At 33.7% G+C, this 60,948-nt stretch overlaps 11 non-coding genes across 11 annotated transcripts; all 11 read left to right on the forward strand.

Annotated features, from left to right (window-relative positions):
• Window positions 1-25,703: 25,703 nt before the first annotated feature.
• Window positions 25,704-25,812, forward strand: TRNAL-CAA (transfer RNA leucine (anticodon CAA)). The gene is made up of 2 exons: window positions 25,704-25,741; window positions 25,767-25,812. It is a non-coding gene; the product is annotated as a tRNA-Leu (tRNA).
• A 1,044-nt stretch (window positions 25,813-26,856) lies between these two features.
• On the forward strand, window positions 26,857-26,965 carry TRNAL-CAA (transfer RNA leucine (anticodon CAA)). The gene is made up of 2 exons: window positions 26,857-26,894; window positions 26,920-26,965. It is a non-coding gene; the product is annotated as a tRNA-Leu (tRNA).
• Window positions 26,966-29,162: 2,197 nt separating this feature from the next.
• Window positions 29,163-29,271, forward strand: TRNAL-CAA (transfer RNA leucine (anticodon CAA)). Its single transcript has 2 exons — window positions 29,163-29,200; window positions 29,226-29,271. It is a non-coding gene; the product is annotated as a tRNA-Leu (tRNA).
• Window positions 29,272-30,315: 1,044 nt separating this feature from the next.
• On the forward strand, window positions 30,316-30,424 carry TRNAL-CAA (transfer RNA leucine (anticodon CAA)). The gene is made up of 2 exons: window positions 30,316-30,353; window positions 30,379-30,424. It is a non-coding gene; the product is annotated as a tRNA-Leu (tRNA).
• A 5,655-nt stretch (window positions 30,425-36,079) lies between these two features.
• Window positions 36,080-36,188, forward strand: TRNAL-CAA (transfer RNA leucine (anticodon CAA)). Its single transcript has 2 exons — window positions 36,080-36,117; window positions 36,143-36,188. It is a non-coding gene; the product is annotated as a tRNA-Leu (tRNA).
• Window positions 36,189-42,997: 6,809 nt separating this feature from the next.
• TRNAL-CAA (transfer RNA leucine (anticodon CAA)) lies at window positions 42,998-43,106 on the forward strand. Its single transcript has 2 exons — window positions 42,998-43,035; window positions 43,061-43,106. It is a non-coding gene; the product is annotated as a tRNA-Leu (tRNA).
• Window positions 43,107-44,150: 1,044 nt separating this feature from the next.
• TRNAL-CAA (transfer RNA leucine (anticodon CAA)) lies at window positions 44,151-44,259 on the forward strand. Its single transcript has 2 exons — window positions 44,151-44,188; window positions 44,214-44,259. It is a non-coding gene; the product is annotated as a tRNA-Leu (tRNA).
• A 2,197-nt stretch (window positions 44,260-46,456) lies between these two features.
• Window positions 46,457-46,565, forward strand: TRNAL-CAA (transfer RNA leucine (anticodon CAA)). The gene is made up of 2 exons: window positions 46,457-46,494; window positions 46,520-46,565. It is a non-coding gene; the product is annotated as a tRNA-Leu (tRNA).
• Window positions 46,566-48,762: 2,197 nt separating this feature from the next.
• On the forward strand, window positions 48,763-48,871 carry TRNAL-CAA (transfer RNA leucine (anticodon CAA)). The gene is made up of 2 exons: window positions 48,763-48,800; window positions 48,826-48,871. It is a non-coding gene; the product is annotated as a tRNA-Leu (tRNA).
• A 2,197-nt stretch (window positions 48,872-51,068) lies between these two features.
• Window positions 51,069-51,177, forward strand: TRNAL-CAA (transfer RNA leucine (anticodon CAA)). The gene is made up of 2 exons: window positions 51,069-51,106; window positions 51,132-51,177. It is a non-coding gene; the product is annotated as a tRNA-Leu (tRNA).
• A 5,656-nt stretch (window positions 51,178-56,833) lies between these two features.
• On the forward strand, window positions 56,834-56,942 carry TRNAL-CAA (transfer RNA leucine (anticodon CAA)). The gene is made up of 2 exons: window positions 56,834-56,871; window positions 56,897-56,942. It is a non-coding gene; the product is annotated as a tRNA-Leu (tRNA).
• The last annotated feature ends 4,006 nt before the right edge of the window (window positions 56,943-60,948 follow it).

Here is a 60,948-nt window from a genome sequence, read left to right on the forward strand (position 1 = left end):
GAATAATTGGCATCAAAAGTATTTTAAGGCTCTTAGACTTTACATATAACGTGATATACAATTTACTTCTAAGACAAACTAATCTGTTCTGCTAGGATGAAGACTTTAGTAAAGGGTGGCAACAGTAATTTAGAAGGATATCACTTTAGCTTGAGCCATTTTTCCTAAAAAATGTTATTTAAGAAACAGCTTTTAGAGGAAATGCATTAATCTAAGATCTTGATTTAATGACCCTTTTTCAACAAGTCCAAATTATTTGTCAAAATCACAATCAAAAATATAAATAGTAAAATGATAAACCGTAACAGTAAGCAGGTTTGGACATACTTACGTGCTTGTCAGGATGCCCGAGAGGACTAAGACACCAGACTCAAGATTCTACTCTTCCAGTTAATGGGAATTCTGGTCTCTGTAAAGAGGCATAGGTTCAAATCCCATTTCCGACAATATATTCTTGCTCTTTGGTTATGTTTTACACTCAAAATGACCGACATTGAGAAGTATGCTCAGGACATCCACAGTCTTTCAATCTTTCCTCTCCCAGACATTGATATCTTAATCCCATTTATTTCTAAGCAATGTGAAGTGCAATGATTGAATGAATTAAAGTGCATAGAAACTGTTAAACACCTAAGAATTGATCAATTTTCCCATCTACATTCCAATCAAGATCAAATTACATTAGAGATTAAATTAATTAAATTATTCTTAAATGATAAAGACACTATGATTAGTTTTAAAATTCTGAAGTTCAGTTCATGTAGAAATTGGCAACTGAAATAATGTATTACACAGAAACAGAATTTGATGGCAGATAAGAACCACTTGGCCCACGTAGTCTGCTCCTTTGCAAGTATCCTTTAGGCAACTTCAACCCTATTTGCTCCTCACATTTCTTTTAAGGATATTCTTATGCCTATCCCAAGCATATTTAAATTGTTTCACCATTTAGCTTCAAAAACATCAGATGGGAGGCTTTTCTATTTATCAACTACCCTTTCTGTGAAGTTTTTTTTCTTCAAATTTCCTCTAAGTCTACCTCCCTTCAGTTTCATTGCATGTCCTCGTGTTCTTGTACATCTCTTCCTTTGAAGAATAAATATTGTTTGCACAACATTCTTTTAGTATTCAGTAATCTAAATATAAAACACAAGAATAATTGGCATTGAAAGTATTTTAAGGCTCTTAGACTTTACATATAACGTGATATACAATTTACTTCTAAGACAAACTAATCTGTTCTGCTAGGATGAAGACCTTAGTAAAGGGTGGCAACAGTAATTTTGAAGGATAACACTTTAGCTTGAGCCATTTTTCCTAAATAATGTTATTTTAGAAACAGCTTTTAGAGGAAATGCATTAATCTAAGATCTTGATTTAATGACCCCTTTTTCAACAAGTTGAAATTATTTGTCAAAATCACAATCAAAAATATAAATAGTAAAATGATAAACCCTAACAGGAAGCAGGTTTGGACATACTGATGTGCTTGTCAGGATGGCCGAGCGGTCTGAGGTGCCAGACTCAAGGTTCTACTCTTTCAGTTAATGGGAATTCTGGTCTCTGTAAAGAGGTGTAGGTTCAAATCCCACTTCTGACAATATTTTATTTCTCTTTGGTTATGTTTTACACTCAAAATGACCGACATTGAGAAGTATGCTCAGGACATCCACAGTCTTTCAATCTTTCCTCTCCCAGACATTGATATCTTGATCCCATTTATTTCTAAGCAATATGAAGCACAATGATTGAGTGAATTAAAGGGCATAGAAACTGTTAAAGACCTAAGAATTGATCGATTTTCCCATCTACTTTCCAATCAAGATCAAATTACATTAGAGTTAAATTAATTAAATTATTCTTAAATGCTAAAGTCACTATGATTAGTTTTAAAATTCTAAAGTTCAGTTCATGTAGAAATTGACTGTTGAAATAATGTTTTACAAAGAAACAGAATTTGATGGCAGATAAGAACCACTTGGCCCACGTAGTCTGCTCCTTTTCATGTATCCTTTAGGCAACTTCAACCCTATTTGCTCCTTACATTTCTCTTAAGGATATTCTTATGCCTATCCCAAGCGTGTTTAAATTGTTTCACCATTTAGCTTCAACAACATCAGATGGGAGGCTTTTCTATGTATCAACTACCCTTTCTGTGAAGTAATTTTTCTTCAAATTTCCTCTAAGTCTACCTCCCTCCAGTTTCAGTACATGTCCTCGTGTTCTTGTACATCTCTTCCTTTGAAGAATAAGTATTGTTTGCACAACATTCTTTTAGTATTCAGTAATCTAAACATAAAACACAAGAATAATTGGCATCGAAAGTATTTTAAGGCTCTTAGACTTTACATATAACGTGACATACAATTTACTTCTAAGACAAACTAATCTGTTCTGCTAGGATGAAGACCTTAGTAAAGGGTGGCAACAGTAATTTTGAAGGATAACACTTTAGCTTGAGCCATTTTTCCTAAATAATGTTATTTAAGAAACAGCTTTTAGAGGAAATGCATTAATCTAAGATCTTGATTTAATGACCCCTTTTTCAACAAGTCCAAATTATTTGTCAAAATCACAATCAAAAATATAAATAGTAAAATGATAAACCCTTACAGGAAGCAAGTTTGGACATACTGATGTGCTTGTCAGGATGGCCGAGCGGTCTAAGACATCAGACTCAAGATTCTACTCTTCCAGTTAATGGGAATTCTGGTCTCTGTAAAGAGGCGTGGGTTCAAATCCCAATTCTGACAATATGTTCATACTCTTTGGTTATGTTTTACACTCAAAATGACCGACATTGAGAAGTATGCTCAGGACATCCACAGTCTTTCAATCTTTCCTCTCCCAGACATTGATATCTTGATCCCATTTATTTCTAAGCAATATGAAGCACAATGATTGAATGAATTAAAGGGCATAGAAACTTTTAAAGACCTAAGAATTGATCGATTTTCCCATCTACATTCCAATCAAGATCAAATTACATTAGAGTTAAATTAATTAAATTATTCTTAAATGATAAAGACACTATGATTAGTTTTAAAATTCTAAAGTTCAGTTCATGTAGAAATTGACTGTTGAAATAATGTTTTACATAGAAACAGAATTTGATGGCAGATAAGAACCACTTGGCCCACGTAGTCTGCTCCTTTGCAAGTATCCTTTAGGCAACTTCAACCCTATTTGCTCCTCACATTTCTTTTAAGGATATTCTTATGCCTATCCCAAGCATATTTAAATTGTTTCACCATTTAGCTTCAAAAACATCGGATGGGAGGCTTTTCTATTTATCAACTACCCTTTCTGTGAAGTTTTTTTTCTTCAAATTTCCTCTAAGTCTACCTCCCTTCAGTTTCATTGCATGTCCTCGTGTTCTTGTACATCTCTTCCTTTGAAGAATAAATATTGTTTGCACAACATTCTTTTAGTATTCAGTAATCTAAATATAAAAAACAAGAATAATTGGCATTGAAAGTATTTTAAGGCTCTTAGACTTTACATATAACGTGATATACAATTTACTTCTAAGACAAACTAATCTGTTCTGCTAGGATGAAGACCTTAGTAAAGGGTGGCAACAGTAATTTTGAAGGATAACACTTTAGCTTGAGCCATTTTTCCTAAATAATGTTATTTTAGAAACAGCTTTTAGAGGAAATGCATTAATCTAAGATCTTGATTTAATGACCCCTTTTTCAACAAGTTGAAATTATTTGTCAAAATCACAATCAAAAATATAAATAGTAAAATGATAAACCCTAACAGGAAGCAGGTTTGGACATACTGATGTGCTTGTCAGGATGGCCGAGCGGTCTGAGGTGCCAGACTCAAGGTTCTACTCTTTCAGTTAATGGGAATTCTGGTCTCTGTAAAGAGGTGTAGGTTCAAATCCCACTTCTGACAATATTTTATTTCTCTTTGGTTATGTTTTACACTCAAAATGACCGACATTGAGAAGTATGCTCAGGACATCCACAGTCTTTCAATCTTTCCTCTCCCAGACATTGATATCTTGATCCCATTTATTTCTAAGCAATATGAAGCACAATGATTGAATGAATTAAAGGGCATAGAAACTGTTAAAGACCTAAGAATTTATCGATTTTCCCATCTACTTTCCAATCAAGATCAAATTACATTAGAGTTAAATTAATTAAATTATTCTTAAATGCTAAAGTCACTATGATTAGTTTTAAAATTCTAAAGTTCAGTTCATGTAGAAATTGACTGTTGAAATAATGTTTTACAAAGAAACAGAATTTGATGGCAGATAAGAACCACTTGGCCCACGTAGTCTGCTCCTTTTCATGTATCCTTTAGGCAACTTCAACCCTATTTGCTCCTTACATTTCTCTTAAGGATATTCTTATGCCTATCCCAAGCGTGTTTAAATTGTTTCACCATTTAGCTTCAACAACATCAGATGGGAGGCTTTTCTATGTATCAACTACCCTTTCTGTGAAGTAATTTTTCTTCAAATTTCCTCTAAGTCTACCTCCCTCCAGTTTCAGTACATGTCCTCGTGTTCTTGTACATCTCTTCCTTTGAAGAATAAGTATTGTTTGCACAACATTCTTTTAGTATTCAGTAATCTAAACATAAAACACAAGAATAATTGGCATCGAAAGTATTTTAAGGCTCTTAGACTTTACATATAACGTGACATACAATTTACTTCTAAGACAAACTAATCTGTTCTGCTAGGATGAAGACCTTAGTAAAGGGTGGCAACAGTAATTTTGAAGGATAACACTTTAGCTTGAGCCATTTTTCCTAAATAATGTTATTTAAGAAACAGCTTTTAGAGGAAATGCATTAATCTAAGATCTTGATTTAATGACCCCTTTTTCAACAAGTCCAAATTATTTGTCAAAATCACAATCAAAAATATAAATAGTAAAATGATAAACCCTTACAGGAAGCAAGTTTGGACATACTGATGTGCTTGTCAGGATGGCCGAGCGGTCTAAGACATCAGACTCAAGATTCTACTCTTCCAGTTAATGGGAATTCTGGTCTCTGTAAAGAGGCGTGGGTTCAAATCCCAATTCTGACAATATGTTCATACTCTTTGGTTATGTTTTACACTCAAAATGACCGACATTGAGAAGTATGCTCAGGACATCCACAGTCTTTCAATCTTTCCTCTCCCAGACATTGATATCTTGATCCCATTTATTTCTAAGCAATATGAAGCACAATGATTGAATGAATTAAAGGGCATAGAAACTTTTAAAGACCTAAGAATTGATCGATTTTCCCATCTACATTCCAATCAAGATCAAATTACATTAGAGTTAAATTAATTAAATTATTCTTAAATGATAAAGACACTATGATTAGTTTTAAAATTCTAAAGTTCAGTTCATGTAGAAATTGACTGTTGAAATAATGTTTTACATAGAAACAGAATTTGATGGCAGATAAGAACCACTTGGCCCACGTAGTCTGCTCCTTTTCATGTATCCTTTAGGCAACTTCAACCCTATTTGCTCCTTACATTTCTCTTAAGGATATTCTTATGCCTATCCGAAGCGTGTTTAAATTGTTTCACCATTTAGCTTCAACAACATCGGATGGGAGGTTTTTCTATTTATCAACTACCCTTTCTGTGAAGTAATTTTTCTTCAAATTTCCTCTAAGTCTACCTCCCTCCAGTTTCAGTGCATGTCCTCGTGTTCTTGTACATCTCTTCCTTTGAAGAATAAGTATTGTTTGCACAACATTCTTTTAGTATTCAGTAATCTAAACATAAAACACAAGAATAATTGGCATCGAAAGTATTTTAAGGCTCTTAGACTTTACATATAACGTGATATACAATTTACTTCTAAGACAAACTAATCTGTTCTGCTAGGATGAAGACCTTAGTAAAGGGTGGCAACAGTAATTTAGAAGGATATCACTTTAGCTTGAGCCATTTTTCCTAAATAATGTTATTTAAGAAACAGCTTTTAGAGGAAATGCATTAATCTAGATCTTGATTTATTGACCCTTTTTCAACAAGTCCAAATTATTTGTGAAAATCACAATCAAAAATATAAATAGTAAAATGATAAACCGTAACAGTAAGCAGGTTTGGACATTTTTACGTGCTTGTCAGGATGGCCGAGAGGACTAAGACACCAGACTCAAGATTCTACTCTTCCAGTTAATGGGAATTCTGGTCTTTGTAAAGAGGCATAGGTTCAAATCCCATTTCCGACAATATATTCTTGCTCTTTGGTTATGTTTTACACTCAAAATGACCGACATTGAGAAGTATGCTCAGGACATCCACAGTCTTTCAATCTTTCCTCTCCCAGACATTGATATCTTAATCCCATTTATTTCTAAGCAATGTGAAGTGCAATGATTGAATGAATTAAAGGGCAAAGAAACTGTTAAACACCTAAGAATTGATCAATTTTCCCATCTACATTCCAATCAAGATCAAATTACATTAGAGATTAAATTAATTAAATTATTCTTAAATGATAAAGACACTATGATTAGTTTTAAAATTCTGAAGTTCAGTTCATGTAGAAATTGGCAACTGAAATAATGTATTACACAGAAACAGAATTTGATGGCAGATAAGAACCACTTGGCCCACGTAGTCTGCTCCTTTGCATGTATCCTTTAGGCAACTTCAACCCTATTTGCTCCTTACATTTCTTTTAAGGATATTCTTATGCCTATCCCAAGCATATTTAAATTGTTTCACCATTTAGCTTCAAAAACATCGGATGGGAGGCTTTTCTATTTATCAACTACCCTTTCTGTGAAGTATTTTTTCTTCAAATTTCCTCTAAGTCTACCTCCCTTCAGTTTCATTGCATGTCCTCGTGTTCTTGTACATCTCTTCCTTTGAAGAATAAATATTGTTTGCACAACATTCTTTTAGTATTCAGTAATCTAAATATAAAACACAAGAATAATTGGCATCGAAAGTATTTTAAGGCTCTTAGACTTTACATATAACGTGATATACAATTTACTTCTAAGACAAACTAATCTGTTCTGCTAGGATGAAGACCTTAGTAAAGGGTGGCAACAGTAATTTTGAAGGATAACACTTTAGCTTGAGCCATTTTTCCTAAATAATGTTATTAAAGAAACAGCTTTTAGAAGAAATGCATTAATCTAAGATCTTGATTTAATGACCCCTTTTTCAGCAATGCCAAATTATTTGTCAAAATCACAATCAAAAATATAAATAGTAAAATGATAAACCCTTACAGGAAGCAGGTTTGGACATACAGATGTGCTTGTCAGGATGGCCGAGCGGTCTAAGACACCAGACTCTAGATTCTACTCTTCCAGTTAATGGGAATTCTGGTCTCTGTAAAGAGGCGTAGGTTCAGATCCCACTTCTGACAATATATTCTTGCTCTTTGGTTATGTTTTACACTCAAAATGACTGACATTGAGAAGTATGCTCAGGACATCCACAGTCTTTCAATCTTTCCTCTCCTAGACATTGATATCTTGATCCCATTTATTTCTAAGCAATATCAAGCACAATGATTGAATGAATTAAAGGGCATAGAAACTTTTAAAGACCTAAGAATTGATTGATTTTCCCATCTACATTCCAATCAAGATCAAATTACATTAGAGTTAAATTAATTAAATTATTCTTAAATGATAAAGACACTATGATTAGTTTTAAAATTCTAAAGTTCAGTTCATGTAGAAATTTTCTACTGAAATAATGTATTACATAGAAACAGAATTTGATGGCAGATAAGAACCACTTGGCCCACGTAGTCTGCTCCTTTTCATGTATCCTTTAGGCAACTTCAACCCTATTTGCTCCTTACATTTCTCTTAAGGATATTCCTATGCCTATCCGAAGTGTGTTTAAATTGTTTCACCATTTAGCTTCAACAACATCGGATGGGAGGCTTTTCTATTTATCAACTACCCTTTCTGTGAAGTAATTTTTCTTCAAATTTCCTCTAAGTCTACCTCCCTCCAGTTTCAGTGCATGTCCTCTTGTTCTTGTACATCTCTTCCTTTGAAGAATAAGTATTGTTTGCACAACATTCTTTTAGTATTCAGTAATCTAAACATAAAACACAAGAATAATTGGCATCAAAAGTATTTTAAGGCTCTTAGACTTTACATATAACGTGATATACAATTTACTTCTAAGACAAACTAATCTGTTCTGCTAGGATGAAGACCTTAGTAAAGGGTGGCAACAGTAATTTAGAAGGATATCACTTTAGCTTGAGCCATTTTTCCTAAATAATGTTATTTAAGAAACAGCTTTTAGAGGAAATGCATTAATCTAAGATCTTGATTTAATGACCCTTTTTCAACAAGTCCAAATTATTTGTCAAAATCACAATCAAAAATATAAATAGTAAAATGATAAACCGTAACAGTAAGCAGGTTTGGACATACTTACGTGCTTGTCAGGATGGCCGAGAGGACTAAAACACCAGACTCAAGATTCTACTCTTCCAGTTAATGGGAATTCTGGTCTCTGTAAAGAGGCATAGGTTCAAATCCCATTTCCGACAATATATTCTTGCTCTTTGGTTATGTTTTACACTCAAAATGACCGACATTGAGAAGTATGCTCAGGACATCCACAGTCTTTTAATCTTTCCTCTCCCAGACATTGATATCTTAATCCCATTTATTTCTAAGCAATGTGAAGTGCAATGATTGAATGAATTAAAGGGCATAGAAACTGTTAAACACCTAAGAATTGATCAATTTTCCCATCTACATTCCAATCAAGATCAAATTACATTAGACTTAAATTAATTAAATTATTCTTAAATGATAAAGACACTATGATTAGTTTTAAAATTCTGAAGTTCAGTTCATGTAGAAATTGGCAACTGAAATAATGTATTACACAGAAACAGAATTTGATGGCAGATAAGAACCACTTGGCCCACGTAGTCTGCTCCTTTGCAAGTATCCTTTAGGCAACTTCAACCCTATTTGCTCCTCACATTTCTTTTAAGGATATTCTTATGCCTATCCCAAGCATATTTAAATTGTTTCACCATTTAGCTTCAAAAACATCGGATGGGAGGCTTTTCTATTTATCAACTACCCTTTCTGTGAAGTATTTTTTCTTCAAATTTCCTCTAAGTCTACCTCCCTTCAGTTTCATTGCATGTCCTCGTGTTCTTGTACATCTCTTCCTTTGAAGAATAAATATTGTTTGCACAACATTCTTTTAGTATTCAGTAATCTAAATATAAAACACAAGAATAATTGGCATCGAAAGTATTTTAAGGCTCTTAGACTTTACATATAACGTGATATACAATTTACTTCTAAGACAAACTAATCTGTTCTGCTAGGATGAAGACCTTAGTAAAGGGTGGCAACAGTAATTTTGAAGGATAACACTTTAGCTTGAGCCATTTTTCCTAAATAATGTTATTTTAGAAACAGCTTTTAGAGGAAATGCATTAATCTAAGATCTTGATTTAATGACCCCTTTTTCAACAAGTTGAAATTATTTGTCAAAATCACAATCAAAAATATAAATAGTAAAATGATAAACCCTAACAGGAAGCAGGTTTGGACATACTGATGTGCTTGTCAGGATGGCCGAGCGGTCTGAGGTGCCAGACTCAAGGTTCTACTCTTTCAGTTAATGGGAATTCTGGTCTCTGTAAAGAGGTGTAGGTTCAAATCCCACTTCTGACAATATTTTATTGCTCTTTGGTTATGTTTTACACTCAAAATGACCGACATTGAGAAGTATGCTCAGGACATCCACAGTCTTTCAATCTTTCCTCTCCCAGACATTGATATCTTGATCCCATTTATTTCTAAGCAATATGAAGCACAATGATTGAGTGAATTAAAGGGCATAGAAACTGTTAAAGACCTAAGAATTGATCGATTTTCCCATCTACTTTCCAATCAAGATCAAATTACATTAGAGTTAAATTAATTAAATTATTCTTAAATGCTAAAGTCACTATGATTAGTTTTAAAATTCTAAAGTTCAGTTCATGTAGAAATTGACTGTTGAAATAATGTTTTACATAGAAACAGAATTTGATGGCAGATAAGAACCACTTGGCCCACGTAGTCTGCTCCTTTTCATGTATCCTTTAGGCAACTTCAACCCTATTTGCTCCTTACATTTCTCTTAAGGATATTCTTATGCCTATCCCAAGCGTGTTTAAATTGTTTCACCATTTAGCTTCAACAACATCAGATGGGAGGCTTTTCTATGTATCAACTACCCTTTCTGTGAAGTAATTTTTCTTCAAATTTCCTCTAAGTCTACCTCCCTCCAGTTTCAGTACATGTCCTCGTGTTCTTGTACATCTCTTCCTTTGAAGAATAAGTATTGTTTGCCCAACATTCTTTTAGTATTCAGTAATCTAAACATAAAACACAAGAATAATTGGCATCGAAAGTATTTTACGGCTCTTAGACTTTACATATAACGTGACATACAATTTACTTCTAAGACAAACTAATCTGTTCTGCTAGGATGAAGACCTTAGTAAAGGGTGGCAACAGTAATTTTGAAGGATAACACTTTAGCTTGAGCCATTTTTCCTAAATAATGTTATTTAAGAAACAGCTTTTAGAGGAAATGCATTAATCTAAGATCTTGATTTAATGACCCCTTTTTCAACAAGTCCAAATTATTTGTCAAAATCACAATCAAAAATATAAATAGTAAAATGATAAACCCTTACAGGAATCAAGTTTGGACATACTGATGTGCTTGTCAGGATGGCCGAGCGGTCTAAGACATCAGACTCAAGATTCTACTCTTCCAGATAATGGGAATTCTGGTCTCTGTAAAGAGGCGTGGGTTCAAATCCCACTTCTGATAATATGTTCATACTCTTTGGTTATGTTTTACACTCAAAATGACCGACATTGAGAAGTATGCTCAGGACATCCACAGTCTTTCAATCTTTCCTCTCCCAGACATTGATATCTTGATCCCATTTATTTCTAAGCAATATGAAGCACAATGATTGAATGAATTAAAGGGCATGGAAACTGTTAAAGACCTAAGAATTGATCGATTTTCCCATCTACGTTGCAATCAAGATCAAATTACATTAGACTTAAATTAATTAAATTATTCTTAAATGATAAAGACACTATGATTAGTTTTAAAATTCTAACGTTCAGTTCATGTAGAAATTGACTGTTGAAATAATGTTTTACATAGAAACAGAATTTGATGGCAGATAAGAACCACTTGGCCCACGTAGTCTGCTCCTTTTCATGTATCCTTTAGGCAACTTCAACCCTATTTGCTCCTTACATTTCTCTTAAGGATATTCTTATGCCTATCCCAAGCGTGTTTAAATTGTTTCACCATTTAGCTTCAACAACATCGGATGGGAGGCTTTTCTATTTATCAACTACCCTTTCTGTGAAGTAATTTTTCTTCAAATTTCCTCTAAGTCTACCTCCCTCCAGTTTCAGTGCATGTCCTCGTGTTCTTGTACATCTCTTCCTTTGAAGAATAAGTATTGTTTGCACAACATTCTTTTAGTATTCAGTATTCTAAACATAAAACACAAGAATAATTGGCATCGAAAGTATTTTAAGGCTCTTAGACTTTACATATAACGTGATATACAATTTACTTCTAAGACAAACTAATCTGTTCTGCTAGGATGAAGACCTTAGTAAAGGGTGGCAACAGTAATTTTGAAGGATAACACTTTAGCTTGAGCCATTTTTCCTAAATAATGTTATTTAAGAAACAGCTTTTAGAGGAAATGCATTAATCTAAGATCTTGATTTAATGACCCCTTTTTCAACAAGGCCAAATTATTTGTCAAAATCACAATCAAAAATATAAATAGTAAAATGATAAACCCTAACAGGAAGCAGGTTTGGACATACTGACGTGCTTGTCAGGATGGCCAAGCGGTCTAAGACACCAGACTCAAGATTCTACTCTTCCAGTTAATGGGAATTCTGGTCTCTGTAAAGAGGCGTGGGTTCAAATCCCACTTCTGACAATATATTCATGCTCTTTGGTTATGTTTTACACTCAAAATGACTGACATTGAGAAGTATGCTCAAGACATCCACAGTCTTTCAATCTTTCCTCTCCCAGACATTTATATCTTGATCCCATTTATTTCTAAGCAATATGAAGCACAATGATTGAATGAATTAAAGGGCATGGAAACTGTTAAAGACCTAAGAATTGATCGATTTTCCCATCTACGTTGCAATCAAGATCAAATTACATTAGACTTAAATTAATTAAATTATTCTTAAATGATAAAGACACTATGATTAGTTTTAAAATTCTAACGTTCAGTTCATGTAGAAATTGACTGTTGAAATAATGTTTTACATAGAAACAGAATTTGATGGCAGATAAGAACCACTTGGCCCACGTAGTCTGCTCCTTTTCATGTATCCTTTAGGCAACTTCAACCCTATTTGCTCCTTACATTTCTCTTAAGGATATTCTTATGCCTATCCCAAGCGTGTTTAAATTGTTTCACCATTTAGCTTCAACAACATCGGATGGGAGGCTTTTCTATTTATCAACTACCCTTTCTGTGAAGTAATTTTTCTTCAAATTTCCTCTAAGTCTACCTCCCTCCAGTTTCAGTGCATGTTCTCGTGTTCTTGTACATCTCTTCCTTTGAAGAATAAGTATTGTTTGCACAACATTCTTTTAGTATTCAGTAATCTAAACATAAAACACAAGAATAATTGGCATCGAAAGTATTTTAAGGCTCTTAGACTTTACATATAACGTGATATACAATTTACTTCTAAGACAAACTAATCTGTTCTGCTAGGATGAAGACCTTAGTAAAGGGTGGCAACAGTAATTTTGAAGGATAACACTTTAGCTTGAGCCATTTTTCCTAAATAATGTTATTTAAGAAACAGCTTTTAGAGGAAATGCATTAATCTAAGATCTTGATTTAATGACCCCTTTTTCAACAAGGCCAAATTATTTGTCAAAATCACAATCAAAAATATAAATAGTAAAATGATAAACCCTAACAGGAAGCAGGTTTGGACATACTGATGTGCTTGTCAGGATGGCCAAGCGGTCTAAGACACCAGACTCAAGATTCTACTCTTCCAGTTAATGGGAATTCTGGTCTCTGTAAAGAGGTGTTGGTTCAAATCCCACTTCTGACAAATATGTTCATGCTCTTTGGTTATGTTTTACACTCAAAATGACTGACATTGAGAAGTATGCTCAAGACATCCACAGTCTTTCAATCTTTCCTCTCCCAGACATTGATATCTTGATCCCATTTATTTCTAAGCAATATGAAGCACAATGATTGAATGAATTAAAGGGCATAGAAACTGTTAAAGACCTAAGAATTGATCGATTTTCCCATCTACGTTCCAATCAAGATCAAATTACATTAGACTTAAATTAATTAAATTATTCTTAAATGATAAAGACACTATGATTAGTTTTAAAATTCTAACGTTCAGTTCATGTAGAAATTGTCTGTTGAAATAATGTTTTACATAGAAACAGAATTTGATGGCAGATAAGAACCACTTGGCCCACGTAGTCTGCTCCTTTTCATGTATCCTTTAGGCAACTTCAACCCTATTTGCTCCTTACATTTCTCTTAAGGATATTCTTATGCCTATCCCAAGCGTGTTTAAATTGTTTCACCATTTAGCTTCAACAACATCGGATGGGAGGCTTTTCTATTTATCAACTACGCTTTCTGTGAAGTAACTTTTCTTCAAATTTCCTCTAAGTCTACCTCCCTCCAGTTTCAGTGCATGTCCTCGTGTTCTTGTACATCTCTTCCTTTGAAGAATAAGTATTGTTTGCACAACATTCTTTTAGTATTCAGTAATCTAAACATAAAACACAAGAATAATTGGCATCGAAAGTATTTTAAGGCTCTTAGACTTTACATATAACGTGACATACAATTTACTTCTAAGACAAACTAATCTGTTCTGCTAGGATGAAGACCTTAGTAAAGGGTGGCAACAGTAATTTTGAAGGATAACACTTTAGCTTGAGCCATTTTTCCTAAATAATGTTATTTAAGAAACAGCTTTTAGAGGAAATGCATTAATCTAAGATCTTGATTTAATGACCCCTTTTTCAACAAGTCCAAATTATTTGTCAAAATCACAATCAAAAATATAAATAGTAAAATGATAAACCCTTACAGGAAGCAAGTTTGGACATACTGATGTGCTTGTCAGGATGGCCGAGCGGTCTAAGACATCAGACTCAAGATTCTACTCTTCCAGTTAATGGGAATTCTGGTCTCTGTAAAGAGGCGTGGGTTCAAATCCCAATTCTGACAATATGTTCATACTCTTTGGTTATGTTTTACACTCAAAATGACCGACATTGAGAAGTATGCTCAGGACATCCACAGTCTTTCAATCTTTCCTCTCCCAGACATTGATATCTTGATCCCATTTATTTCTAAGCAATATGAAGCACAATGATTGAATGAATTAAAGGGCATAGAAACTTTTAAAGACCTAAGAATTGATCGATTTTCCCATCTACATTCCAATCAAGATCAAATTACATTAGAGTTAAATTAATTAAATTATTCTTAAATGATAAAGACACTATGATTAGTTTTAAAATTCTAAAGTTCAGTTCATGTAGAAATTGACTGTTGAAATAATGTTTTACATAGAAACAGAATTTGATGGCAGATAAGAACCACTTGGCCCACGTAGTCTGCTCCTTTTCATGTATCCTTTAGGCAACTTCAACCCTATTTGCTCCTTACATTTCTCTTAAGGATATTCTTATGCCTATCCGAAGCGTGTTTAAATTGTTTCACCATTTAGCTTCAACAACATCGGATGGGAGGTTTTTCTATTTATCAACTACCCTTTCTGTGAAGTAATTTTTCTTCAAATTTCCTCTAAGTCTACCTCCCTCCAGTTTCAGTGCATGTCCTCGTGTTCTTGTACATCTCTTCCTTTGAAGAATAAGTATTGTTTGCACAACATTCTTTTAGTATTCAGTAATCTAAACATAAAACACAAGAATAATTGGCATCGAAAGTATTTTAAGGCTCTTAGACTTTACATATAACGTGATATACAATTTACTTCTAAGACAAACTAATCTGTTCTGCTAGGATGAAGACCTTAGTAAAGGGTGGCAACAGTAATTTAGAAGGATATCACTTTAGCTTGAGCCATTTTTCCTAAATAATGTTATTTAAGAAACAGCTTTTAGAGGAAATGCATTAATCTAGATCTTGATTTATTGACCCTTTTTCAACAAGTCCAAATTATTTGTGAAAATCACAATCAAAAATATAAATAGTAAAATGATAAACCGTAACAGTAAGCAGGTTTGGACATTTTTACGTGCTTGTCAGGATGGCCGAGAGGACTAAGACACCAGACTCAAGATTCTACTCTTCCAGTTAATGGGAATTCTGGTCTTTGTAAAGAGGCATAGGTTCAAATCCCATTTCCGACAATATATTCTTGCTCTTTGGTTATGTTTTACACTCAAAATGACCGACATTGAGAAGTATGCTCAGGACATCCACAGTCTTTCAATCTTTCCTCTCCCAGACATTGATATCTTAATCCCATTTATTTCTAAGCAATGTGAAGTGCAATGATTGAATGAATTAAAGGGCAAAGAAACTGTTAAACACCTAAGAATTGATCAATTTTCCCATCTACATTCCAATCAAGATCAAATTACATTAGAGATTAAATTAATTAAATTATTCTTAAATGATAAAGACACTATGATTAGTTTTAAAATTCTGAAGTTCAGTTCATGTAGAAATTGGCAACTGAAATAATGTATTACACAGAAACAGAATTTGATGGCAGATAAGAACCACTTGGCCCACGTAGTCTGCTCCTTTGCATGTATCCTTTAGGCAACTTCAACCCTATTTGCTCCTTACATTTCTTTTAAGGATATTCTTATGCCTATCCCAAGCATATTTAAATTGTTTCACCATTTAGCTTCAAAAACATCGGATGGGAGGCTTTTCTATTTATCAACTACCCTTTCTGTGAAGTATTTTTTCTTCAAATTTCCTCTAAGTCTACCTCCCTTCAGTTTCATTGCATGTCCTCGTGTTCTTGTACATCTCTTCCTTTGAAGAATAAATATTGTTTGCACAACATTCTTTTAGTATTCAGTAATCTAAATATAAAACACAAGAATAATTGGCATCGAAAGTATTTTAAGGCTCTTAGACTTTACATATAACGTGATATACAATTTACTTCTAAGACAAACTAATCTGTTCTGCTAGGATGAAGACCTTAGTAAAGGGTGGCAACAGTAATTTTGAAGGATAACACTTTAGCTTGAGCCATTTTTCCTAAATAATGTTATTAAAGAAACAGCTTTTAGAAGAAATGCATTAATCTAAGATCTTGATTTAATGACCCCTTTTTCAGCAATGCCAAATTATTTGTCAAAATCACAATCAAAAATATAAATAGTAAAATGATAAACCCTTACAGGAAGCAGGTTTGGACATACAGATGTGCTTGTCAGGATGGCCGAGCGGTCTAAGACACCAGACTCTAGATTCTACTCTTCCAGTTAATGGGAATTCTGGTCTCTGTAAAGAGGCGTAGGTTCAGATCCCACTTCTGACAATATATTCTTGCTCTTTGGTTATGTTTTACACTCAAAATGACTGACATTGAGAAGTATGCTCAGGACATCCACAGTCTTTCAATCTTTCCTCTCCTAGACATTGATATCTTGATCCCATTTATTTCTAAGCAATATCAAGCACAATGATTGAATGAATTAAAGGGCATAGAAACTTTTAAAGACCTAAGAATTGATTGATTTTCCCATCTACATTCCAATCAAGATCAAATTACATTAGAGTTAAATTAATTAAATTATTCTTAAATGATAAAGACACTATGATTAGTTTTAAAATTCTAAAGTTCAGTTCATGTAGAAATTTTCTACTGAAATAATGTATTACATAGAAACAGAATTTGATGGCAGATAAGAACCACTTGGCCCACGTAGTCTGCTCCTTTTCATGTATCCTTTAGGCAACTTCAACCCTATTTGCTCCTTACATTTCTCTTAAGGATATTCCTATGCCTATCCGAAGTGTGTTTAAATTGTTTCACCATTTAGCTTCAACAACATCGGATGGGAGGCTTTTCTATTTATCAACTACCCTTTCTGTGAAGTAATTTTTCTTCAAATTTCCTCTAAGTCTACCTCCCTCCAGTTTCAGTGCATGTCCTCTTGTTCTTGTACATCTCTTCCTTTGAAGAATAAGTATTGTTTGCACAACATTCTTTTAGTATTCAGTAATCTAAACATAAAACACAAGAATAATTGGCATCAAAAGTATTTTAAGGCTCTTAGACTTTACATATAACGTGATATACAATTTACTTCTAAGACAAACTAATCTGTTCTGCTAGGATGAAGACCTTAGTAAAGGGTGGCAACAGTAATTTAGAAGGATATCACTTTAGCTTGAGCCATTTTTCCTAAATAATGTTATTTAAGAAACAGCTTTTAGAGGAAATGCATTAATCTAAGATCTTGATTTAATGACCCTTTTTCAACAAGTCCAAATTATTTGTCAAAATCACAATCAAAAATATAAATAGTAAAATGATAAACCGTAACAGTAAGCAGGTTTGGACATACTTACGTGCTTGTCAGGATGGCCGAGAGGACTAAAACACCAGACTCAAGATTCTACTCTTCCAGTTAATGGGAATTCTGGTCTCTGTAAAGAGGCATAGGTTCAAATCCCATTTCCGACAATATATTCTTGCTCTTTGGTTATGTTTTACACTCAAAATGACCGACATTGAGAAGTATGCTCAGGACATCCACAGTCTTTTAATCTTTCCTCTCCCAGACATTGATATCTTAATCCCATTTATTTCTAAGCAATGTGAAGTGCAATGATTGAATGAATTAAAGGGCATAGAAACTGTTAAACACCTAAGAATTGATCAATTTTCCCATCTACATTCCAATCAAGATCAAATTACATTAGACTTAAATTAATTAAATTATTCTTAAATGATAAAGACACTATGATTAGTTTTAAAATTCTGAAGTTCAGTTCATGTAGAAATTGGCAACTGAAATAATGTATTACACAGAAACAGAATTTGATGGCAGATAAGAACCACTTGGCCCACGTAGTCTGCTCCTTTGCAAGTATCCTTTAGGCAACTTCAACCCTATTTGCTCCTCACATTTCTTTTAAGGATATTCTTATGCCTATCCCAAGCATATTTAAATTGTTTCACCATTTAGCTTCAAAAACATCGGATGGGAGGCTTTTCTATTTATCAACTACCCTTTCTGTGAAGTATTTTTTCTTCAAATTTCCTCTAAGTCTACCTCCCTTCAGTTTCATTGCATGTCCTCGTGTTCTTGTACATCTCTTCCTTTGAAGAATAAATATTGTTTGCACAACATTCTTTTAGTATTCAGTAATCTAAATATAAAACACAAGAATAATTGGCATCGAAAGTATTTTAAGGCTCTTAGACTTTACATATAACGTGATATACAATTTACTTCTAAGACAAACTAATCTGTTCTGCTAGGATGAAGACCTTAGTAAAGGGTGGCAACAGTAATTTTGAAGGATAACACTTTAGCTTGAGCCATTTTTCCTAAATAATGTTATTTTAGAAACAGCTTTTAGAGGAAATGCATTAATCTAAGATCTTGATTTAATGACCCCTTTTTCAACAAGTTGAAATTATTTGTCAAAATCACAATCAAAAATATAAATAGTAAAATGATAAACCCTAACAGGAAGCAGGTTTGGACATACTGATGTGCTTGTCAGGATGGCCGAGCGGTCTGAGGTGCCAGACTCAAGGTTCTACTCTTTCAGTTAATGGGAATTCTGGTCTCTGTAAAGAGGTGTAGGTTCAAATCCCACTTCTGACAATATTTTATTGCTCTTTGGTTATGTTTTACACTCAAAATGACCGACATTGAGAAGTATGCTCAGGACATCCACAGTCTTTCAATCTTTCCTCTCCCAGACATTGATATCTTGATCCCATTTATTTCTAAGCAATATGAAGCACAATGATTGAGTGAATTAAAGGGCATAGAAACTGTTAAAGACCTAAGAATTGATCGATTTTCCCATCTACTTTCCAATCAAGATCAAATTACATTAGAGTTAAATTAATTAAATTATTCTTAAATGCTAAAGTCACTATGATTAGTTTTAAAATTCTAAAGTTCAGTTCATGTAGAAATTGACTGTTGAAATAATGTTTTACATAGAAACAGAATTTGATGGCAGATAAGAACCACTTGGCCCACGTAGTCTGCTCCTTTTCATGTATCCTTTAGGCAACTTCAACCCTATTTGCTCCTTACATTTCTCTTAAGGATATTCTTATGCCTATCCCAAGCGTGTTTAAATTGTTTCACCATTTAGCTTCAACAACATCAGATGGGAGGCTTTTCTATGTATCAACTACCCTTTCTGTGAAGTAATTTTTCTTCAAATTTCCTCTAAGTCTACCTCCCTCCAGTTTCAGTACATGTCCTCGTGTTCTTGTACATCTCTTCCTTTGAAGAATAAGTATTGTTTGCCCAACATTCTTTTAGTATTCAGTAATCTAAACATAAAACACAAGAATAATTGGCATCGAAAGTATTTTACGGCTCTTAGACTTTACATATAACGTGACATACAATTTACTTCTAAGACAAACTAATCTGTTCTGCTAGGATGAAGACCTTAGTAAAGGGTGGCAACAGTAATTTTGAAGGATAACACTTTAGCTTGAGCCATTTTTCCTAAATAATGTTATTTAAGAAACAGCTTTTAGAGGAAATGCATTAATCTAAGATCTTGATTTAATGACCCCTTTTTCAACAAGTCCAAATTATTTGTCAAAATCACAATCAAAAATATAAATAGTAAAATGATAAACCCTTACAGGAATCAAGTTTGGACATACTGATGTGCTTGTCAGGATGGCCGAGCGGTCTAAGACATCAGACTCAAGATTCTACTCTTCCAGATAATGGGAATTCTGGTCTCTGTAAAGAGGCGTGGGTTCAAATCCCACTTCTGATAATATGTTCATACTCTTTGGTTATGTTTTACACTCAAAATGACCGACATTGAGAAGTATGCTCAGGACATCCACAGTCTTTCAATCTTTCCTCTCCCAGACATTGATATCTTGATCCCATTTATTTCTAAGCAATATGAAGCACAATGATTGAATGAATTAAAGGGCATGGAAACTGTTAAAGACCTAAGAATTGATCGATTTTCCCATCTACGTTGCAATCAAGATCAAATTACATTAGACTTAAATTAATTAAATTATTCTTAAATGATAAAGACACTATGATTAGTTTTAAAATTCTAACGTTCAGTTCATGTAGAAATTGACTGTTGAAATAATGTTTTACATAGAAACAGAATTTGATGGCAGATAAGAACCACTTGGCCCACGTAGTCTGCTCCTTTTCATGTATCCTTTAGGCAACTTCAACCCTATTTGCTCCTTACATTTCTCTTAAGGATATTCTTATGCCTATCCCAAGCGTGTTTAAATTGTTTCACCATTTAGCTTCAACAACATCGGATGGGAGGCTTTTCTATTTATCAACTACCCTTTCTGTGAAGTAATTTTTCTTCAAATTTCCTCTAAGTCTACCTCCCTCCAGTTTCAGTGCATGTCCTCGTGTTCTTGTACATCTCTTCCTTTGAAGAATAAGTATTGTTTGCACAACATTCTTTTAGTATTCAGTATTCTAAACATAAAACACAAGAATAATTGGCATCGAAAGTATTTTAAGGCTCTTAGACTTTACATATAACGTGATATACAATTTACTTCTAAGACAAACTAATCTGTTCTGCTAGGATGAAGACCTTAGTAAAGGGTGGCAACAGTAATTTTGAAGGATAACACTTTAGCTTGAGCCATTTTTCCTAAATAATGTTATTTAAGAAACAGCTTTTAGAGGAAATGCATTAATCTAAGATCTTGATTTAATGACCCCTTTTTCAACAAGGCCAAATTATTTGTCAAAATCACAATCAAAAATATAAATAGTAAAATGATAAACCCTAACAGGAAGCAGGTTTGGACATACTGACGTGCTTGTCAGGATGGCCAAGCGGTCTAAGACACCAGACTCAAGATTCTACTCTTCCAGTTAATGGGAATTCTGGTCTCTGTAAAGAGGCGTGGGTTCAAATCCCACTTCTGACAATATATTCATGCTCTTTGGTTATGTTTTACACTCAAAATGACTGACATTGAGAAGTATGCTCAAGACATCCACAGTCTTTCAATCTTTCCTCTCCCAGACATTTATATCTTGATCCCATTTATTTCTAAGCAATATGAAGCACAATGATTGAATGAATTAAAGGGCATGGAAACTGTTAAAGACCTAAGAATTGATCGATTTTCCCATCTACGTTGCAATCAAGATCAAATTACATTAGACTTAAATTAATTAAATTATTCTTAAATGATAAAGACACTATGATTAGTTTTAAAATTCTAACGTTCAGTTCATGTAGAAATTGACTGTTGAAATAATGTTTTACATAGAAACAGAATTTGATGGCAGATAAGAACCACTTGGCCCACGTAGTCTGCTCCTTTTCATGTATCCTTTAGGCAACTTCAACCCTATTTGCTCCTTACATTTCTCTTAAGGATATTCTTATGCCTATCCCAAGCGTGTTTAAATTGTTTCACCATTTAGCTTCAACAACATCGGATGGGAGGCTTTTCTATTTATCAACTACCCTTTCTGTGAAGTAATTTTTCTTCAAATTTCCTCTAAGTCTACCTCCCTCCAGTTTCAGTGCATGTTCTCGTGTTCTTGTACATCTCTTCCTTTGAAGAATAAGTATTGTTTGCACAACATTCTTTTAGTATTCAGTAATCTAAACATAAAACACAAGAATAATTGGCATCGAAAGTATTTTAAGGCTCTTAGACTTTACATATAACGTGATATACAATTTACTTCTAAGACAAACTAATCTGTTCTGCTAGGATGAAGACCTTAGTAAAGGGTGGCAACAGTAATTTTGAAGGATAACACTTTAGCTTGAGCCATTTTTCCTAAATAATGTTATTTAAGAAACAGCTTTTAGAGGAAATGCATTAATCTAAGATCTTGATTTAATGACCCCTTTTTCAACAAGGCCAAATTATTTGTCAAAATCACAATCAAAAATATAAATAGTAAAATGATAAACCCTAACAGGAAGCAGGTTTGGACATACTGATGTGCTTGTCAGGATGGCCAAGCGGTCTAAGACACCAGACTCAAGATTCTACTCTTCCAGTTAATGGGAATTCTGGTCTCTGTAAAGAGGTGTTGGTTCAAATCCCACTTCTGACAAATATGTTCATGCTCTTTGGTTATGTTTTACACTCAAAATGACTGACATTGAGAAGTATGCTCAAGACATCCACAGTCTTTCAATCTTTCCTCTCCCAGACATTGATATCTTGATCCCATTTATTTCTAAGCAATATGAAGCACAATGATTGAATGAATTAAAGGGCATAGAAACTGTTAAAGACCTAAGAATTGATCGATTTTCCCATCTACGTTCCAATCAAGATCAAATTACATTAGACTTAAATTAATTAAATTATTCTTAAATGATAAAGACACTATGATTAGTTTTAAAATTCTAACGTTCAGTTCATGTAGAAATTGTCTGTTGAAATAATGTTTTACATAGAAACAGAATTTGATGGCAGATAAGAACCACTTGGCCCACGTAGTCTGCTCCTTTTCATGTATCCTTTAGGCAACTTCAACCCTATTTGCTCCTTACATTTCTCTTAAGGATATTCTTATGCCTATCCCAAGCGTGTTTAAATTGTTTCACCATTTAGCTTCAACAACATCGGATGGGAGGCTTTTCTATTTATCAACTACGCTTTCTGTGAAGTAACTTTTCTTCAAATTTCCTCTAAGTCTACCTCCCTCCAGTTTCAGTGCATGTCCTCGTGTTCTTGTACATCTCTTCCTTTGAAGAATAAGTATTGTTTGCACAACATTCTTTTAGTATTCAGTAATCTAAACATAAAACACAAGAATAATTGGCATCGAAAGTATTTTAAGGCTCTTAGACTTTACATATAACGTGATATACAATTTACTTCTAAGACAAACTAATCTGTTCTGCTAGGATGAAGACCTTAGTAAAGGGTGGCAACAGTAATTTTGAAGGATAACACTTTAGCTTGAGCCATTTTTCCTAAATAATGTTATTTAAGAAACAGCTTTTAGAGGAAATGCATTAATCTAAGATCTTGATTTAATGACCCCTTTTTCAACAAGGCCAAATTATTTGTCAAAATCACAATCAAAAATATAAATAGTAAAATGATAAACCCTAACAGGAAGCAGGTTTGGACATACTGATGTGCTTGTCAGGATGGCCAAGCGGTCTAAGACACCAGACTCAAGTTTCTACTCTTCCAGTTAATGGGAATTCTGGTCTCTGTAAAGAGGCGTTGGTTCAAATCCCACTTCTGACAATATGTTCATGCTCTTTGGTTATGTTTTACACTCAAAATGACTGACATTGAGAAGTATGCTCAAGACATCCACAGTCTTTCAATCTTTCCTCTCCCAGATATTTATATCTTGATCCCATTTATTTCTAAGCAATATGAAGCACAATGATTGAATGAATTAAATGGCATAGAAACTGTTAAAGACCTAAGAATTGATCGATTTTCCCATCTACATTCCAATCAAGATCAAATTACATTAGACTTAAATTAATTAAATTATTCTTAAATGATAAAGACACTATGATTAGTTTTAAAATTCTAACGTTCAGTTCATGTAGAAATTGACTGTTGAAATAATGTTTTACATAGAAACAGAATTTGATGGCAGATAAGAACCACTTGGCCCACGTAGTCTGCTCCTTTTCATGTATCCTTTAGGCAACTTCAACCCTATTTGCTCCTTACATTTCTCTTAAGGATATTCTTATGCCTATCCCAAGCGTGTTTAAATTGTTTCACCATTTAGATTCAACAACATCGGATGGGAGGCTTTTCTATTTATCAACTACGCTTTCTGTGAAGTAATTTTTCTTCAAATTTCCTCTAAGTCTACCTCCCTCCAGTTTCAGTGCATGTCCTCGTGTTCTTGTACATCTCTTCCTTTGAAGAATAAGTATTGTTTGCACAACATTCTTTTAGTATTCAGTAATCTAAACATAAATCACAAGAATAATTGGCATCGAAAGTATTTTAAGGCTCTTAGACTTTACATATAACGTGATATACAATTTACTTCTAAGACAAACTAATCTGTTCTGCTAGGATGAAGACCTTAGTAAAGGGTGGCAACAGTAATTTTGAAGGATAACACTTTAGCTTGAGCCATTTTTCCTAAATAATGTTATTTAAGAAACAGCTTTTAGAGGAAATGCATTAATCTAAGATCTTGATTTAATGACCCCTTTTTCAACAAGGCCAAATTATTTGTCAAAATCACAATCAAAAATATAAATAGTAAAATGATAAACCCTAACAGGAAGCAGGTTTGGACATAATGATGTGCTTGTCAGGATGGCCAAGCGGTCTAAGACACCAGACTCAAGATTCTACTCTTCCAGTTAATGGTAATTCTGGTCTCTGTAAAGAGGCGGAAGGTTCAAATCCCACTACTGACAATATATTCATGCTCTTTGGTTATGTTTTACACTCAAAATGACCGACATTGAGAAGTATGCTCAGGACATCCACAGTCTTTCAATCTTTCCTCTCCCAGACATTGATATCTTGATCCCATTTATTTCTAAGCAATATGAAGCACAAAGATTGAATGAATTAAAGGGCATAGAAACTGTTAAAGACCTAAGAATTGATCGATTTTCCCATCTACATTCCAATCAAGATCAAATTACATTAGACTTAAATTAATTAAATTATTCTTAAATGATAAAGACACTATGATTAGTTTTAAAATTCAAACGTTCAGTTCATGTAGAAATTGACTGTTGAAATAATGTTTTACATAGAAACAGAATTTGATGGCAGATAAGAACCACTTGGCCCACGTAGTCTGCTCCTTTTCATGTATCCTTTAGGCAACTTCAACCCTATTTGCTCCTTACATTTCTCTTAAGGATATTCTTATGCCTATCCCAAGCGTGTTTAAATTGTTTCACCATTTAGCTTCAACAACATCGGATGGGAGGCTTTTCTATTTATCAACTACCCTTTCTGTGAAGTAATTTTTCTTCAAATTTCCTCTAAGTCTACCTCCCTCCAGTTTCAGTGCATGTCCTCGTGTTCTTGTACATCTCTTCCTTTGAAGAATAAGTATTGTTTGCACAACATTCTTTTAGTATTCAGTAATCTAAACATAAAACACAAGAATAATTGGCATCGAAATTATTTTAAGGCTCTTAGACTTTACATATAACGTGATATACAATTTACTTCTAAGACAAACTAATCTGTTCTGCTAGGATGAAGACCTTAGTAAAGGGTGGCAACAGTAATTTTGAAGGATAACACTTTAGCTTGAGCCATTTTTCCTAAATAATGTTATTTAAGAAACAGCTTTTAGAGGAAATGCATTAATCTAAGATCTTGATTTAATGACCCCTTTTTCAACAAGTCCAAATTATTTGTCAAAATCACAATCAAAAATATAAATAGTAAAATGATAAACCCTTACAGGAAGCAGGTTTGGATATACTGATGTGCTTGTCAGGATGGCCGAGCGGTCTAAGACACCAGACTCAAGATTCTTCTCTTCCAGTTAATGGGAATTCTGGTCTCTGTAAAGAGGCGTGGGTTCAAATCCCACTTCTGACAATATATTCATGCTCTTTGGTTATGTTTTACACTCAAAATGACTGACATTGAGAAGTATGCTCAAGACATCCACAGTCTTTCAATCTTTCCTCTCCCAGACATTTATATCTTGATCCCATTTATATCTAAGCAATATGAAGCACAATGATTGAATGAATTAAAGGGCATAGAAACTGTTAAAGACCTAAGAATTGATCGATTTTCCCATCTACGTTCCAATCAAGATCAAATTACATTAGACTTAAATTAATTAAATTATTCTTAAATGATAAAGACACTATGATTAGTTTTAAAATTCTAACGTTCAGTTCATGTAGAAATTGACTGTTGAAATAATGTTTTACATAGAAACAGAATTTGATGGCAGATAAGAACCACTTGGCCCACGTAGTCTGCTCCTTTTCATGTATCCTTTAGGCAACTTCAACCCTATTTGCTCCTTACATTTCTCTTAAGGATATTCTTATGCCTATCCCAAGCGTGTTTAAATTGTTTCACCATTTAGCTTCAACAACATCGGATGGGAGGCTTTTCTATTTATCAACTACCCTTTCTGTGAAGTAATTTTTCTTCAAATTTCCTCTAAGTCTACCTCCCTCCAGTTTCAGTGCATGTCCTCGTGTTCTTGTACATCTCTTCCTTTGAAGAATAAGTATTGTTTGCACAACATTCTTTTAGTATTCAGTAATCTAAACATAAAACACAAGAATAATTGGCATCAAAAGTATTTTAAGGCTCTTAGACTTTACATATAACGTGATATACAATTTAATTCTAAGACAAACTAATCTGTTCTGCTAGGATGAAGACCTTAGTAAAGGGTGGCAACAGTAATTTTGAAGGATAACACTTTAGCTTGAGCCATTTTTCCTAAATAATGTTATTTAAGAAACAGCTTTTAGAGGAAATGCATTAATCTAAGATCTTGATTTAATGACCCCTTTTTCAACAAGTCCAAATTATTTGTCAAAATCACAATCAAAAATATAAATAGTAAAATGATAAACCCTTACAGGAAGCAGGTTTGGACATACTGATGTGCTTGTCAGGATGGCCGAGCGGTCTAAGACACCAGACTCAAGATTCTACTCTTCCAGTTAATGGGAATTCTGGTCTCTGTAAAGAGGCGTGGGTTCAAATCCCACTTCTGACAATATATTCATGCTCTTTGGTTATGTTTTACACTCAAAATGACTGACATTGAGAAGTATGCTCAAGACATCCACAGTCTTTCAATCTTTCCTCTCCCAGACATTTATATCTTGATCCCATTTATTTCTAAGCAATATGAAGCACAATGATTGAATGAATTAAAGGGCATAGAAACTGTTAAAGACCTAAGAATTGATCGATTTTCCCTTCTACGTTCCAATCAAGATCAAATTACATTAGACTTAAATTAATTAAATTATTCTTAAATGATAAAGACACTATGATTAGTTTTAAAATTCTAACGTTCAGTTCATGTAGAAATTGACTGTTGAAATAATGTTTTACATAGAAACAGAATTTGATGGCAGATAAGAACCACTTGGCCCACGTAGTCTGCTCCTTTTCATGTATCCTTTAGGCAACTTCAACCCTATTTGCTCCTTACATTTCTCTTAAGGATATTCTTATGCCTATCCCAAGCGTGTTTAAATTGTTTCACCATTTAGCTTCAACAACATCGGATGGGAGGCTTTTCTATTTATCAACTACCCTTTCTGTGAAGTAATTTTTCTTCAAATTTCCTCTAAGTCTACCTCCCTCCAGTTTCAGTGCATGTCCTCGTGTTCTTGTACATCTCTTCCTTTGAAGAATAAGTATTGTTTGCACAACATTCTTTTAGTATTCAGTAATCTAAACATAAAACACAAGAATAATTGGCATCAAAAGTATTTTAAGGCTCTTAGACTTTACATATAACGTGATATACAATTTACTTCTAAGACAAACTAATCTGTTCTGCTAGGATGAAGACCTTAGTAAAGGGTGGCAACAGTAATTTTGAAGGATAACACTTTAGCTTGAGCCATTTTTCCTAAATAATGTTATTTAAGAAACAACTTATAGAGGAAATGCATTAATCTAAGATCTTGATTTAATGACCCCTTTTTCAACAAGGCCAAATTATTTGTCAAAATCACAATCAAAAATATAAATAGTAAAATGATAAACCCTAACAGGAAGCAGGTTTGGACATACTGATGTGCTTGTCAGGATGGCCAAGCGGTCTAAGACACCAGACTCAAGATTCTACTCTTCCAGTTAATGGTAATTCTGGTTTCTGTAAAGAGGCGTAGGTTCAAATCCCACTACTGACAATATATTCATGCTCTTTGGTTATGTTTTACACTCAAAATGACCGACATTGAGAAGTATGCTCAGGACATCCACAGTCTTTCAATCTTTCCTCTCCCAGACATTGATATCTTGATCCCATTTATTTCTAAGCAATATGAAGCACAATGATTGAATGAATTAAAGGGCATAGAAACTGTTAAAGACCTAAGAATTGATCGATTTTCCCATCTACATTCCAATCAAGATCAAATTACATTAGACTTAAATTAATTAAATTATTCTTAAATGATAAAGACAATATGATTAGTTTTAAAATTCTAAAGTTCAGTTCATGTAGAAATTGGCTATTGAAATAATGTATTACATAGAAACAGAATTTGATGGCAGATAAGAACCACTTGGTCCATGTAGTCTGCTCCTTTTCATGTATCCTTTAGGCAACTTCAACCCTATTTGCTCCTTACATTTCTCTTAAGGATATTCTTATGCCTATCCGAAGCGTGTTTAAATTGTTTCACCGTTTAGCTTCAACAACATTGGATGGGAGGCTTTTCTATTTATCAACTACCCTTTCTGTGAAGTAATTTTTCTTCAAATTTTCTCTAAGTCTACCTCCCTCCAGTTTCAGTGCATGTCCTCGTGTTCTTGTACATCTCTTCCTTTGAAGAATAAGTATTGTTTGCACAACATTCTTTTAGTATTCAGTAATCTAAACATAAAACACAAGAATAATTGGCATCGAAATTATTTTAAGGCTCTTAGACTTTACATATAACGTGATATACAATTTACTTCTAAGACAAACTAATCTGTTCTGCTAGGAAGAAGACCTTAGTAAAGGGTGGCAACAGTAATTTTGAAGGATAACACTTTAGCTTGAGCCATTTTTCCTAAATAATGTTATTTAAGAAACAGCTTTTAGAGGAAATGCATTAATCTAAGATCTTGATTTAATGACCCCTTTTTCAACAAGTCCAAATTATTTGTCAAAATCACAATCAAAAATATAAATAGTAAAATGATAAACCCTTACAGGAAGCAGGTTTGGATATACTGATGTGCTTGTCAGGATGGCCGAGCGGTCTAAGACACCAGACTCAAGATTCTACTCTTCCAGTTAATGGGAATTCTGGTCTCTGTAAAGAGGCGTGGGTTCAAATCCCACTTCTGACAATATATTCATGCTCTTTGGTTATGTTTTACACTCAAAATGACTGACATTGAGAAGTATGCTCAAGACATCCACAGTCTTTCAATCTTTCCTCTCCCAGACATTTATATCTTGATCCCATTTATTTCTAAGCAATATGAAGCACAATGATTGAATGAATTAAAGGGCATAGAAACTGTTAAAGACCTAAGAATTGATCGATTTTCCCATCTACGTTCCAATCAAGATCAAATTACATTAGACTTAAATTAATTAAATTATTCTTAAATGATAAAGACACTATGATTAGTTTTAAAATTCTAACGTTCAGTTCATGTAGAAATTGACTGTTGAAATAATGTTTTACATAGAAACAGAATTTGATGGCAGATAAGAACCACTTGGCCCACGTAGTCTGCTCCTTTTCATGTATCCTTTAGGCAACTTCAACCCTATTTGCTCCTTACATTTCTCTTAAGGATATTCTTATGCCTATCCCAAGCGTGTTTAAATTGTTTCACCATTTAGCTTCAACAACATCGGATGGGAGGCTTTTCTATTTATCAACTACCCTTTCTGTGAAGTAATTTTTCTTCAAATTTCCTCTAAGTCTACCTCCCTCCAGTTTCAGTGCATGTCCTCGTGTTCTTGTACATCTCTTCCTTTGAAGAATAAGTATTGTTTGCACAACATTCTTTTAGTATTCAGTAATCTAAACATAAAACACAAGAATAATTGGCATCAAAAGTATTTTAAGGCTCTTAGACTTTACATATAACGTGATATACAATTTAATTCTAAGACAAACTAATCTGTTCTGCTAGGATGAAGACCTTAGTAAAGGGTGGCAACAGTAATTTTGAAGGATAACACTTTAGCTTGAGCCATTTTTCCTAAATAATGTTATTTAAGAAACAGCTTTTAGAGGAAATGCATTAATCTAAGATCTTGATTTAATGACCCCTTTTTCAACAAGGCCAAATTATTTGTCAAAATCACAATCAAAAATATAAATAGTAAAATGATAAACCCTTACAGGAAGCAGGTTTGGATATACTGATGTGCTTGTCAGGATGGCCGAGCGGTCTAAGACACCAGACTCAAGATTCTACTCTTCCAGTTAATGGGAATTCTGGTCTCTGTAAAGAGGCGTGGGTTCAAATCCCACTTCTGACAATATATTCATGCTCTTTGGTTATGTTTTACACTCAAAATGACTGACATTGAGAAGTATGCTCAAGACATCCACAGTCTTTCAATCTTTCCTCTCCCAGACATTTATATCTTGATCCCATTTATTTCTAAGCAATATGAAGCACAATGATTGAATGAATTAAAGGGCATAGAAACTGTTAAAGACCTAAGAATTGATCGATTTTCCCATCTACGTTCCAATCAAGATCAAATTACATTAGACTTAAATTAATTAAATTATTCTTAAATGATAAAGACACTATGATTAGTTTTAAAATTCTAACGTTCAGTTCATGTAGAAATTGACTGTTGAAATAATGTTTTACATAGAAACAGAATTTGATGGCAGATAAGAACCACTTGGCCCACGTAGTCTGCTCCTTTTCATGTATCCTTTAGGCAACTTCAACCCTATTTGCTCCTTACATTTCTCTTAAGGATATTCTTATGCCTATCCCAAGCGTGTTTAAATTGTTTCACCATTTAGCTTCAACAACATCGGATGGGAGGCTTTTCTATTTATCAACTACCCTTTCTGTGAAGTAATTTTTCTTCAAATTTCCTCTAAGTCTACCTCCCTCCAGTTTCAGTGCATGTCCTCGTGTTCTTGTACATCTCTTCCTTTGAAGAATAAGTATTGTTTGCACAACATTCTTTTAGTATTCAGTAATCTAAACATAAAACACAAGAATAATTGGCATCAAAAGTATTTTAAGGCTCTTAGACTTTACATATAACGTGATATACAATTTAATTCTAAGACAAACTAATCTGTTCTGCTAGGATGAAGACCTTAGTAAAGGGTGGCAACAGTAATTTTGAAGGATAACACTTTAGCTTGAGCCATTTTTCCTAAATAATGTTATTTAAGAAACAGCTTTTAGAGGAAATGCATTAATCTAAGATCTTGATTTAATGACCCCTTTTTCAACAAGGCCAAATTATTTGTCAAAATCACAATCAAAAATATAAATAGTAAAATGATAAACCCTAACAGGAAGCAGGTTTGGACATACTGATGTGCTTGTCAGGATGGCCAAGCGGTCTAAGACACCAGACTCAAGATTCTACTCTTCCAGTTAATGGTAATTCTGGTCTCTGTAAAGAGGCGTAGGTTCAAATCCCACTACTGACAATATATTCATGCTCTTTGGTTATGTTTTACACTCAAAATGACCGACATTGAGAAGTATGCTCAGGACATCCACAGTCTTTCAATCTTTCCTCTCCCAGACATTGATATCTTGATCCCATTTATTTCTAAGCAATATGAAGCACAATGATTGAATGAATTAAAGGGCATAGAAACTGTTAAAGACCTAAGAATTGATCGATTTTCCCATCTACATTCCAATCAAGATCAAATTACATTAGACTTAAATTAATTAAATTATTCTTAAATGATAAAGACAATATGATTAGTTTTAAAATTCTAAAGTTCAGTTCATGTAGAAATTGGCTATTGAAATAATGTATTACATAGAAACAGAATTTGATGGCAGATACGAACCACTTGGTCCATGTAGTCTGCTCCTTTTCATGTATCCTTTAGGCAACTTCAACCCTATTTGCTCCTTACATTTCTCTTAAGGATATTCTTATGCCTATCCGAAGCGTGTTTAAATTGTTTCACCGTTTAGCTTCAACAACATTGGATGGGAGGCTTTTCTATTTATCAACTACCCTTTCTGTGAAGTAATTTTTCTTCAAATTTTCTCTAAGTCTACCTCCCTCCAGTTTCAGTGCATGTCCTCGTGTTCTTGTACATCTCTTCCTTTGAAGAATAAGTATTGTTTGCACAACATTCTTTTAGTATTCAGTAATCTAAACATAAAACACAAGAACAAATGGCATCAAAAGTATTTTAAGGCTCTTAGACTTTACATATAACGTGATATACAATTTACTTCTAGGACAAACTAATCTGTTCTGCTAGGATGAAGACCTTAGTAAAGGGTGGCAACAGTAATTTTGAAGGATAACACTTTAGCTTGAGCCATTTTTTCTAAATAATGTTATTTAAGAAACAGCTTTTAGAGGAAATGCATTAATCTAAGATCTTGATTTAATGACCCATTTTCAACAAGGCCAAATTATTTGTCAAAATCACAATCAAAAATATAAATAGTAAAATGATAAACCCTAACAGGAAGCAGGTTTGGACATACTGATGTGCTTGTCAGGATGGCCAAGCGGTCTAAGACACCAGACTCAAGATTCTACTCTTCCAGTTAATGGTAATTCTGGTCTCTGTAAAGAGGCGTAGGTTCAAATCCCACTACTGACAATATATTCATGCTCTTTGGTTATGTTTTACACTCAAAATGACCGACATTGAGAAGTATGCTCAGGACATCCACAGTCTTTCAATCTTTCCTCTCCCAGACATTGATATCTTGATCCCATTTATTTCTAAGCAATATGAAGCACAATGATTGAATGAATTAAAGGGCATAGAAACTGTTAAAGACCTAAGAATTGATCGATTTTCCCATCTACGTTCCAATCAAGATCAAATTACATTAGACTTAAATTAATTAAATTATTCTTAAATGATAAAGACACTATGATTAGTTTTAAAATTCTAACGTTCAGTTCATGTAGAAATTGACTGTTGAAATAATGTTTTACATAGAAACAGAATTTGATGGCAGATAAGAACCACTTGGCCCACGTAGTCTGCTCCTTTTCATGTATCCTTTAGGCAACTTCAACCCTATTTGCTCCTTACATTTCTCTTAAGGATATTCTTATGCCTATCCCAAGCGTGTTTAAATTGTTTCACCATTTAGCTTCAACAACATCGGATGGGAGGCTTTTCTATTTATCAACTACCCTTTCTGTGAAGTAATTTTTCTTCAAATTTCCTCTAAGTCTACCTCCCTCCAGTTTCAGTGCATGTCCTCGTGTTCTTGTACATCTCTTCCTTTGAAGAATAAGTATTGTTTGCACAACATTCTTTTAGTATTCAGTAATCTAAACATAAAACACAAGAATAATTGGCATCAAAAGTATTTTAAGGCTCTTAGACTTTACATATAACGTGATATACAATTTAATTCTAAGACAAACTAATCTGTTCTGCTAGGATGAAGACCTTAGTAAAGGGTGGCAACAGTAATTTTGAAGGATAACACTTTAGCTTGAGCCATTTTTCCTAAATAATGTTATTTAAGAAACAGCTTTTAGAGGAAATGCATTAATCTAAGATCTTGATTTAATGACCCCTTTTTCAACAAGGCCAAATTATTTGTCAAAATCACAATCAAAAATATAAATAGTAAAATGATAAACCCTTACAGGAAGCAGGTTTGGATATACTGATGTGCTTGTCAGGATGGCCGAGCGGTCTAAGACACCAACCTCAAGATTCTACTCTTCCAGTTAATGGGAATTCTGGTCTCTGTAAAGAGGCGTGGGTTCAAATCCCACTTCTGACAATATATTCATGCTCTTTGGTTATGTTTTACACTCAAAATGACTGACATTGAGAAGTATGCTCAAGACATCCACAGTCTTTCAATCTTTCCTCTCCCAGACATTTATATCTTGATCCCATTTATTTCTAAGCAATATGAAGCACAATGATTGAATGAATTAAAGGGCATAGAAACTGTTAAAGACCTAAGAATTGATCGATTTTCCCATCTACGTTCCAATCAAGATCAAATTACATTAGACTTAAATTAATTAAATTATTCTTAAATGATAAAGACACTATGATTAGTTTTAAAATTCTAACGTTCAGTTCATGTAGAAATTGACTGTTGAAATAATGTTTTACATAGAAACAGAATTTGATGGCAGATAAGAACCACTTGGCCCACGTAGTCTGCTCCTTTTCATGTATCCTTTAGGCAACTTCAACCCTATTTGCTCCTTACATTTCTCTTAAGGATATTCTTATGCCTATCCCAAGCGAGTTTAAATTGTTTCACCATTTAGCTTCAACAACATCGGATGGGAGGCTTTTCTATTTATCAACTACCCTTTCTGTGAAGTAATTTTTCTTCAAATTTCCTCTAAGTCTACCTCCCTCCAGTTTCAGTGCATGTCCTCGTGTTCTTGTACATCTCTTCCTTTGAAGAATAAGTATTGTTTGCACAACATTCTTTTAGTATTCAGTAATCTAAACATAAAACACAAGAATAATTGGCATCAAAAGTATTTTAAGGCTCTTAGACTTTACATATAACGTGATATACAATTTAATTCTAAGACAAACTAATCTGTTCTGCTAGGATGAAGACCTTAGTAAAGGGTGGCAACAGTAATTTTGAAGGATAACACTTTAGCTTGAGCCATTTTTCCTAAATAATGTTATTTAAGAAACAGCTTTTAGAGGAAATGCATTAATCTAAGATCTTGATTTAATGACCCCTTTTTCAACAAGGCCAAATTATTTGTCAAAATCACAATCAAAAATATAAATAGTAAAATGATAAACCCTAACAGGAAGCAGGTTTGGACATACTGATGTGCTTGTCAGGATGGCCAAGCGGTCTAAGACACCAGACTCAAGATTCTACTCTTCCAGTTAATGGTAATTCTGGTCTCTGTAAAGAGGCGTAGGTTCAAATCCCACTACTGACAAAATATTCATGCTCTTTGGTTGTGTTTTACACTCAAAATGACCGACATTGAGAAGTATGCTCAGGACATCCACAGTCTTTCAATCTTTCCTCTCCCAGACATTGATATCTTGATCCCATTTATTTCTAAGCAATATGAAGCACAATGATTGAATGAATTAAAGGGCATAGAAACTGTTAAAGACCTAAGAATTGATCGATTTTCCCATCTACATTCCAATCAAGATCAAATTACATTAGACTTAAATTAATTAAATTATTCTTAAATGATAAAGACAATATGATTAGTTTTAAAATTCTAAAGTTCAGTTCATGTAGAAATTGGCTATTGAAATAATGTATTACATAGAAACAGAATTTGATGGCAGATACGAACCACTTGGTCCATGTAGTCTGCTCCTTTTCATGTATCCTTTAGGCAACTTCAACCCTATTTGCTCCTTACATTCCTCTTAAGGATATTCTTATGCCTATCCGAAGCGTGTTTAAATTGTTTCACCGTTTAGCTTCAACAACATTGGATGGGAGGCTTTTCTATTTATCAACTACCCTTTCTGTGAAGTAATTTTTCTTCAAATTTTCTCTAAGTCTACCTCCCTCCAGTTTCAGTGCATGTCCTCGTGTTCTTGTACATCTCTTCCTTTGAAGAATAAGTATTGTTTGCACAACATTCTTTTAGTATTCAGTAATCTAAACATAAAACACAAGAATAATTGGCATCGAAATTATTTTAAGGCTCTTAGACTTTACATATAACGTGATATACAATTTACTTCTAAGACAAACTAATCTGTTCTGCTAGGATGAAGACCTTAGTAAAGGGTGGCAACAGTAATTTTGAAGGATAACACTTTAGCTTGAGCCATTTTTCCTAAATAATGTTATTTAAGAAACAGCTTTTAGAGGAAATGCATTAATCTAAGATCTTGATTTAATGACCCCTTTTTCAACAAGTCCAAATTATTTGTCAAAATCACAATCAAAAATATAAATAGTAAAATGATAAACCCTTACAGGAAGTAGGTTTGGATATACTGATGTGCTTGTCAGGATGGCCGAGCGGTCTAAGACACCAGACTCAAGATTCTACTCTTCCAGTTAATGGGAATTCTGGTCTCTGTAAAGAGGCGTGGGTTCAAATCCCACTTCTGACAATATATTCATGCTCTTTGGTTATGTTTTACACTCAAAATGACTGACATTGAGAAGTATGCTCAAGACATCCACAGTCTTTCAATCTTTCCTCTCCCAGACATTTATATCTTGATCCCATTTATTTCTAAGCAATATGAAGCACAATGATTGAATGAATTAAAGGGCATAGAAACTGTTAAAGACCTAAGAATTGATCGATTTTCCCATCTACGTTCCAATCAAGATCAAATTACATTAGACTTAAATTAATTAAATTATTCTTAAATGATAAAGACACTATGATTAGTTTTAAAATTCTAACGTTCAGTTCATGTAGAAATTGACTGTTGAAATAATGTTTTACATAGAAACAGAATTTGATGGCAGATAAAAACCACTTGGCCCACGTAGTCTGCTCCTTTTCATGTATCCTTTAGGCAACTTCAACCCTATTTGCTCCTTACATTTCTCTTAAGGATATTCTTATGCCTATCCCAAGCGTGTTTAAATTGTTTCACCATTTAGCTTCAACAACATCGGATGGGAGGCTTTTCTATTTATCAACTACCCTTTCTGTGAAGTAATTTTTCTTCAAATTTCCTCTAAGTCTACCTCCCTCCAGTTTCAGTGCATGTCCTCGTGTTCTTGTACATCTCTTCCTTTGAAGAATAAGTATTGTTTGCACAACATTCTTTTAGTATTCAGTAATCTAAACATAAAACACAAGAACAAATGGCATCAAAAGTATTTTAAGGCTCTTAGACTTTACATATAACGTGATATACAATTTACTTCTAGGACAAACTAATCTGTTCTGCTAGGATGAAGACCTTAGTAAAGGGTGGCAACAGTAATTTTGAAGGATAACACTTTAGCTTGAGCCATTTTTTCTAAATAATGTTATTTAAGAAACAGCTTTTAGAGGAAATGCATTAATCTAAGATCTTGATTTAATGACCCCTTTTTCAACAAGGCCAAATTATTTGTCAAAATCACAATCAAAAATATAAATAGTAAAATGATAAACCCTAACAGGAAGCAGGTTTGGACATACTGATGTGCTTGTCAGGATGGCCAAGCGGTCTAAGACACCAGACTCAAGATTCTACTCTTCCAGTTAATGGTAATTCTGGTCTCTGTAAAGAGGCGTAGGTTCAAATCCCACTACTGACAATATATTCATGCTCTTTGGTTATGTTTTACACTCAAAATGACCGACATTGAGAAGTATGCTCAGGACATCCACAGTCTTTCAATCTTTCCTCTCCCAGACATTGATATCTTGATCCCATTTATTTCTAAGCAATATGAAGCACAATGATTGAATGAATTAAAGGGCATAGAAACTGTTAAAGACCTAAGAATTGATCGATTTTCCCATCTACATTCCAATCAAGATCAAATTACATTAGACTTAAATTAATTAAATTATTCTTAAATGATAAAGACACTATGATTAGTATTAAAATTCTAAAGTTCAGTTCATGTAGAAATTGACTGTTGAAATAATGTTTTACATAGAAACAGAATTTGATGGCAGATAAGAACCACTTGGCCCACGTAGTCTGCTCCTTTTCATGTATCCTTTAGGCAACTTCAACCCTATTTGCTCCTTACATTTCTCTTAAGGATATTCTTATGCCGATCCCAAGCGTGTTTAAATTGTTTCACCATTTAGCTTCAACAACATCGGATGGGAGGCTTTTCTATTTATCAACTACCCTTTCTGTGAAGTAATTTTTCTTCAAAATTCCTCTAAGTCTACCTCCCTCCAGTTTCAGTGCATGTCCTCATGTTCTTGTACATCTCTTCCTTTGAAGAATAAGTATTGTTTGCACAACATTCTTTTAGTATTCAGTAATCTAAACATAAAACACAAGAATAATTGGCATCGAAAGTATTTTAAGGCTCTTAGACTTTACATATAATGTGATATACAATTTACTTCTAAGACAAACTAATCTGTTCTGCTAGGATGAAGACCTTAGTAAAGGGTGGCAACAGTAATTTTGAAGGATAACACTTTAGCTTGAGCCATTTTTCCTAAATAATGTTATTTAAGAAACAGCTTTTAGAGGAAATGCATTAATCGAAGATCTTGATTTAATGAACCCTTTTTCAAAAAGTCAAAATTATTTGTCAAAATCACAATCAAAAATATAAATAGTAAAATGATAAACCCTAACAGGCAGCAGGTTTGGAAATACTGATGTGCTTGTCAGGATGGCCGAGCGGTCTGAGGCGCCAGACTCAAGGTTCTACTCTTCCAGTTAATGGTAATTCTGGTCTCTGTAAAGAGGTGTAGGTTCAAATCCCACTACTGACAATATATTCATGCTCTTTGGTTATGTTTTACACTCAAAATGACCGACATTGAGAAGTATGCTCAGAACATCCACAGTCTTTCAATCTTTCCTCTCCCAGACATTGATATCTTGATCCCATTTATTTCTAAGCAATATGAAGCACAATGATTGAATGAATTAAAGGGCATAGAAACTGTTAAAGACCTAAGAATTGATCGATTTTCCCATCTACATTCCAATCAAGATCAAATTACATTAGACTTAAATTAATTAAATTATTCTTAAATGATAAAGACACTATGATTAGTATTAAAATTCTAAAGTTCAGTTCATGTAGAAATTGACTGTTGAAATAATGTTTTACATAGAAACAGAATTTGATGGCAGATAAGAACCACTTGGCCCACGTAGTCTGCTCCTTTTCATGTATCCTTTAGGCAACTTCAACCCTATTTGCTCCTTACATTTCTCTTAAGGATATTCTTATGCCGATCCCAAGCGTGTTTAAATTGTTTCACCATTTAGCTTCAACAACATCGGATGGGAGGCTTTTCTATTTATCAACTACCCTTTCTGTGAAGTAATTTTTCTTCAAAATTCCTCTAAGTCTACCTCCCTCCAGTTTCAGTGCATGTCCTCATGTTCTTGTACATCTCTTCCTTTGAAGAATAAGTATTGTTTGCACAACATTCTTTTAGTATTCAGTAATCTAAACATAAAACACAAGAATAATTGGCATCGAAAGTATTTTAAGGCTCTTAGACTTTACATATAATGTGATATACAATTTACTTCTAAAACAAACTAATCTGTTCTGCTAGGATGAAGACCTTAGTAAAGGGTGGCAACAGTAATTTTGAAGGATAACACTTTAGCTTGAGCCATTTTTCCTAAATAATGTTATTTAAGAAACAGCTTTTAGAGGAAATGCATTAATCGAAGATCTTGATTTAATGAACCCTTTTTCAAAAAGTCAAAATTATTTGTCAAAATCACAATCAAAAATATAAATAGTAAAATGATAAACCCTAACAGGCAGCAGGTTTGGAAATACTGATGTGCTTGTCAGGATGGCCGAGCGGTCTGAGGCGCCAGACTCAAGGTTCTACTCTTCCAGTTAATGGTAATTCTGGTCTCTGTAAAGAGGTGTAGGTTCAAATCCCACTACTGACAATATATTCATGCTCTTTGGTTATGTTTTACACTCAAAATGACCGACATTGAGAAGTATGCTCAGAACATCCACAGTCTTTCAATCTTTCCTCTCCCAGACATTTATATCTTGATCCCATTTATTTCTAAGCAATATGAAGCACAATGATTGAATGAATTAAAGGGCATGGAAACTGTTAAAGACCTAAGAATTGATCGATTTTCCCATCTACGTTGCAATCAAGATCAAATTACATTAGACTTAAATTAATTAAATTATTCTTAAATGATAAAGACACTATGATTAGTTTTAAAATTCTAAAGTTCAGTTCATGTAGAAATTGGCTATTGAAATAATGTATTACATAGAAACAGAATTTGATGGCAGATAAGAACCACTTGGTCCATGTAGTCTGCTCCTTTTCATGTATCCTTTAGGCAACTTCAACCCTATTTGCTCCTTACATTTCTCTTAAGGATATTCTTATGCCTATCCAAAGCGTGTTTAAATTGTTTCACCGTTTAGCTTCAACAACATTGGATGGGAGGCTTTTCTATTTATCAACTACCCTTTCTGTGAAGTAATTTTTCTTCAAATTTTCTCTAAGTCTACCTCCCTCCAGTTTCAGTGCATGTCCTCGTGTTCTTGTACATCTCTTCCTTTGAAGAATAAGTATTGTTTGCACAACATTCTTTTAGTATTCAGTAATCTAAACATAAAACACAACAATAATTGACATCGAAAGTATTTTAAGGCTCTTAGACTTTACATATAACGTGATATACAATTTACTTCTAAGACAAACTAATCTGTTCTGCTAGGATGAAGACCTTAGTAAAGGGTGGCAACAGTAATTTTGAAGGATAACACTTTAGCTTGAGCCATTTTTCCTAAATAATGTTATTTAAGAAACAGCTTTTAGAGGAAATGCATTAATCTAAGATCTTGATTTAATGACCCCTTTTTCAACAAGTCCAAATTATTTGTCAAAATCACAATCAAAAATATAAATAGTAAAATGATAAACCCTTACAGGAAGCAGGTTTGGATATACTGATGTGCTTGTCAGGATGGCCGAGCGGTCTAAGAAACCAGACTCAAGATTCTACTCTTCCAGTTAATGGGAATTCTGGTCTCTGTAAAGAGGCGTGGGTTCAAATCCCACTTCTGACAATATATTCATGCTCTTTGGTTATGTTTTACACTCAAAATGACTGACATTGAGAAGTATGCTCAAGACATCCACAGTCTTTCAATCTTTCCTCTCCCAGACATTTATATCTTGATCCCATTTATTTCTAAGCAATATGAAGCACAATGATTGAATGAATTAAAGGGCATGGAAACTGTTAAAGACCTAAGAATTGATCGATTTTCCCATCTACGTTGCAATCAAGATCAAATTACATTAGACTTAAATTAATTAAATTATTCTTAAATGATAAAGACACTATGATTAGTTTTAAAATTCTAACGTTCAGTTCATGTAGAAATTGACTGTTGAAATAATGTTTTACATAGAAACAGAATTTGATGGCAGATAAGAACCACTTGGCCCACATAGTCTGCTCCTTTTCATGTATCCTTTAGGCAACTTCAACCCTATTTGCTCCTTACATTTCTCTTAAGGATATTCTTATGCCTATCCCAAGCGTGTTTAAATTGTTTCACCATTTAGCTTCAACAACATCGGATGGGAGGCTTTTCTATTTATCAACTACGCTTTCTGTGAAGTAATTTTTCTTCAAATTTCCTCTAAGTCTACCTCCCTCCAGTTTCAGTGCATGTCCTCGTGTTCTTGTACATCTCTTCCTTTGAAGAATAAGTATTGTTTGCACAACATTCTTTTAGTATTCAGTAATCTAAACATAAAACACAAGAATAATTGGCATCGAAAGTATTTTAAGGCTCTTAGACTTAACATATAACGTGATATACAATTTACTTCTAAGACAAACTAATCTGTTCTGCTAGGATGAAGACCTTAGTAAAGGGTGGCAACAGTAATTTTGAAGGATAACACTTTAGCTTGAGCCATTTTTCCTAAATAATGTTATTTAAGAAACAGCTTTTAGAGGAAATGCATTAATCTAAGATCTTGATTTAATGACCCCTTTTTCAACAAGGCCAAATTATTTGTCAAAATCATAATCAAAAATATAAATAGTAAAATGATAAACCCTAACAGGAAGCAGGTTTGGACATACTGATGTGCTTGTCAGGATGGCCAAGCGGTCTAAGACACCAGACTCAAGATTCTACTCTTCCAGTTAATGGTAATTCTGGTCTCTGTAAAGAGGCGTAGGTTCAAATCCCACTACTGACAATATATTCATGCTCTTTGGTTGTGTTTTACACTCAAAATGACCGACATTGAGAAGTATGCTCAGGACATCCACAGTCTTTCAATCTTTCCTCTCCCAGACATTGATATCTTGATCCCATTTATTTCTAAGCAATATGAAGCACAATGATTGAATGAATTAAAGGGCATAGAAACTGTTAAAGACCTAAGAATTGATCGATTTTCCCATCTACATTCCAATCAAGATCAAATTACATTAGACTTAAATTAATTAAATTATTCTTAAATGATAAAGACAATATGATTAGTTTTAAAATTCTAAAGTTCAGTTCATGTAGAAATTGGCTATTGAAATAATGTATTACATAGAAACAGAATTTGATGGCAGATACGAACCACTTGGTCCATGTAGTCTGCTCCTTTTCATGTATCCTTTAGGCAACTTCAACCCTATTTGCTCCTTACATTTCTCTTAAGGATATTCTTATGCCTATCCGAAGCGTGTTTAAATTGTTTCACCGTTTAGCTTCAACAACATTGGATGGGAGGCTTTTCTATTTATCAACTACCCTTTCTGTGAAGTAATTTTTCTTCAAATTTTCTCTAAGTCTACCTCCCTCCAGTTTCAGTGCATGTCCTCGTGTTCTTGTACATCTCTTCCTTTGAAGAATAAGTATTGTTTGCACAACATTCTTTTAGTATTCAGTAATCTAAACATAAAACACAAGAATAATTGGCATCGAAATTATTTTAAGGCTCTTAGACTTTACATATAACGTGATATACAATTTACTTCTAAGACAAACTAATCTGTTCTGCTAGGAAGAAGACCTTAGTAAAGGGTGGCAACAGTAATTTTGAAGGATAACACTTTAGCTTGAGCCATTTTTCCTAAATAATGTTATTTAAGAAACAGCTTTTAGAGGAAATGCATTAATCTAAGATCTTGATTTAATGACCCCTTTTTCAACAAGTCCAAATTATTTGTCAAAATCACAATCAAAAATATAAATAGTAAAATGATAAACCCTTACAGGAAGCAGGTTTGGATATACTGATGTGCTTGTCAGGATGGCCGAGCGGTCTAAGACACCAGACTCAAGATTCTACTCTTCCAGTTAATGGGAATTCTGGTCTCTGTAAAGAGGCGTGGGTTCAAATCCCACTTCTGACAATATATTCATGCTCTTTGGTTATGTTTTACACTCAAAATGACTGACATTGAGAAGTATGCTCAAGACATCCACAGTCTTTCAATCTTTCCTCTCCCAGACATTTATATCTTGATCCCATTTATTTCTAAGCAATATGAAGCACAATGATTGAATGAATTAAAGGGCATAGAAACTGTTAAAGACCTAAGAATTGATCGATTTTCCCATCTACGTTCCAATCAAGATCAAATTACATTAGACTTAAATTAATTAAATTATTCTTAAATGATAAAGACACTATGATTAGTTTTAAAATTCTAACGTTCAGTTCATGTAGAAATTGACTGTTGAAATAATGTTTTACATAGAAACAGAATTTGATGGCAGATAAGAACCACTTGGCCCACGTAGTCTGCTCCTTTTCATGTATCCTTTAGGCAACTTCAACCCTATTTGCTCCTTACATTTCTCTTAAGGATATTCTTATGCCTATCCCAAGCGTGTTTAAATTGTTTCACCATTTAGCTTCAACAACATCGGATGGGAGGCTTTTCTATTTATCAACTACCCTTTCTGTGAAGTAATTTTTCTTCAAATTTCCTCTAAGTCTACCTCCCTCCAGTTTCAGTGCATGTCCTCGTGTTCTTGTACATCTCTTCCTTTGAAGAATAAGTATTGTTTGCACAACATTCTTTTAGTATTCAGTAATCTAAACATAAAACACAAGAATAATTGGCATCAAAAGTATTTTAAGGCTCTTAGACTTTACATATAACGTGATATACAATTTAATTCTAAGACAAACTAATCTGTTCTGCTAGGATGAAGACCTTAGTAAAGGGTGGCAACAGTAATTTTGAAGGATAACACTTTAGCTTGAGCCATTTTTCCTAAATAATGTTATTTAAGAAACAGCTTTTAGAGGAAATGCATTAATCTAAGATCTTGATTTAATGACCCCTTTTTCAACAAGGCCAAATTATTTGTCAAAATCACAATCAAAAATATAAATAGTAAAATGATAAACCCTTACAGGAAGCAGGTTTGGATATACTGATGTGCTTGTCAGGATGGCCGAGCGGTCTAAGACACCAGACTCAAGATTCTACTCTTCCAGTTAATGGGAATTCTGGTCTCTGTAAAGAGGCGTGGGTTCAAATCCCACTTCTGACAATATATTCATGCTCTTTGGTTATGTTTTACACTCAAAATGACTGACATTGAGAAGTATGCTCAAGACATCCACAGTCTTTCAATCTTTCCTCTCCCAGACATTTATATCTTGATCCCATTTATTTCTAAGCAATATGAAGCACAATGATTGAATGAATTAAAGGGCATAGAAACTGTTAAAGACCTAAGAATTGATCGATTTTCCCATCTACGTTCCAATCAAGATCAAATTACATTAGACTTAAATTAATTAAATTATTCTTAAATGATAAAGACACTATGATTAGTTTTAAAATTCTAACGTTCAGTTCATGTAGAAATTGACTGTTGAAATAATGTTTTACATAGAAACAGAATTTGATGGCAGATAAGAACCACTTGGCCCACGTAGTCTGCTCCTTTTCATGTATCCTTTAGGCAACTTCAACCCTATTTGCTCCTTACATTTCTCTTAAGGATATTCTTATGCCTATCCCAAGCGTGTTTAAATTGTTTCACCATTTAGCTTCAACAACATCGGATGGGAGGCTTTTCTATTTATCAACTACCCTTTCTGTGAAGTAATTTTTCTTCAAATTTCCTCTAAGTCTACCTCCCTCCAGTTTCAGTGCATGTCCTCGTGTTCTTGTACATCTCTTCCTTTGAAGAATAAGTATTGTTTGCACAACATTCTTTTAGTATTCAGTAATCTAAACATAAAACACAAGAATAATTGGCATCAAAAGTATTTTAAGGCTCTTAGACTTTACATATAACGTGATATACAATTTAATTCTAAGACAAACTAATCTGTTCTGCTAGGATGAAGACCTTAGTAAAGGGTGGCAACAGTAATTTTGAAGGATAACACTTTAGCTTGAGCCATTTTTCCTAAATAATGTTATTTAAGAAACAGCTTTTAGAGGAAATGCATTAATCTAAGATCTTGATTTAATGACCCCTTTTTCAACAAGGCCAAATTATTTGTCAAAATCACAATCAAAAATATAAATAGTAAAATGATAAACCCTAACAGGAAGCAGGTTTGGACATACTGATGTGCTTGTCAGGATGGCCAAGCGGTCTAAGACACCAGACTCAAGATTCTACTCTTCCAGTTAATGGTAATTCTGGTCTCTGTAAAGAGGCGTAGGTTCAAATCCCACTACTGACAATATATTCATGCTCTTTGGTTATGTTTTACACTCAAAATGACCGACATTGAGAAGTATGCTCAGGACATCCACAGTCTTTCAATCTTTCCTCTCCCAGACATTGATATCTTGATCCCATTTATTTCTAAGCAATATGAAGCACAATGATTGAATGAATTAAAGGGCATAGAAACTGTTAAAGACCTAAGAATTGATCGATTTTCCCATCTACATTCCAATCAAGATCAAATTACATTAGACTTAAATTAATTAAATTATTCTTAAATGATAAAGACAATATGATTAGTTTTAAAATTCTAAAGTTCAGTTCATGTAGAAATTGGCTATTGAAATAATGTATTACATAGAAACAGAATTTGATGGCAGATACGAACCACTTGGTCCATGTAGTCTGCTCCTTTTCATGTATCCTTTAGGCAACTTCAACCCTATTTGCTCCTTACATTTCTCTTAAGGATATTCTTATGCCTATCCGAAGCGTGTTTAAATTGTTTCACCGTTTAGCTTCAACAACATTGGATGGGAGGCTTTTCTATTTATCAACTACCCTTTCTGTGAAGTAATTTTTCTTCAAATTTTCTCTAAGTCTACCTCCCTCCAGTTTCAGTGCATGTCCTCGTGTTCTTGTACATCTCTTCCTTTGAAGAATAAGTATTGTTTGCACAACATTCTTTTAGTATTCAGTAATCTAAACATAAAACACAAGAATAATTGGCATCGAAATTATTTTAAGGCTCTTAGACTTTACATATAACGTGATATACAATTTACTTCTAAGACAAACTAATCTGTTCTGCTAGGATGAAGACCTTAGTAAAGGGTGGCAACAGTAATTTTGAAGGATAACACTTTAGCTTGAGCCATTTTTCCTAAATAATGTTATTTAAGAAACAGCTTTTAGAGGAAATGCATTAATCTAAGATCTTGATTTAATGACCCCTTTTTCAACAAGTCCAAATTATTTGTCAAAATCACAATCAAAAATATAAATAGTAAAATGATAAACCCTTACAGGAAGTAGGTTTGGATATACTGATGTGCTTGTCAGGATGGCCGAGCGGTCTAAGACACCAGACTCAAGATTCTACTCTTCCAGTTAATGGGAATTCTGGTCTCTGTAAAGAGGCGTGGGTTCAAATCCCACTTCTGACAATATATTCATGCTCTTTGGTTATGTTTTACACTCAAAATGACTGACATTGAGAAGTATGCTCAAGACATCCACAGTCTTTCAATCTTTCCTCTCCCAGACATTTATATCTTGATCCCATTTATTTCTAAGCAATATGAAGCACAATGATTGAATGAATTAAAGGGCATAGAAACTGTTAAAGACCTAAGAATTGATCGATTTTCCCATCTACGTTCCAATCAAGATTAAATTACATTAGACTTAAATTAATTAAATTATTCTTAAATGATAAAGACACTATGATTAGTTTTAAAATTCTAACATTCAGTTCATGTAGAAATTGACTGTTGAAATAATGTTTTACATAGAAACAGAATTTGATGGCAGATAAAAACCACTTGGCCCACGTAGTCTGCTCCTTTTCATGTATCCTTTAGGCAACTTCAACCCTATTTGCTCCTTACATTTCTCTTAAGGATATTCTTATGCCTATCCCAAGCGTGTTTAAATTGTTTCACCATTTAGCTTCAACAACATCGGATGGGAGGCTTTTCTATTTATCAACTACCCTTTCTGTGAAGTAATTTTTCTTCAAATTTCCTCTAAGTCTACCTCCCTCCAGTTTCAGTGCATGTCCTCGTGTTCTTGTACATCTCTTCCTTTGAAGAATAAGTATTGTTTGCACAACATTCTTTTAGTATTCAGTAATCTAAACATAAAACACAAGAACAAATGGCATCAAAAGTATTTTAAGGCTCTTAGACTTTACATATAACGTGATATACAATTTACTTCTAGGACAAACTAATCTGTTCTGCTAGGATGAAGACCTTAGTAAAGGGTGGCAACAGTAATTTTGAAGGATAACACTTTAGCTTGAGCCATTTTTTCTAAATAATGTTATTTAAGAAACAGCTTTTAGAGGAAATGCATTAATCTAAGATCTTGATTTAATGACCCCTTTTTCAACAAGGCCAAATTATTTGTCAAAATCACAATCAAAAATATAAATAGTAAAATGATAAACCCTAACAGGAAGCAGGTTTGGACATACTGATGTGCTTGTCAGGATGGCCAAGCGGTCTAAGACACCAGACTCAAGATTCTACTCTTCCAGTTAATGGTAATTCTGGTCTCTGTAAAGAGGCGTAGGTTCAAATCCCACTACTGACAATATATTCATGCTCTTTGGTTATGTTTTACACTCAAAATGACCGACATTGAGAAGTATGCTCAGGACATCCACAGTCTTTCAATCTTTCCTCTCCCAGACATTGATATCTTGATCCCATTTATTTCTAAGCAATATGAAGCACAATGATTGAATGAATTAAAGGGCATAGAAACTGTTAAAGACCTAAGAATTGATCGATTTTCCCATCTACGTTCCAATCAAGATCAAATTACATTAGACTTAAATTAATTAAATTATTCTTAAATGATAAAGACACTATGATTAGTTTTAAAATTCTAACGTTCAGTTCATGTAGAAATTGACTGTTGAAATAATGTTTTACATAGAAACAGAATTTGATGGCAGATAAGAACCACTTGGCCCACGTAGTCTGCTCCTTTTCATGTATCCTTTAGGCAACTTCAACCCTATTTGCTCCTTACATTTCTCTTAAGGATATTCTTATGCCTATCCCAAGCGTGTTTAAATTGTTTCACCATTTAGCTTCAACAACATCGGATGGGAGGCTTTTCTATTTATCAACTACCCTTTCTGTGAAGTAATTTTTCTTCAAATTTCCTCTAAGTCTACCTCCCTCCAGTTTCAGTGCATGTCCTCGTGTTCTTGTACATCTCTTCCTTTGAAGAATAAGTATTGTTTGCACAACATTCTTTTAGTATTCAGTAATCTAAACATAAAACACAAGAATAATTGGCATCAAAAGTATTTTAAGGCTCTTAGACTTTACATATAACGTGATATACAATTTAATTCTAAGACAAACTAATCTGTTCTGCTAGGATGAAGACCTTAGTAAAGGGTGGCAACAGTAATTTTGAAGGATAACACTTTAGCTTGAGCCATTTTTCCTAAATAATGTTATTTAAGAAACAGCTTTTAGAGGAAATGCATTAATCTAAGATCTTGATTTAATGACCCCTTTTTCAACAAGGCCAAATTATTTGTCAAAATCACAATCAAAAATATAAATAGTAAAATGATAAACCCTTACAGGAAGCAGGTTTGGATATACTGATGTGCTTGTCAGGATGGCCGAGCGGTCTAAGACACCAGACTCAAGATTCTACTCTTCCAGTTAATGGGAATTCTGGTCTCTGTAAAGAGGCGTGGGTTCAAATCCCACTTCTGACAATATATTCATGCTCTTTGGTTATGTTTTACACTCAAAATGACTGACATTGAGAAGTATGCTCAAGACATCCACAGTCTTTCAATCTTTCCTCTCCCAGACATTTATATCTTGATCCCATTTATTTCTAAGCAATATGAAGCACAATGATTGAATGAATTAAAGGGCATAGAAACTGTTAAAGACCTAAGAATTGATCGATTTTCCCATCTACGTTCCAATCAAGATCAAATTACATTAGACTTAAATTAATTAAATTATTCTTAAATGATAAAGACACTATGATTAGTTTTAAAATTCTAACGTTCAGTTCATGTAGAAATTGACTGTTGAAATAATGTTTTACATAGAAACAGAATTTGATGGCAGATAAGAACCACTTGGCCCACGTAGTCTGCTCCTTTTCATGTATCCTTTAGGCAACTTCAACCCTATTTGCTCCTTACATTTCTCTTAAGGATATTCTTATGCCTATCCCAAGCGTGTTTAAATTGTTTCACCATTTAGCTTCAACAACATCGGATGGGAGGCTTTTCTATTTATCAACTACCCTTTCTGTGAAGTAATTTTTCTTCAAATTTCCTCTAAGTCTACCTCCCTCCAGTTTCAGTGCATGTCCTCGTGTTCTTGTACATCTCTTCCTTTGAAGAATAAGTATTGTTTGCACAACATTCTTTTAGTATTCAGTAATCTAAACATAAAACACAAGAATAATTGGCATCAAAAGTATTTTAAGGCTCTTAGACTTTACATATAACGTGATATACAATTTAATTCTAAGACAAACTAATCTGTTCTGCTAGGATGAAGACCTTAGTAAAGGGTGGCAACAGTAATTTTGAAGGATAACACTTTAGCTTGAGCCATTTTTCCTAAATAATGTTATTTAAGAAACAGCTTTTAGAGGAAATGCATTAATCTAAAATCTTGATTTAATGACCCCTTTTTCAACAAGGCCAAATTATTTGTCAAAATCACAATCAAAAATATAAATAGTAAAATGATAAACCCTAACAGGAAGCAGGTTTGGACATACTGATGTGCTTGTCAGGATGGCCAAGCGGTCTAAGACACCAGACTCAAGATACTACTCTTCCAGTTAATGGTAATTCTGGTCTCTGTAAAGAGGCGTAGGTTCAAATCCCACTACTGACAATATATTCATGCTCTTTGGTTGTGTTTTACACTCAAAATGACCGACATTGAGAAGTATGCTCAGGACATCCACAGTCTTTCAATCTTTCCTCTCCCAGACATTGATATCTTGATCCCATTTATTTCTAAGCAATATGAAGCACAATGATTGAATGAATTAAAGGGCATAGAAACTGTTAAAGACCTAAGAATTGATCGATTTTCCCATCTACATTCCAATCAAGATCAAATTACATTAGACTTAAATTAATTAAATTATTCTTAAATGATAAAGACAATATGATTAGTTTTAAAATTCTAAAGTTCAGTTCATGTAGAAATTGGCTATTGAAATAATGTATTACATAGAAACAGAATTTGATGGCAGATACGAACCACTTGGTCCATGTAGTCTGCTCCTTTTCATGTATCCTTTAGGCAACTTCAACCCTATTTGCTCCTTACATTTCTCTTAAGGATATTCTTATGCCTATCCGAAGCGTGTTTAAATTGTTTCACCGTTTAGCTTCAACAACATTGGATGGGAGGCTTTTCTATTTATCAACTACCCTTTCTGTGAAGTAATTTTTCTTCAAATTTTCTCTAAGTCTACCTCCCTCCAGTTTCAGTGCATGTCCTCGTGTTCTTGTACATCTCTTCCTTTGAAGAATAAGTATTGTTTGCACAACATTCTTTTAGTATTCAGTAATCTAAACATAAAACACAAGAATAATTGGCATCGAAATTATTTTAAGGCTCTTAGACTTTACATATAACGTGATATACAATTTACTTCTAAGACAAACTAATCTGTTCTGCTAGGATGAAGACCTTAGTAAAGGGTGGCAACAGTAATTTTGAAGGATAACACTTTAGCTTGAGCCATTTTTCCTAAATAATGTTATTTAAGAAACAGCTTTTAGAGGAAATGCATTAATCTAAGATCTTGATTTAATGACCCCTTTTTCAACAAGTCCAAATTATTTGTCAAAATCACAATCAAAAATATAAATAGTAAAATGATAAACCCTTACAGGAAGTAGGTTTGGATATACTGATGTGCTTGTCAGGATGGCCGAGCGGTCTAAGACACCAGACTCAAGATTCTACTCTTCCAGTTAATGGGAATTCTGGTCTCTGTAAAGAGGCGTGGGTTCAAATCCCACTTCTGACAATATATTCATGCTCTTTGGTTATGTTTTACACTCAAAATGACTGACATTGAGAAGTATGCTCAAGACATCCACAGTCTTTCAATCTTTCCTCTCCCAGACATTTATATCTTGATCCCATTTATTTCTAAGCAATATGAAGCACAATGATTGAATGAATTAAAGGGCATAGAAACTGTTAAAGACCTAAGAATTGATCGATTTTCCCATCTACGTTCCAATCAAGATCAAATTACATTAGACTTAAATTAATTAAATTATTCTTAAATGATAAAGACACTATGATTAGTTTTAAAATTCTAACGTTCAGTTCATGTAGAAATTGACTGTTGAAATAATGTTTTACATAGAAACAGAATTTGATGGCAGATAAAAACCACTTGGCCCACGTAGTCTGCTCCTTTTCATGTATCCTTTAGGCAACTTCAACCCTATTTGCTCCTTACATTTCTCTTAAGGATATTCTTATGCCTATCCCAAGCGTGTTTAAATTGTTTCACCATTTAGCTTCAACAACATCGGATGGGAGGCTTTTCTATTTATCAACTACCCTTTCTGTGAAGTAATTTTTCTTCAAATTTCCTCTAAGTCTACCTCCCTCCAGTTTCAGTGCATGTCCTCGTGTTCTTGTACATCTCTTCCTTTGAAGAATAAGTATTGTTTGCACAACATTCTTTTAGTATTCAGTAATCTAAACATAAAACACAAGAACAAATGGCATCAAAAGTATTTTAAGGCTCTTAGACTTTACATATAACGTGATATACAATTTACTTCTAGGACAAACTAATCTGTTCTGCTAGGATGAAGACCTTAGTAAAGGGTGGCAACAGTAATTTTGAAGGATAACACTTTAGCTTGAGCCATTTTTTCTAAATAATGTTATTTAAGAAACAGCTTTTAGAGGAAATGCATTAATCTAAGATCTTGATTTAATGACCCCTTTTTCAACAAGGCCAAATTATTTGTCAAAATCACAATCAAAAATATAAATAGTAAAATGATAAACCCTAACAGGAAGCAGGTTTGGACATACTGATGTGCTTGTCAGGATGGCCAAGCGGTCTAAGACACCAGACTCAAGATTCTACTCTTCCAGTTAATGGTAATTCTGGTCTCTGTAAAGAGGCGTAGGTTCAAATCCCACTACTGACAATATATTCATGCTCTTTGGTTATGTTTTACACTCAAAATGACCGACATTGAGAAGTATGCTCAGGACATCCACAGTCTTTCAATCTTTCCTCTCCCAGACATTGATATCTTGATCCCATTTATTTCTAAGCAATATGAAGCACAATGATTGAATGAATTAAAGGGCATAGAAACTGTTAAAGACCTAAGAATTGATCGATTTTCCCATCTACATTCCAATCAAGATCAAATTACATTAGACTTAAATTAATTAAATTATTCTTAAATGATAAAGACACTATGATTAGTATTAAAATTCTAAAGTTCAGTTCATGTAGAAATTGACTGTTGAAATAATGTTTTACATAGAAACAGAATTTGATGGCAGATAAGAACCACTTGGCCCACGTAGTCTGCTCCTTTTCATGTATCCTTTAGGCAACTTCAACCCTATTTGCTCCTTACATTTCTCTTAAGGATATTCTTATGCCGATCCCAAGCGTGTTTAAATTGTTTCACCATTTAGCTTCAACAACATCGGATGGGAGGCTTTTCTATTTATCAACTACCCTTTCTGTGAAGTAATTTTTCTTCAAAATTCCTCTAAGTCTACCTCCCTCCAGTTTCAGTGCATGTCCTCATGTTCTTGTACATCTCTTCCTTTGAAGAATAAGTATTGTTTGCACAACATTCTTTTAGTATTCAGTAATCTAAACATAAAACACAAGAATAATTGGCATCGAAAGTATTTTAAGGCTCTTAGACTTTACATATAATGTGATATACAATTTACTTCTAAGACAAACTAATCTGTTCTGCTAGGATGAAGACCTTAGTAAAGGGTGGCAACAGTAATTTTGAAGGATAACACTTTAGCTTGAGCCATTTTTCCTAAATAATGTTATTTAAGAAACAGCTTTTAGAGGAAATGCATTAATCGAAGATCTTGATTTAATGAACCCTTTTTCAAAAAGTCAAAATTATTTGTCAAAATCACAATCAAAAATATAAATAGTAAAATGATAAACCCTAACAGGCAGCAGGTTTGGAAATACTGATGTGCTTGTCAGGATGGCCGAGCGGTCTGAGGCGCCAGACTCAAGGTTCTACTCTTCCAGTTAATGGTAATTCTGGTCTCTGTAAAGAGGTGTAGGTTCAAATCCCACTACTGACAATATATTCATGCTCTTTGGTTATGTTTTACACTCAAAATGACCGACATTGAGAAGTATGCTCAGAACATCCACAGTCTTTCAATCTTTCCTCTCCCAGACATTGATATCTTGATCCCATTTATTTCTAAGCAATATGAAGCACAATGATTGAATGAATTAAAGGGCATAGAAACTGTTAAAGACCTAAGAATTGATCGATTTTCCCATCTACATTCCAATCAAGATCAAATTACATTAGACTTAAATTAATTAAATTATTCTTAAATGATAAAGACACTATGATTAGTTTTAAAATTCTAAAGTTCAGTTCATGTAGAAATTGGCTATTGAAATAATGTATTACATAGAAACAGAATTTGATGGCAGATAAGAACCACTTGGTCCATGTAGTCTGCTCCTTTTCATGTATCCTTTAGGCAACTTCAACCCTATTTGCTCCTTACATTTCTCTTAAGGATATTCTTATGCCTATCCAAAGCGTGTTTAAATTGTTTCACCGTTTAGCTTCAACAACATTGGATGGGAGGCTTTTCTATTTATCAACTACCCTTTCTGTGAAGTAATTTTTCTTCAAATTTTCTCTAAGTCTACCTCCCTCCAGTTTCAGTGCATGTCCTCGTGTTCTTGTACATCTCTTCCTTTGAAGAATAAGTATTGTTTGCACAACATTCTTTTAGTATTCAGTAATCTAAACATAAAACATAACAATAATTGACATCGAAAGTATTTTAAGGCTCTTAGACTTTACATATAACGTGATATACAATTTACTTCTAAGACAAACTAATCTGTTCTGCTAGGATGAAGACCTTAGTAAAGGGTGGCAACAGTAATTTTGAAGGATAACACTTTAGCTTGAGCCATTTTTCCTAAATAATGTTATTTAAGAAACAGCTTTTAGAGGAAATGCATTAATCTAAGATCTTGATTTAATGACCCCTTTTTCAACAAGTCCAAATTATTTGTCAAAATCACAATCAAAAATATAAATAGTAAAATGATAAACCCTTACAGGAAGCAGGTTTGGATATACTGATGTGCTTGTCAGGATGGCCGAGCGGTCTAAGAAACCAGACTCAAGATTCTACTCTTCCAGTTAATGGGAATTCTGGTCTCTGTAAAGAGGCGTGGGTTCAAATCCCACTTCTGACAATATATTCATGCTCTTTGGTTATGTTTTACACTCAAAATGACTGACATTGAGAAGTATGCTCAAGACATCCACAGTCTTTCAATCTTTCCTCTCCCAGACATTTATATCTTGATCCCATTTATTTCTAAGCAATATGAAGCACAATGATTGAATGAATTAAAGGGCATGGAAACTGTTAAAGACCTAAGAATTGATCGATTTTCCCATCTACGTTGCAATCAAGATCAAATTACATTAGACTTAAATTAATTAAATTATTCTTAAATGATAAAGACACTATGATTAGTTTTAAAATTCTAACGTTCAGTTCATGTAGAAATTGACTGTTGAAATAATGTTTTACATAGAAACAGAATTTGATGGCAGATAAGAACCACTTGGCCCACGTAGTCTGCTCCTTTTCATGTATCCTTTAGGCAACTTCAACCCTATTTGCTCCTTACATTTCTCTTAAGGATATTCTTATGCCTATCCCAAGCGTGTTTAAATTGTTTCACCATTTAGCTTCAACAACATCGGATGGGAGGCTTTTCTATTTATCAACTACGCTTTCTGTGAAGTAATTTTTCTTCAAATTTCCTCTAAGTCTACCTCCCTCCAGTTTCAGTGCATGTCCTCGTGTTCTTGTACATCTCTTCCTTTGAAGAATAAGTATTGTTTGCACAACATTCTTTTAGTATTCAGTAATCTAAACATAAAACACAAGAATAATTGGCATCGAAAGTATTTTAAGGCTCTTAGACTTAACATATAACGTGATATACAATTTACTTCTAAGACAAACTAATCTGTTCTGCTAGGATGAAGACCTTAGTAAAGGGTGGCAACAGTAATTTTGAAGGATAACACTTTAGCTTGAGCCATTTTTCCTAAATAATGTTATTTAAGAAACAGCTTTTAGAGGAAATGCATTAATCTAAGATATTGATTTAATGACCCCTTTTTCAACAAGGCCAAATTATTTGTCAAAATCACAATCAAAAATATAAATAGTAAAATGATAAACCCTAACAGGAAGCAGGTTTGGACATACTGATGTGCTTGTCAGGATGGCCAAGCGGTCTAAGACACCAGACTCAAGATTCTACTCTTCCAGTTAATGGTAATTCTGGTCTCTGTAAAGAGGCGTAGGTTCAAATCCCACTACTGACAATATATTCATGCTCTTTGGTTGTGTTTTACACTCAAAATGACCGACATTGAGAAGTATGCTCAGGACATCCACAGTCTTTCAATCTTTCCTCTCCCAGACATTGATATCTTGATCCCATTTATTTCTAAGCAATATGAAGCACAATGATTGAATGAATTAAAGGGCATAGAAACTGTTAAAGACCTAAGAATTGATCGATTTTCCCATCTACATTCCAATCAAGATCAAATTACATTAGACTTAAATTAATTAAATTATTCTTAAATGATAAAGACAATATGATTAGTTTTAAAATTCTAAAGTTCAGTTCATGTAGAAATTGGCTATTGAAATAATGTATTACATAGAAACAGAATTTGATGGCAGATACGAACCACTTGGTCCATGTAGTCTGCTCCTTTTCATGTATCCTTTAGGCAACTTCAACCCTATTTGCTCCTTACATTTCTCTTAAGGATATTCTTATGCCTATCCGAAGCGTGTTTAAATTGTTTCACCGTTTAGCTTCAACAACATTGGATGGGAGGCTTTTCTATTTATCAACTACCCTTTCTGTGAAGTAATTTTTCTTCAAATTTTCTCTAAGTCTACCTCCCTCCAGTTTCAGTGCATGTCCTCGTGTTCTTGTACATCTCTTCCTTTGAAGAATAAGTATTGTTTGCACAACATTCTTTTAGTATTCAGTAATCTAAACATAAAACACAAGAATAATTGGCATCGAAATTATTTTAAGGCTCTTAGACTTTACATATAACGTGATATACAATTTACTTCTAAGACAAACTAATCTGTTCTGCTAGGATGAAGACCTTAGTAAAGGGTGGCAACAGTAATTTTGAAGGATAACACTTTAGCTTGAGCCATTTTTCCTAAATAATGTTATTTAAGAAACAGCTTTTAGAGGAAATGCATTAATCTAAGATCTTGATTTAATGACCCCTTTTTCAACAAGTCCAAATTATTTGTCAAAATCACAATCAAAAATATAAATAGTAAAATGATAAACCCTTACAGGAAGTAGGTTTGGATATACTGATGTGCTTGTCAGGATGGCCGAGCGGTCTAAGACACCAGACTCAAGATTCTACTCTTCCAGTTAATGGGAATTCTGGTCTCTGTAAAGAGGCGTGGGTTCAAATCCCACTTCTGACAATATATTCATGCTCTTTGGTTATGTTTTACACTCAAAATGACTGACATTGAGAAGTATGCTCAAGACATCCACAGTCTTTCAATCTTTCCTCTCCCAGACATTTATATCTTGATCCCATTTATTTCTAAGCAATATGAAGCACAATGATTGAATGAATTAAAGGGCATAGAAACTGTTAAAGACCTAAGAATTGATCGATTTTCCCATCTACGTTCCAATCAAGATCAAATTACATTAGACTTAAATTAATTAAATTATTCTTAAATGATAAAGACACTATGATTAGTTTTAAAATTCTAACGTTCAGTTCATGTAGAAATTGACTGTTGAAATAATGTATTACATAGAAACAGAATTTGATGGCAGATAAAAACCACTTGGCCCACGTAGTCTGCTCCTTTTCATGTATCCTTTAGGCAACTTCAACCCTATTTGCTCCTTACATTTCTCTTAAGGATATTCTTATGCCTATCCCAAGCGTGTTTAAATTGTTTCACCATTTAGCTTCAACAACATCGGATGGGAGGCTTTTCTATTTATCAACTACCCTTTCTGTGAAGTAATTTTTCTTCAAATTTCCTCTAAGTCTACCTCCCTCCAGTTTCAGTGCATGTCCTCGTGTTCTTGTACATCTCTTCCTTTGAAGAATAAGTATTGTTTGCACAACATTCTTTTAGTATTCAGTAATCTAAACATAAAACACAAGAACAAATGGCATCAAAAGTATTTTAAGGCTCTTAGACTTTACATATAACGTGATATACAATTTACTTCTAGGACAAACTAATCTGTTCTGCTAGGATGAAGACCTTAGTAAAGGGTGGCAACAGTAATTTTGAAGGATAACACTTTAGCTTGAGCCATTTTTTCTAAATAATGTTATTTAAGAAACAGCTTTTAGAGGAAATGCATTAATCTAAGATCTTGATTTAATGACCCCTTTTTCAACAAGGCCAAATTATTTGTCAAAATCACAATCAAAAATATAAATAGTAAAATGATAAACCCTAACAGGAAGCAGGTTTGGACATACTGATGTGCTTGTCAGGATGGCCAAGCGGTCTAAGACACCAGACTCAAGATTCTACTCTTCCAGTTAATGGTAATTCTGGTCTCTGTAAAGAGGCGTAGGTTCAAATCCCACTACTGACAATATATTCATGCTCTTTGGTTATGTTTTACACTCAAAATGACCGACATTGAGAAGTATGCTCAGGACATCCACAGTCTTTCAATCTTTCCTCTCCCAGACATTGATATCTTGATCCCATTTATTTCTAAGCAATATGAAGCACAATGATTGAATGAATTAAAGGGCATAGAAACTGTTAAAGACCTAAGAATTGATCGATTTTCCCATCTACATTCCAATCAAGATCAAATTACATTAGACTTAAATTAATTAAATTATTCTTAAATGATAAAGACACTATGATTAGTATTAAAATTCTAAAGTTCAGTTCATGTAGAAATTGACTGTTGAAATAATGTTTTACATAGAAACAGAATTTGATGGCAGATAAGAACCACTTGGCCCACGTAGTCTGCTCCTTTTCATGTATCCTTTAGGCAACTTCAACCCTATTTGCTCCTTACATTTCTCTTAAGGATATTCTTATGCCGATCCCAAGCGTGTTTAAATTGTTTCACCATTTAGCTTCAACAACATCGGATGGGAGGCTTTTCTATTTATCAACTACCCTTTCTGTGAAGTAATTTTTCTTCAAAATTCCTCTAAGTCTACCTCCCTCCAGTTTCAGTGCATGTCCTCATGTTCTTGTACATCTCTTCCTTTGAAGAATAAGTATTGTTTGCACAACATTCTTTTAGTATTCAGTAATCTAAACATAAAACACAAGAATAATTGGCATCGAAAGTATTTTAAGGCTCTTAGACTTTACATATAATGTGATATACAATTTACTTCTAAGACAAACTAATCTGTTCTGCTAGGATGAAGACCTTAGTAAAGGGTGGCAACAGTAATTTTGAAGGATAACACTTTAGCTTGAGCCATTTTTCCTAAATAATGTTATTTAAGAAACAGCTTTTAGAGGAAATGCATTAATCGAAGATCTTGATTTAATGAACCCTTTTTCAAAAAGTCAAAATTATTTGTCAAAATCACAATCAAAAATATAAATAGTAAAATGATAAACCCTAACAGGCAGCAGGTTTGGAAATACTGATGTGCTTGTCAGGATGGCCGAGCGGTCTGAGGCGCCAGACTCAAGGTTCTACTCTTCCAGTTAATGGTAATTCTGGTCTCTGTAAAGAGGTGTAGGTTCAAATCCCACTACTGACAATATATTCATGCTCTTTGGTTATGTTTTACACTCAAAATGACCGACATTGAGAAGTATGCTCAGAACATCCACAGTCTTTCAATCTTTCCTCTCCCAGACATTGATATCTTGATCCCATTTATTTCTAAGCAATATGAAGCACAATGATTGAATGAATTAAAGGGCATAGAAACTGTTAAAGACCTAAGAATTGATCGATTTTCCCATCTACATTCCAATCAAGATCAAATTACATTAGACTTAAATTAATTAAATTATTCTTAAATGATAAAGACACTATGATTAGTTTTAAAATTCTAAAGTTCAGTTCATGTAGAAATTGGCTATTGAAATAATGTATTACATAGAAACAGAATTTGATGGCAGATAAGAACCACTTGGTCCATGTAGTCTGCTCCTTTTCATGTATCCTTTAGGCAACTTCAACCCTATTTGCTCCTTACATTTCTCTTAAGGATATTCTTATGCCTATCCAAAGCGTGTTTAAATTGTTTCACCGTTTAGCTTCAACAACATTGGATGGGAGGCTTTTCTATTTATCAGCTACCCTTTCTGTGAAGTAATTTTTCTTCAAATTTTCTCTAAGTCTACCTCCCTCCAGTTTCAGTGCATGTCCTCGTGTTCTTGTACATCTCTTCCTTTGAAGAATAAGTATTGTTTGCACAACATTCTTTTAGTATTCAGTAATCTAAACATAAAACACAACAATAATTGACATCGAAAGTATTTTAAGGCTCTTAGACTTTACATATAACGTGATATACAATTTACTTCTAAGACAAACTAATCTGTTCTGCTAGGATGAAGACCTTAGTAAAGGGTGGCAACAGTAATTTTGAAGGATAACACTTTAGCTTGAGCCATTTTTCCTAAATAATGTTATTTAAGAAACAGCTTTTAGAGGAAATGCATTAATCTAAGATCTTGATTTAATGACCCCTTTTTCAACAAGTCCAAATTATTTGTCAAAATCACAATCAAAAATATAAATAGTAAAATGATAAACCCTTACAGGAAGCAGGTTTGGATATACTGATGTGCTTGTCAGGATGGCCGAGCGGTCTAAGAAACCAGACTCAAGATTCTACTCTTCCAGTTAATGGGAATTCTGGTCTCTGTAAAGAGGCGTGGGTTCAAATCCCACTTCTGACAATATATTCATGCTCTTTGGTTATGTTTTACACTCAAAATGACTGACATTGAGAAGTATGCTCAAGACATCCACAGTCTTTCAATCTTTCCTCTCCCAGACATTTATATCTTGATCCCATTTATTTCTAAGCAATATGAAGCACAATGATTGAATGAATTAAAGGGCATGGAAACTGTTAAAGACCTAAGAATTGATCGATTTTCCCATCTACGTTGCAATCAAGATCAAATTACATTAGACTTAAATTAATTAAATTATTCTTAAATAATAAAGACACTATGATTAGTTTTAAAATTCTAAAGTTCAGTTCATGTAGAAATTGGCTAATGAAATAATGTATTACATAGAAACAGAATTTGATGGCAGATAAGAACCACTTGGTCCATGTAGTCTGCTCCTTTTCATGTATCCTTTAGGCAACTTCAACCCTATTTGCTCCTTACATTTCTCTTAAGGATATTCTTATGCCTATCCAAAGCGTGTTTAAATTGTTTCACCGTTTAGCTTCAACAACATTGGATGGGAGGCTTTTCTATTTATCAACTA

The sequence above is a fragment of the Taudactylus pleione genome, unplaced genomic scaffold (genome assembly GCF_031769625.1).
Source record: "Taudactylus pleione unplaced genomic scaffold, aTauple2 ptg000612l, whole genome shotgun sequence".
Lineage (NCBI taxonomy): Eukaryota > Metazoa > Chordata > Amphibia > Anura > Myobatrachidae > Taudactylus > Taudactylus pleione.